A 72,089-nucleotide genomic window follows, 5' to 3' on the forward strand; every position below is an offset into this window, starting at 1 on the left:
GCACTAGAAAAAAAACTAATTGGACAATTGGAGGAGTCACATACCGAAGAACAATCCCCCAAAACAGTTTTGTGAATGGAGCTTTGAGCAAGGAGATCAAAAATGGTAGCAAGATGAGCTAGAACACGGGTTTGAGCTACGGGATGATTTTTTCTGGAGGAAGACGAAGTGTGTGGGTGCTTGAATAAGTGGAGGGGGGCCACGTGGGGCCCACGAGGCAAGGGGCGCACCCTGTACCCTCATGGCCAAATGGTGGGTCCCCTGGTGTGTTCTCGGTGCCGGAAATTCTTAAATATTCCACAAAAAATCATATTTCATTTTTAGGACATTTGGAGAACTTTTATTTTTGGGGTATTTTCATTGCAAGGATAATTCAGAAAACATACAGAAAATACTAATTTTGCTTTATTTAATCTAAATAACATAAAGTAAAAGGTAGGTACAGAAAGTTGTGCTTTCTAACTTCATCCATCTCATGCTCATCAAAAGGAATCCACTAACAAGGTTGATCAAGTCTTGTTAACAAACTCTTTTCGAATAACATGAAACAGGAGAATTTTTGAATAACACTAAGTTACCTAAACGGGGATATGCATGTCCCCAACAATAAGAATATCATATTTCTTCTTGACAGTAGGAAGAGGGAATTCAAAACCTCCAATAGTAATCGCTGAAATTTTTCCAATAGAATTGATATTGTGGACTTGAGGTTGTTTCCTTGGAAAGTGTACTGTATGCTCATTACTATTAACATCAAAAGTGACATTGCCTTTGTTGCAATCAATAACAGCCCCTGCAGTATTCAAAAAGGGTCTACCAAGGATAATATACATACTGTCGTCCTCGGGAATATCAAAAATAACAAAGTCCGTTAAAATAGTAACGTTTGCAACCACAACAGGCACATCCTCACAAATACTGATAGGTATAGCAGTTGATTTATCGGCCATTTGCAAAGATATTTCAGTAGGTGTCAACTTATTCAAATCAAGTCTACGATATAAAGAGAGAGGCATAACACTAACACCGGCTCCAAGATCACATAAAGCAGCTTTAACATAGTTTCTTTTAATGGAGCATGGTATAGTTGGTACTCCGGGATCTCCTAGTTTCTTTGGTATTCCACCTTTAAAGGTATAATGGCAAGCATGGTGGAAATTTCAGCTTCCGGTATCTTTCTTTTATTTGTAACAATATCTTTCATATACTTAGCATAAGGATTCATTTTAAGCATATCAGTCAAATGCATACGCAAAAAATAGGTCTAATCAGTTTAGCAAAGCGCTCTCCTCATCATCCTTTTTCTTGGATGGTTTATGAGGAAAATGCATGGGTTTCTGAACCCATGGTTCTCTTTCTTTACCGTGCTTCCTAGCAACGAAGTCTCTCTTATCATAATGTTGATTCTTTGATTGTGGGTTATCAAGATCAACAGCAGGCTCAATCTCTACATCATTGTTATTGCTAGGTTGAGCATCAACATGAACATCATCGTTAATATTATCACTAGGTTCATGTTCATTACTAGATTGTGTTTCAGCATCAAAAATAGAAATATCATTGGGATTCTGAGGTGTGTTAACAACAGGTTCACTACAAGCATGCAAAGTCCTATCATTTTTCTTTTTCTTCTTCTTAGAAGGACTAGGTGCATCAACATTAGTTCTTTGAGATTCTTGCTCAACTCTCTTATGGTGGCCCTTAGGATACAAAGGTTCCTGAGTCATTTTACCCCCTCTAGTCACAACTCTAATAGCATTATCATTTTTCTAATTATTTAATTCATTGAGCAAATCATCTTGTGCTTTAAGCACTTGTTCTACTTGAGTGGTAACCATATAAGCATGTTTACTAATAAGTTTAAGGTCACCTTTAACTCTAGACATATAATCACTCATAAGCATTACGTTTCAATTGTCTACCAACATAAGCATTGAATTTTTCTTGTTTAATAATAAAATTATCAAACTCATCCAAGCATTGGATAGCAGACTTACTACGAGGAATATCACCTTCATCAAATCTATAGAGAGAATTTACCTTTACTACCTCTGTCAGGTTATTAAGACCATGTATTTCTTCAATAGGTGGTAAATTATTAACATCTTCAGCTTTAATACCCTTTTCTTTCATAGATTTCTTTGCCTCTTGCATACCTTCAGGACTGAGAAATAGAATACCCCTTTTCTTTGGAGTTGGCTTAGGAGTTGGTTCAGGAAGTGTCCAATCATTATCATTACTCAATATATTATTCAATAGCAATTCAGCTTGCTCAATAGTTCTTTCCCTGAAAACACAACCAGCACAACTATCTAGGTGGTCTTTGAAAGTATCCATTAGTCCATTATAAAAAAGTCAAGTATTTCATTTTTCTTGAGAGGATGATCAAGCAAAGCATTAAGTAATCGGAGAAGCCTCCCCCAAGCTTGTGGGAGACTCTCTTCTTCAATTTGCACAAAATTGTATATTTCCCTTAAGGCAGCTTGTTTCTTATGAGCGGGGAAATATTTAGCAGAGAAGTAATAAATCATATCCTGGGGACTACGCACACAACTAGGAGCAAGAGAATTAAACCATGTTTTAGCATCAACCTTTAATGAGAACGGAAATAACTTAAGGATATAGTAGTAACGATTTTTTTCCTCATGAGTGAATAGGGTGGCTATATCATTCAATTTAGTAAGATGTGCCACAGCAGTTTCAGATTCATAGCCATAAAAAGTATCAGATTCAACCAAAGTAATTAAACCAGGATCGACAGAGAAATCATAATCCTTATCAGAAATACAGATAGGTGAAGTATGAAAAGCAGGGACATATTTCATTCTAGCATTCAAAGACTTTTCTTTCAGCTTAGCTAACAGTTTCTTAAGATCATATCTTTCTTTGCAAGCAAAAAGGTCTCTAGCAGTTTCTTCATCCATAACATAACCCTCAGGCACATCAGGCAATTCATATATAGGGGGAGAATCTTCATCATCACTTTCATCAATATTATCTGTTTCAATAATTTCATTTTCTCTAACCCTAGCAAGTTGTTCGTCAAGAAATTCACCTAATGGCACAGTATTATCAAGCATAGAAGTAGTTTTATAATAAGCATCATGCATAGCAGAAGTGGCATCATCAATAACATGCAACATATCAGAATCAATAACAGGTGTAGGTGTCGCAAATTTACTCATAACAGAAGGTGAATCAAGTGTAGAGCTAGATGGCAGTTCCTTACCTCCCCTCGTAGTTGAGAGAAAAATCTTGGTTCTTTCATCTTTCAAGTTCCTCATAGTGATCAACAGATATAAATCCCAAGTGACTCAAAGAATAAAGCTATGCTCCCTGGCAACGGCGCCAGAAAATGGTCTTGATAACCCACAAGTATAGGGGGTCACAAAAGTTTTCGAGGGTAGAGTATTCAACCCAAATTTATTGATTCGACAGAAGGGGAGCCAAAGAATATTCTCAAGTATTAGCAGTTGAGTTGTCAATTCAACCACACCTGAAAGACTTAATATCTGCAGCAAAGTATTTAGTAGCAAAGTCGTATGGAAGTAACGGTAACGGTGGCAAAAGTAATAGTAGTAGTTTTTGTAGCAACCATAACAGTGGCAACGGAAAAGTAACTAAGCAAAGATCAATATGTGAAAAGCTCGTAGGGAATGGATCCATGATGGATAATTATGTCGGATGCGATTCCTCATGCAGCAGTTATAACATAGGGTGACACAGAACTAGCTCTAGTTCATCAATGTAATGTAGGCATGTATTCCGAATATAGTCATATGTGCTTATGGAAAAGAACTTGCATGACATCTTTTGTCCTACCCTCCCGTGGCAGCGGGGTCCTATTGGAAACTAAGGGATATTAAGGCCTCCTTTTAATAGAGTACCGGCCCAAAGCATTAACACTTAGTGAATACATTATCTCCTCAAACTACGGTCATCACCGGGAGTGATCCCGATTATTGTCACTTCGGGGTTGCCGGATCATAACTCATAGTAGGTGACTATTGACTTCCAAAATAGGATCAAGAACTCACATATATTCGTGAAAACATAATAGGTCCAAATCTGAAATCATGGCACTCGGGCCCTAGTGACAAGCATTAAGCATAGCAAAGTCATAGCAACATCAATCTTAGAACATAATGAATACTAGGGATCAAACCCTAACAAAACTAACTCGATTACATGATAAATCTCATCCAAGCCATCACCGTCCAGCAAGCCTACGATGAGATTACTCACGCACGGTAGTGAGAATCATGAAATTGGTGATGGAGGATGTTGATGATGATGATGGCGACGGATTCCCCTCTCCGAAGCCCCGAACAGACTCCAGATCAGCCCTCCCGAGGAAGATTAGAGCTTGGTTGTGGCTCCATATAGTAAAACACAATGAATCCTTCTCTCTGATTTTTTCTCCCCGAACGTGAATATATAGAGTTGGAGTTGAGGTCGGTGGAGTCCCAGGGGGCCCACAAGGTAGGGGGCGCGCCCCAGGGGGGGCGCCCTGCACCGTCATGGACAGGGTGTGGGGCCCCTGATGCTGATTCTTTCGCCAGTATTTTTTATTTATTCCAAAACGTGTCTCCGTGGATTTTCAGGTCATTCCGAGAACTTTTATTTCTGCACAAAAATAACACCATGGCAATTCTACTGAAAACAGCATCAGTCCGGGTTAGTTCCATTCAAATCATGCAAGTTAGAGTCCAAAACAAGGGCAAAAGTGTTTGGAATAGATACGTTGGAGACGTATCAACATTCCCCTATACTCGTGGGTTATCAAGACCTTTTTCTGGAGCCGTCACCGGGGAGCAATAGTGTGTGGTGAATATAGGTGGCCATTAGGCAATGGAGAAGGCCTTATGATTGATGTCAATCCAAGGAGTAGGCATCGCCATGCTACTAGGATGCACACATTGCCTTTTTAAATACACCCACTATGTTTATTAGGCCGACCCAAATAGTTAGGAGTCATATAGATTTTGGACCAACAAGGGTGTGGGAGATAGATCTGGTAGATCCCTAAGTAGGGTATCCTAGCTAGGCAATTGGGCTGGATGGTAACAAGATGCAAGGATCTACCCAGGTTCAGGATCAAACAGTGGAGATAATACCCTACTCCTGGTCTTATATATCGCGTTGGGGTGTGTACAAGGTACAGATGAATACCAAGGGATTGTATCTTGTCCATTGATGTGCCCGACCCCACCTTATATAGCATACCGCGGGTCCTAGAGTTACAGATCCTAGGCGGCTACGTCAGTGGAGGTAGAGTCCTCCACAACTTCTAAATATTCGGCTTGTACGTCAAGTCTTCTGGGGTCATTTGTATAATCTGCCATGGGCCGCGGGCCACCCAACGTGGCCCAGGATGGAACCAACCTAGGGGTCCTCAACCCGGCCCACCAGATCGGGAACAAATATGGTGAGAGACCCCTGGGGGTGAATCTTACTACAATGAAGTTCACAATCCTACTACAATAAAAAATTTAGTCCTTGCATAAGACGCATCATAACATTTTAGTAGATTGGTTTGTACCATCAAATTAATATGCCTTGCCATCTCACTTTCCCAGTGCCATTTCTAACATAAAAAGGTGAACACGAGTCAACTGGGGGATGAATCTTGTGCTACATTGTATGTTGTTGACTGTTGCCTTTTTTGCCCGTCCTAGTTGAAAACACTGATCTCAGAGATATTTTTGAAGCAACGGGCTCAAAAACAACTATTTCTCCGAGCGCAACTTCATGTGCTTGCATGAATTCCCTCCACTCGGTGCCCCGCATAACTATCTTGACATCTTCCTTCTCTAACAAGAGGGTGTATGTTCAACCATCTTTGCAATCAGTTAACCCATAATGTCTCGCGAACATATAGCAAGCAAGGAGAATCAAGCCTATTTTCTTGCAATGATAAGATTATAGAAGAAATTCGTGTGCCAGTGACGCCTGGGGGTGCACGTGAGGGGGCGATAGCCCCTGCCCCCAGTATGGATACCACGGGAATTCCCTCTTCTTTCATGGCTATGGACTGGCATTGCATGCAAACATTGGCGGCTTCCCGCTCAGTTTATTGTTGCGCTCTATTCTTGTAATGACATGTGACCCAACAATTAGTGATTGCAAGGAGAGGCTTGAGGCGGAAGCTTCAAGGACATCCCCCGTGAATGCTCATGATAAAAAAGTTGTATGTGCTTTTTTGTTAATTGTCAAAGGTGTAACTACCCACGGTTTATTAGCATTACTATTTGTCAACCCGTGCATTCGCTAGGGCTAGCATATTTAGTATATAGACCAAAATAAACTTCTACCAAGGCACAACATGATTATGGCTGTACCTATTTATGTGAGTACCCACGATAATGGATTTAGATGTATCGTAAAAGTAGAAAATGGCTATCTTATTATTTTCAATATCGGGGGCTTATGGCATGAAACACCTAAATTTAGTGTATAATTTGAAGTTTGTAAAGGAAATAATGCTATGGACATGGATTAGGAGCTCTCAGGGTGCTATGCACCCAATATAAATAGTAAAATTGAAAAATATACTAGGAAAAAAGCTGAAATTTTGAGGTATCAAACATGGCTGGGCGTTCTACTCCCATGTGAAGTTTCCTGAAGAAATGACATCCGTGGTATTCTCGGCAAAAAGGAAAAATATTGATTATACAAAAATAGGGATAATTGGTTCTACGCCCCTATTTGGGTCACACTCGACAGGTTTACCTCTAGTCTCTAAAAACACTTGTTCCCTCCCAAACCATTTTGCTCGTCTTATACTTTTACCATTTGACTGTCACTTTGAAAACTTCATAACAAATTCATACTAACTCGGAAAAATGCAAATTAGATATCAAAATGTTCAACAAAACATCACCTGTATGTGCATGTCATTTGCATCCATGACAAATGTGTTGGAAAGTCTGTAAGTGCATCTAGTGCCCCTTAGTGATTTTGGTGCATTGAAGACTTATAGGTTAGGGGACTAATGTGTTTATGAGTGTACACAGGTCTATAAGACTATGAGGAGTTTGATATTTACAGAGAAAGTCGACCCCTAACAATGAAGTTCTTCGACTGAAGACTTTGGATTTCTGAAGACTTTCTGAAGACTTTGAAAGTGAAGAAATTGGTGTGACCTTGAAGACTTGGTATTCACTCGAGGAACATGAAGCGTGAAGACTTTTGTTTTCATAGTTTCATTTTCTCTTTCTTGAGTCATAGGAAACACCGTAGTGTTAAAGGGGGTCGAGGAAATACTAAGGAAAAATTTCCATGTGATGCTCAACTCAAAATCCTACACCTACCAATCCCTTCGAGTGAAACCATTGGAAATCTCATACAGTTCAGTAATATTCTTCAGTGACTAAGACGAAGTTCTTCTGGTCTCTGAGGAATTTGTTCTGACTGAGGAGTTAGGAATTCGCTAGTGCGGATTGCCTACATAGTAACGAACATGATAGCCCTGAGGAATTTGATACTCAAATTTCTGACCGTTGTTGTGCCTGGTGCCAGCTGTCCCAAAATATCTACCCACCTAACGGTCATATCATTGAAGGGCATTTATGTCTTATCATGTTGGGCTGCTCCCTAGGCTATAAATAGCCGCCCCCTACAACCACTAGCTGGTTGGCTGCTCCGAGAGAAACTGACACTTGTCATTTGAGAGCATCCCATCCTCCGAGGACTTTGAGTGAAAATCATCAAGTGAGAAAAACCCAAACCCAAACACCTACAAACCCCAAGTGATTGAGCATCACTGAAGAGATTGATCCTGCGTGATCCGACACTTGTTACCTTTGAAGATTGTGCATCTTCTAGACGGTTGGGTGTCATGGTCTAGAGCATCCAAGAGGAATTGTGGATCATCGAGTGACCGAGTTTGTGAAGGTTCGGAAGTCACCTGAAGACTTACCACGAGTGATTGGGTGAGGTCTGTTTGACCGTAGCTCAAGGGGAATATGGTGAGGACTAAGTGTTCTGAACTACGTGTTCAGGACTGGGTGTCTGGGACTGTGTGTCCTCGGGTTTAAATACCTAGCTGCCCTAACCAAACGTACAACTGACACAGCAGTTGGAACTGGTCTACCAAATCATTGTCTTCACCAAGCTACCTGGTTCCATTTCCTCAACCCTTCCATTTCCTCAGTTATGTGTTGAGTGCTTGTTCATATCTGTTTGAAGACTTTGACTGAAGACATTCTCAATTTCCTCAGTTCAATTTCTTCAGTCTGTTTGTCTTCATCTTGTGTTTACGCTTTCCGTACTCTGTGCTTGTCTTCATTTCATCATGATGACCATGCTTGTGTTATGTTATGTTTACTTCTGAGTACTTATTCCACTGCAAGTAGTTCTTCGCTAAGGAATTTCCTCACCCTGAAATTCCTCAGTGAAGAATTCCTAAAAATCGCCTATTCACCCCCCCTCTAGTCGATATAACACACTTTCAATTGGTATCAAAGCAAGGTACTCCCTTGTTCTGTGTGATTTTGGTTTAACCACCTGGAGTTCTAGTTATGTTGACCGCAGGTATGATCAAGGTTTCTGTTGGGTGTCCTACCTTTGATGGGACGGACTACCCCTACTGGAAGAATAAGATGCGATGCATCTTGAGGCAATTGATATAGATCTCTGGTACGTTGTGGAGAATGGTGTTCCCTCTGTCACTCCCACCATCAATGTTGCTGATGCGAAGAGATTCAAGCAACTCGACTCTCAAGCGAAGAATATCATATGTGGCCATCTGAGCAAAGGACAATATGGCAGAGTGAGTGCTTTGGAGATAGCCAAGCTTATCTGGGACAGGCTGTCCAAGGTAAATGAGGGAGTCTCAACACAGCATGACTCTCGAGTTGATGTTCTTCGAAATCTCTCCAACCACTTCAAAAGACTCGACAATGAAAATGTTCAGCAAAACTTCGACCGCCTCACTGACATCTCAAATGAGCTTCAAGCACTTGGTGCCGCCTATATCACTGACCATGAGGTGGTGAAGAAATTACTGAGATTGCTTGATTCCTCATTTGACACCTTGGCATTGATGATACAAGAACGTGGAGACTATAAGTCACTTGATCCCGCTGATATCCTCGAGAGACTAAACACTCATGAGTTTCAGCTTGCTGAGAAGAGAGATCTCTATGGATCAAGTTATGGTAGATCACGAGCTCTGAAGGCCAAGGCAGTATCGGAATCTGATGGTGAAGATTCTAATAGCAGCCTTGGTGATCCTGAAGAACTGAGCCAGGAGCTAGCAATGCTCGTGAGGAAATTCCAAAAGTTCTTAAGACGTAGTCGTTTTGGTAAATCCTCAAGAGGTGGTGACTTGAGATCAGATTCCTCATCCCATGAATACAAGAAGAGACTCTGTCATAAATGCAAAAAACCTGGACACTACATTCAAGATTGTCCTCAGTGGGAAAAGGAATCAAAGAAGAAGAAGAAGAAGTACAAGGATTACAGTTCTGATGTTTCAAAGAAGAAGAAGAAATCCTCAAAGTCCTCATATCACAAGAAGAGCAGCTCCAAGAAGGCTCGAGCATTCATTGGCAAGTAAATGGACTCTGAGGCTAAATCTGAAGAAAATGAGGAAGAGGAGGAATCTGAGGAGTCAGACTCTGGTGTGGCGAGCCTAGCCCTCGCAACTGCTTTCGTCAGCAAGTCTATCTTCAACTCTGAAGAAATGGACCTCCCCAACACTACTGATGACGACGACGAGGACTACGGTCCCACCTATTGCTTCATGGCAAAAGGCTCAAAGGTACTCAAATATCCCTCCTCTGAATCTAGTGAGGATGAATCTGATGAAAACCTCAAACCCAGCTACTCTAAACTTGCTAAGATTGTTGTGAAACTGCAAAAGGCTCTTGAAAAGGTTCAAAATATGCTAGATAAAAGCGATGATATGTTGGGTGAGGAAATGGATCGCACTAAAATCTTGACTGAAAATCTTCAAAGACTCCAGTCCAAGTTTGACAATCTTCAAGGTCATCATAGCACTCTCCTATCTGATCATGAGAAGCTTTCTTATGAATTTCTTCAAAGAAAGCAAGACCTTGAGCAGTTAAGAGTGAGTTATGAAGATCTTCAGAAGGAGCGTGATTCATTACTCGCTCAATAGATCAGCGCTACTCAGGATGAATTTGTTCATCCATGTTTGAAGTGCATTGAATGTGAAACTGCTAATTCTTCACTTGAATGCTCAAATACTTCCATTACTGCAAATTCTTCAACTGCCTCTACTATCACTAATTCCTCATCTGAGGACATTGCCAGTATTACTGATGATGCAGGGCTGAAGGAATTGTATATGATAGGCATGTACAAAAGCCTCAAAGGGCATTAGGCTCTTTGTGACGTGCTTAAAAAGCAGATCCTCAATAGAAACCCTAGGAAAGAGGGTATTGCCTTTGAGAGGAAAATCAATGCTGATGGGACCTACTGGAAACCTGAGCAGTATCCCAAAACCTCATGGGTTGCTGCAAAGGGACCTTCAGTGGATCCATCTACCTTATCTGGCTTTATGTGTGAATATTCATATTCTTCTGATGAGTCATTTGACTCCAACTATAAACTGTTCAAAAATCAGAATGGTGAAGTGTTTGCTAGATATGTTGGCACTAACTATAGGAACGGTCCTCCTATGAAGAAAATCTGGGTTCCCAAAAGATGCCTTGAAAATCTTCAGGTGAATGTCATCATGACGCCACCTGTGAAGAATAGGAACCCCAGATCAAAATCTTCATATGCACCAAATTCTTCATATGGACCAAATTCTTCATATGGATCCGAGTCCTCATACGAACCAAATTCTTCATGTGGATCAAATTCCTCAAAAGGATCAAAGTTCTCATATGATTATCATCATGCTAACAACTCTGTTTCGCAGGGAAGATCTAAGGATTATGGATATGTGCATTATTCTTCAAATCATTATGTTCATAAGTCCTCAAAGAATTTCTCTGCTTTCTCTTATGCTTACCCTAACCACTCTTATGTGAAACGAAGTGGATTGGCATCTATGCCACCTTTCTCTTATGGAGCTCGTAGAATGATGAAATCTTTGCCACCCCTTCAGATGTGGGTGGTGAAGAAAAAGAACTAACCTCATATGCAGGGTCAGGTCTCCAGACGAACTTAAACGTCTGATGAATTTGCTGGAGACCTGAATATGCTTGAAAGGACGCAAGCTAATCATGAAGAAATGAATTTTCATTTCTCACGTCCTCATACTATTTTATCTATTCTATTGTTTGATGAAATTGATGTCATATTCTTCACTGATGAAGTATATGAGTTCGTAAGTTGCACTAATTCATCTGCAGGATGATCAACCCAAAGCCGCTGAGTGGGTCCTCGGTAGAGGATGTACAAATCACATGACTGGTGACAAGAGCTTATTGATGGACATTGCTTTATCTCCATCACAGCTAAAGCACATCACCTACGCTGACAAAGGCAAAAGCAAGGTATTGGGTCTAGGTAAGGTTGCAATCTCAAAGGATCGACACATGGACAAAGTCATGCTTGTTGAGTCCTTAGGGTTCAACCTCATGTCTGTCTCAATGCTTTGTGATCTTGATATGGTGGTTGTCTTTGGCAAGTATCGTTGTGTTGTTTTCATGCAAGCTGACAATTTCAAAGTCTTCAAAGGCTTTAGGAGAGGAGATTTGTATATTGTTGATTTCTCTACAGGACCACAACCTGCTACATGTCTACTTGCAAAAGCTTCAGAAGGCTGGCTATGGCATCGACAACTTGGTCATGCTTGCATGAGGAATCTGAACACGCTCGCGAAGAAGAAGCATGTCATCGGCATTGAAAATGTCAAATTCCTCAAGGATCACTTATGCGGAGCCTGTGAAGCTGGAAAGATGACTAAGGACAAGCATCCAGCGAAGACTATCATGACTACTACTCGACCATTTGAATTGCTTCACATGGATCTCTTTGGCCCCACTCACTATGCCACATTTACTAATGCTGCATCCTTATATGGCTTTGTCATTGTTGATGATTACTCTCGATATACATGGGTCCATATTATCACTTACAAAACTAAAGTGCAGGAAGTCTTCAAATGATTTTCCTCGAGGGCTTCAACCAACTTTGGTGTGAAGATCAAGCACATCAGGAGTGATAATGGAACTGAGTTCAAGAACACTGGCCTTGATGACTATCTTGATGAACTTGGTATTACTCAGGAGTTATCTGATCCTTATACTCCTCGGCAAAATGGTGTTGTGGAGCGCAAGAACAGGACTCTTGTTGAGATGCCCCGCACTATGCTTGATGAGTACAAGACGCCTCCTCGCTTCTGGCCTGAGGCAATTGATACTGCGTGCCACATCATCAACAGAGTATATCTTCACAAATTCTTCAAGAAGACTGCATATGAACTCCTCACTGACAAGAAACCCAATGTGAGTTATTTCAAAGTCTTCGGTGCTAAATGTTGGATTAGAGATCCTCATCACAGTTCTAAATTTGCACTGAAAGCACATGAAGGTTTTATGCTTGGTTATGGTAAGGACTCGCACACCTACAGAGTCTTCAACACCTGTCATCACAAGGTTGTTGAAACTGTAGATGTGCGGTTCGATGAGACTAATGGCTCGTAAAGAGAGCACCTACCTCCTGTGACAGATGAAATACCTCCCGAGGAATCTATCAACTTCAAGGCTATAGAGGATGTCATTCCTACTAAAGAATCAGCTGAAGAAGTTATTCCAGAGCATGAGGAACGTCATGCTAATGCACCTGAGGAAAATGGTGCTAAAGAAAATGCTGATCAAATTCCACAACGTCAACCCGCTCATCCTCGCGTCGCAAATGAAGTGCAAATTGAGAAAATCATCAGCGACATCAACATTCTAGGTCCTCTCACACGCTCAAGAGCTTCACATTTATCTAACTTTTGTGGGCACTTTGCTTTCGTCTCTACCACAGAGCCCACTAAGGTAGATGAAGCATTTCTGGAGCCTGAGTGGATTCAGGCCATGTAAGAAGAATTACATCAGTTCGAGCTCAACAATGTCTGGGAACTGGTCAAACGTCCAGATCCTCGCAAGCACAATATCATCGGCACAAAGTGGATCTACCGCAACAAGCAAGATGAAAATGGCCTTGTGGTGAGGAATAAAGCACGGCTTGTAGCTCAAGGCTACACACAAGTTCAAGGAATTGACTTCGATGAAACTTTTGCACCTGTTGCTAGACTTGAGGCTATTCGCATATTACTTGCTTATGCTAACCATCATGATATCACTTCATATCAAATGGATGTGAAAAGTGCATTCCTCAATGGTAAGCTTGAGGAAGAAGTATATGTTGCTCAACCCCCAGGTTTTGAAGATCCAAAGCATCCTGACAAAGTTTTCGGACTAAATAAGGCCCTCTATGGCCTCAAGCAGGCCCCACGGGCGTGGTATGATACTTTAAAGGAATTCCTCGTGAAGAAAGGCTTCAAACCCGGTTCACTCAACCATACTCTTTTCACTAAATCTTATGATGGTGAACTATTTGTGTGCCAAATATATGTTGATGATATTATCTTTGGCTGTACTGACCAACGTTATACTGATGAATTTGGTTATATGATGAGGGAGGAATATGAATTGTCTATGATGGGAGAATTGAAATTCTTCCTAGGTCTTCAAATTCATCAACAATGCAATGGCATATTCATATCTCAGGAGAAATACCTCAAGGATGTACTGAGGAAATTCAGCATGCAAGATTGCAAAGGCGTCAAAATTCCTATGCCCACAAATGGACATCTATGCACTGATGAAAATGGTATTGACTTCGATCAAAAGGTATACCGCTCCATGATTGGTTCTTTATTGTACTTATGTGCATCTAGGCCAGATATAATGCTTAGTGTTTGCATGTGTGCCCGATTTCAAGGTACACCGAAGGAATCACACCATAAGGCTGTGAAACATATTCTTCGATATTAGCTCACACACCAACACATGGATTATGGTACCCCAAGGGCTCGGCGTTTGATCTCATTGGATATTCTGACTCTGACTATGCTGGTGATCGTGTGGACCGCAAGTCAACATCTGGTACATGTCATTTCCTCAGACGACTTTGGTCTGTTGGTCCTCGAAGAAACAGAACCGCGTATCTCTGTCTACTGCTGAAGCTGAGTACATTGCTGCTGGTTCTTATTGTGCTCAATTTCTATGGATGAAGCAAACTCTCAAGGACTACGGCGTCAACGTGAAGAATGTGCCTCTCTTCTGTGACAATGAGAGTGCCATCAAGATTGCTCACAACCCAGTTCAGCACTCGAAGACAAAGCATATTCAGATTCGTCATCATTTTCTTTGTGATCATGTGTTGAAGGGCGGCATTTCTATTGAGCATGTGAAGACTGAAGAACAGCTAGCCGATATCTTCACAAAGCCCTTGGATGAGAAGAGATTTAGCAAGTTGCGGTGTGAGCTAAATATCTTAGAATCTTCGAATGTTCTTTGAAAAGGACACTCATCCTAACACTTATGCAAAATTGATAACTTAGATGTGCAACACATGAAGAAACGTTTTTCTTCAATCAATGAAGACTAACACTCTAAGTGTGAAGAAATTAACGAAGAATTTGATTCTCAGAACCCTACGACAATTGTACGTGGTGTCTAAACTCATCATTCTTATACGGTGGGTCACGCCACCACCAAAAGTTGAAAATCTTCAATTGAGCTTTTCCTCAGTTCTTTGAAAATTCTCAGTTGTTTTTCAACTTTGCATTGTCTTCACTGTTTCCGACGTTTTTCTTCATTGGCTATATATATATGATTTTATGTCCTCTACAGCTTTCACTTATGGCAAATTCCTCAAGTTGCTTTTTCTACTAAGTGAATGTGATCAGACCCTACCCCCTCTATGCTAAACTCAACCCATTCTATTCACAAATTCTTCATGTGCGTTCTATTTGAAACTAGTTCAAAATCTTCACTATGTCCTTGTCAGCTGAAGAAATTGCGAATGGAACTTTAAAACCTATCTTATCTAAATTTTCGGCTTTGCTGCTCAACCCGTTCCACATCCCACGACAACACGTATCCATTCACCCACGATCTCCACTTCTCAGTACGTGGGTGACACATGTAAAGCGAATGAGAAGGGTCAGGGGCATGTTCGTCTGAATTCTTCGGGCGAACAGTTTTTCACCATGGCTATAAATACCCCCTCCCCTTCCTCACTTCTCTTTTACTCCGCTCGACCTCACTCCAGCTCGAGCTTCTCAAACCCTAGCGCCGCGGCTACTTCATCGCCGCCGGTGAGGAAGAGCTTCACTGCCTCGACCTCGTCACCATCGTACTCACGCCGGCCGCGGATTTCTTCATTCCGCCACCGTCGTAGCTGTCTTCCTCTACCGAGTTAGGGCGTGGAAGATCTGCACTGACGAACTTCACATCTCCACTTCCCAGTTCGTCGTGTTCTTCGTACAGGGTAATTAAAAGTTACTTTTACTGCCCTCTTTGATTCAAATGATGTAGCGACCAGACCTCAAACAGTCTGATCTCTGTGCTCCGGTGTCATCCCTGGATCAGTAATGCTGACACCACACAGTACTCGGAGGATTTATAGCAGAGTAGCAATCACACACTTATTACATCGAGTGTCTCAAAAGAGAACTTATTACAATAAATATGGCTTAAGGCCATCTAATTACGATAACAGCGGAAGGCTTAGAACATAAGTGAGTCCATCAACTCCAACGGCATCACTGAGTATAGAACCACGACCTAAAACTCCTTAATCGTCGTCTGAAAAGTCTGCAACATTAACGTTGCAGCCCAAAAACGGGTCAGCACATGGAATATGCTGGCAAGGTAACACATAGAGTAATGGAATGCAACAGCTATACTATATGCATATTTGGCTGGTGGAAAGCTCTATGGTTACAGTTTTGCATAAAGCCAATTTTTCCCTACTTCAAAAGGAATAAATTTAATTACTATCATGGTGGTTGTTAAACATTGAGAATGGTTGACAGCATTCTCAATCCCAATTAAGCATCATCATTAACCCAACAATATTAGTTTTAGAGTAACATGTTGAGATTCACATGATAATCCAGATACTAGATACTCAAGATGTCCATAACCGGGGACACGGCTAATCATGATTAGTTTGTTACACTTTGCAGAGGTTTGCCCACATTTCCCCACAAGACTCGATCGCCTCCATTGGATTTCTCGCACTACATGGTGTTTGAGAAACGGATGACCGAGACACAGTCTTTCAGAAGCGCTAGCACCTTACGATGGATAGACCGGTACACCTACTTTCTCCTACATCTTCTAGTCTACCCTGTAAGAGTTCGCACGACTTAATCAACTATGCCAGAGCCCATAATGGCTTGTGGCTGCACACGGAAGTTTCTAGTTTGAAAAATCTCATGATCCCTTTGAGTCTGGGTGGCGGTCCAAAAGAAAACAGGCATGTCCTAGAATACCCAGGTGCCTCAATCCACCCAGATGTGTATTTAAGTTGCCACCTTAGACAAACCATTAATTATCAATCTCACGCCTGTCATGGATTTCACTCACCCAATCCACGTCTACTAGCATAGCATGGCATAATAAGCAAACGTAGAAGTAACTCCCAAAGGTTTGATAATAAACAGGTAATAGGTACTACCTCATCTACTTCCCATCCCATAGTTTAATTAGATCCTAATCATGCAATGTGTGAAGATTGATCTAATGCAAAAAAAACTGGGTTGTAGAAAAGGTATGATCAAAGTGTTACTTGCCTTGCTGATGATCCGTGAAACCTAACGATTCGAAGTAACAGGCGGCGCACTCCGGGTACTCTATCGCAGGCAAACAAACAAGCATACAATAAGTACTCATCTAATGCATAGGTAAAACTCAAATAAGAGATCTAACCAGAAGGTTCAACTTAAGAACTCCGATTGGCAAAAGAATCAAATCAAACGAAGCAAAGAAAGTCAAACGGCGAAAGAAAACAACTTCGTTCTAGTAATCTTTACCTAAGTCAAATTTTACAGTAGCAAAAACTTGTTTAAGTTGATTATTCGGATAGAGGGTTTCGAGACGAAACTCCAGGCGCTTGAATCGCCTGATTCCGATAAACGAGCGAAAGGTTAAACTAAAACGAAAATCGGATCAGAAATCACGATCAGAAAATAACCGCAGAAAAATCCGACGAAAAAGAAAAACGACGAACGGAATTTTTTTTTAAACGGCACGGATTTCGAGATGCGGCGAACCTCGGGCGACGCGCGGCTCCGGCGGATCGGTGGCGGGGCGGCAGCGGCGGCGGGGCTGGGGCTAGGCGCGGCTAGGGTTTCGGGGCGGCTGGGCCTTCGGGCTGGCTTGCCCCGGCTTATAAAGGCCCCGGCCAGGCGGAGTCCTGGCCGAGTACGGCCCAAAGTCGGTTGCGTTTTTTTTAAATAATTACGCTCGGAAGAAAAAAAATAAAAAGAAATACTAAACGGACTCCAAAAATCCCGAAATAAATTTTCCCGGACTTCTAAAATCAAGCCCGACAAAGTGAACATTTATTTGGGCCCTAAATGCAATTTTTAAAAATGCGCATTTTTCCTAATTCAAATAAAAACAACAAAAAAAACTCCGAAATAAAAATATTTGATTTTTTTATTAAATCCTCAATATTCTATATTTTGGGAAAGTCATTTTATTCCCTCTCTCATATTTTTGTAATAGAAATAATTGATGATAAAATAATAAAATCAAATGATCCTATTCTCAAAATTTGAGAAAAACTCAAATATGAAAATAACGAAATCCCCAACTCTCTCCGTGGGTCCTTGAGTTGCTTAGAATTTTCTAGGATCAAAACCCAAAGCAAATAAAATATGATATGCATGATGATCTAATGTATAACATTCCAAATTGAAAATTTGGGATGTTACAAACCTACCCCCCCTTAAGATGAATCTCGCCCTCGAGATTCGGGTTGGCTAGAAAATAGGTGAGGGTGGTCTTTGAGCAAATCTTCCTCTCGTTCCCAGGTGGCTTCATCCTCCGTGTGGTGGCCCCACTGAACCTTGCAAAACTTGATAACTTTGCTGCGAGTAACTCGGCTGGCAAACTCGAGGATCTTAACTGGTTTCTCCTCGTAGGTCAAATCGTTATCCAACTGAATAGTTTCCAAAGGCACTGTGTCTCTCAATGGTATGTCAGCCATCTCCGCGTGACACTTCTTTAACTGGGAAACGTGGAACACATCATGAACTCCTGACAATCCTTCGGGCAATTTCAACTTGTAGACCACTTCTCCCATACGCTCCAAAATTCGATATGGTCCTACAAATCGTGGCGCTAACTTCCCTTTAACTCCAAAACGCTTTGTTCCCGGAAGTGGAGATACTCGAAGATAAGCTCTGTCTCCAACTTCGTAAACTGTCTCCTTGCGTTTAGAATCTGCATAACTCTTCTGTCTGGACTGGGCTACCTTGAGCCTATCGCGAATCAACTTCACTTTCTGTTTAGACTCCTTAATCAAGTCAGGTCCAAACAACTAGCGGTCTCCGACTTCGTCCCACGACAGCGGTGTCCTGCACCTTCTTCCGTACAAAGCTTCGAAAGGGGCCATCTTCAAACTGGTTTGGTAACTGTTGTTGTAAGAGAACTCTGCATATGGCAAATTATCGTCCCAACTAGATCCATAATCTAGCGCACAAGCTCTCAGCATATCCTCCAAAATCTGATTGACTCTCTCGGTCTGTCCATCTATCTGCGGATGAAAAGCTGTACTGAATTCTAGCCTGGTTCCCAAAGTTTCGTGCAACTGCTTCCAGAACTTTGAGGTAAACTGGGTTCCTCTATCTGATATGATACTCCTCGGAACTCCATGCAGACATACGATCCTGGTCATGTATATCTTTGCCAACTTAGCACTGGTATAATTGGTCTTTACTGGGATGAAATGAGCTACTTTCGTCAATCGATCGACTACAACCCAAATCGAGTCATAGCCTGAACGAGTCCTGGGCAATCCCGTGATAAAATCCATGCCTAACTTATCCCACTTCCATTCGGGTATCGGCAATGGTTGTAACAATCCTGCTGGCTTCTGATGCTCTGCCTTTACTCTCTGGCATACATCACAAACTTCTACATACTCTGCTATTTCTTTCTTCATTCCGGTCCACCAGAAAATATCCTTCAAATCCAGATACATCTTGGTATTCCCTGGGTGAATCGAATAGGGTGAATCATGGGCCTCTTGCAGAATTAACTTCCTGATATCCGGGTCATTGGGCACATAGACACGGTCTTCAAACCATAGGGTATCGTGCTCATCCTCACGAAATCCTTTAGCTTTTCCTTCTTTCATTTTCTCCTTTATGGAAGCAATCTCCTTGTCAGTCTTCTGAGCTTCCCTGATTCTGTCCATCAAAGTTGACTGAATCTCCAACGCTGCTACATAGCCTCTCGGAACTATTTCCAAACATAGTTCACGAAGATTTTCTGCTAACTCCTTGGGTATTTCTCCCGTCATTAACGTATTGACATGGCTCTTGCGGCTTAATGCATCAGCTACTACATTAGCCTTCCCGGGATGATAATGCAATCTCATATCATAATCCTTGATGAGCTCCAACCATCTCCTTTGTCTGAGGTTCAACTCCTTCTGTGTGAAAATGTACTTCAAACTCTTATGATCCGTGTACACCTCACAATGATTTCCGATGAGGAAATGTCTCCATGTCTTCAAGGCATGCACTACGGCTGCTAACTCCAAATCATGCGTAGCATAATTCAACTCATGGGGCTTTAGTTGTCTTGAGGCATATGAAACAACTCTCCCTTCCTGCATAAGCACTGCTCCACGTCCTCGACGTGAAGCGTCGCAATACACCTCATAATCCTTGGTCTGATTTGGCAAAATCAACACTGGTGAGGTAACCAAGCGTTTCTTCAACTCCTGGAAACTAGCCTCACACTGCTCAGTCCATTTGAACTTGGTATCTTTCTTCAACAACTCCATCATAGGCTTCGAAATCTTTGAAAAAAATTCAATAAACCTCCGGTAGTATCCTGCGAGTCCAAGAAAACTCCGGATCTCTCCAACGGTAGTTGGGGCTTCCCACTTGGTCACGGTATCAACTTTAGTGGGATCAACAGCTATACCGTCTCCAGGTATAACGTGTCCGAGGAATCCTACTTCCTTCAACCAAAACTCACATTTGCTGAACTTGGCATATAATTGGTGTTCTCTGAGCTTTCCAAGTACCAAACGCAAATGCTCCTTATGTTCCTCTTCATTCTTTGAATAAACCAGGATATCATCAATGAACACTACGACGAACTTATCCAAAAACTCCATAAACACTTTGTTCATCATGTTCATAAAATAGGCAGGCGCGTTAGTCAGACCAAATGACATAACGGTATACTCATACAGCCCATACCTGGTGGTAAAAGCTGTCTTCGGAATATCCTGTTCTCGAATCTTCAACTGGTGGTACCCTGATCGCAAATCGATCTTGGAAAACACTTTAGCTCCTTGCAATTGATCAAACAGATCATTGATCATTGGTAGCGGGTACTTGTTCTTGATTGTTACTTCATTCAATCCTCGATAATCAACAACCATCCTTAAAGATCCATCCTTCTTCTCTACTAATAGTACTGGTGATCCCCAAGGTGAAAAACTTGGGCAAATGTAACCTTTATCCAGTAACTCAATCTGTTTCTTAATTTCCACCAAATCCTTTGCTGGCATCCTATATGGTCTCTTTGATATTGGCCCTGTGCCTGGCAATAGCTCAATCAAGAACTCAATATCTCTATCCGGTGGCATGCCTGGCAACTCCTTTGGAAATACATCAGGGAATTCCCTTACCACTGGTACTTCCTCCTGCACAACTCCTGTTAATGAATTTACTTGTGTCTTGTTTGGCGCATGTCGGGATACATACTTGATCCTTCTTCCTTCTGGGGTGGTAAGCAAATTGACTTACTAGCACAATCGATGTTTCCTCCATACATCGACAGCCAATCCATACCAAGAATCACATCCAGACCTTGGGATTCCAGAATAATTAAATCTGTTGGGAAAACATGTCGTCCTATACTTAATGGCACTTGAAAACATCCTTGACTGCCATGTACTCTGCTCCTGGTGAGCTTACTAGCATAGGTGTTTTGAGAACCCTAGTGGGTAGGCTATACTTTTCCACAAATCCCCTTGATATGTATGAATGCGATGCTCCAATATCAAAAAGAACGAGTGCAGTAAATGACTTAACCAAAAATTTACCTATTACTGCATCGGGCTGAGCTTCAACCTCCTCCACATTAACGTGGTTCACCTGTCCCCTGTTGAAAGGGTTCGGCTTCTTTCCAGAGCTTCCATTGCCGTTTTGGCCTTCAGGACATTCATTGGCATAATGTCCGGTCTTGGAACACTTGAAACAGGTGACTTGACTCAGATCTCTCTTGGCTGGGGTTGATGGGGTGTTGCGGTTCTGGCCATTGCTTCCTCCATTCCCATTACCATTCTTGGTGCCATTGTGATTGTGCGAGCTACCTACTCCATGGGTATGCTGAAAAAACGTGGCTTCTGCTGAGCTCCTGAATTATACTTTCCTTGTCCATACTTCCTCTTGCGGTTCTCAATTTGCTGCTGCTTCCCTTCAATCATAAGAGCACGATCTACCAACTCCTGGTAGTTGTTGAAGGTGGCTACCATCAACTGCATACTCAACTCATCATTCAGTCCTTCCAGGAACTTCTCCTGCTTAGCTGCATCCGTAGCAACGTCATCTGGGGCATAACGTGCTAGCTTACTAAACTCCTCCACATACTGGCCAACTGTCCGTCCTCCTTGGCGCAAGTTACGAAACTCACGCTTCTTCATGGCCATTGCTCCTGCTGAAACATGGGCAGTACGGAAAGCCTGCTGAAATTGATCCCATGTGACAGTGTCGACTGGAAAGGTGGCTGTGAAATTCTCCCACCATGATGTTGCGGGTCCTTCTAACTGATGTGCGGCAAACTTAACCTTCTCCACATCTGTGCATCCTGCTGTGGTCAACTCCCTAGCTGTCTTGCGGAGCCAATCATCTGCTACTATCAGCTCGGTGCTACTGGAAAACACCGGCGGATTCAGCCTAAGAAAACGGGCTAAGTGGTCAACAGGTGGTGGTGGTGGTGGTGGGTTGTTGTTGTTGTTGTTCCCCTGATTCTGGACTAGCAACTGCATCAAGGTGTTCTGCTGCTGGATCAACTGGGTGAGCTCCGGCAGGAAGGCAAATCCGGGGTCACATCTCGGAGGCATCTGAGGGTTTAGAAAAGATGAGATATAAGAATAGAGGGGGTCTAAAGAGAAAACACTACCCATATGCACATGAGGCAAAAGCAAACAATTCACTTCATTCAAACAAACAAAGGCATACAATCGATCTAACTATCGCAAAGTGCTCGGACTACTATATTTACATGGTGGACTACTACTACTGATGAGGTGGTCTACTAGAAATATTCTACGGTTGTAGACTCCATGATATCTGCTCCTGCTTCATCAACATAGTCATCATCGCTACTATCTGCTTCCGAGTCGGTGCCGTCGATGATGATGTAGTCTTCCAGGCTAATCTCCTTGGGTTCTTCGTCTTCATCTACTGGTGTCGGGCCTCCCATAAATACTGCTAGCTTCATAGTTAGGTCGGCATTCTTATCCACCAATACTTCAATTTCTTCTTCATAATCTTCACATGTAGCCTTGAGTTCTTCCTCCAGTTCCTTGATTCTAGTCTTAGCCTTCTTCAGATCTATCATGTCGGCGCACATCTGATTCTCCTATCGTCGAATGTGCTGATTTAACTCCTGAATAAAAGCTGCAATTGATCTATCTTTCCTGGTGTTAATCATCTCCCAGTGTTCATCTCGGCGCCTGCAAATCTGGTAGATAGTATCCTTGAGATCCTTGTGGTAGACTTCTCCAATGCGTCCCATGGCGATGTGAGCTGCCATGCTCTTTCCTAGACTCCAAGTTGGTGCATCAAAAGAAAACTCTATGGGCTCAGTGACTGGCATGAACGTCCTTCCTGGGATTTGAACTTGAATCATCCAGTGCTCTTCTTCAGGTAAAGTGGCGTTGTAGGTTCCCGTGAAGCTTGGTACTCCTATGTTCAGGTATCTAGTGACTTCCTTCAAGTGGCGTCCAAAGGGTGTATCTTCATCCGGTTGGGTGAACTTGTTCCTTGCGCCCGCCATCCTAAAGAGTAGAAAAGATGAGAGGTCAGAAGAGAAGAGAGTGAGTAGTGATCTAGGTCTTTAGCTTAGTGGTCGTGTCCTACAGTCAGCGTGTGCTCTGATACCATCTCTGTAGTGACCAGACCTCAAAAAGTCTGATCTTTGTGCTCCGGTGTCATCCCTGGATCAGTAATGCTAACACCACACAGTACTCGGAGGATTTATAGCAGTGTAGCAATCACACACTTATTACATTGAGTGTCTCAAAAGAGAACTTATTACAATAAATATGGCTTAAGGCCATCTAATTACGATAACAGTGGAAGGCTTAGAACATAAGTGAGTCCATCAACTCCAACAGCATCACTGAGTATAGAACCACGACCTAAAACTCCTTAATCGTCGTCTGAAAAGTCCGCAACATTAACGTTGCAGCCCGAAAACGGGTCAGCACATGGAATATGCTGGCAAGGTAACACATAGAGAGTAATGGAATGCAACAGCTATACTATATGCATATTTGGCTGGTGGAAAGCTCTATGGTTACAGTTTTGCATAAAGCCAATTTTTCCCTACTTCAAAAGGAATAAATTTAATTACTATCATGGTGGTTGTTAAACATTGAGAATGGTTGACAGCATTCTCAATCCCAATTAAGCATCATCATTAACCCAACAATATTAGTTTTAGAGTAACATGTTGAGATTCACATGATAATCCAGATACTAGATACTCAAGATGTCCATAACCGGGGACACGGCTAATCATGATTAGTTTGTTACACTCTGCAGAGGTTTGCGCACTTTTCCCCACAAGACTCGATCGCCTCCATTGGATTTCTCGCACTACATGGTGTTTGAGAAACGGATGACCGAGACATAGTCTTTCAGAAGCGCTAGCACCTTACGATGGATAGACCGGTACACCTACTTTCTCCTACATCTGCTAGTCTACCCTGTAAGAGTTCGCACGACTTAATCAACTATGCCAGAGCCCATAATGGCTTGTGGCTGCACACGGAAGTTTCTAGTTTGAAAAATCTCATGATCCCTTTGAGTCTGGGTGGCGGTCCAAAAGAAAACAGGCATGTCCTGGAATACCCAGGTGCCTCAATCCACCCAGATGTGTATTTAAGTTGCCACCTTAGATAAACCATTAATTATCAATCTCACATCTGTCATGGATTTCACTCACCCAATCCACGTCTACTAGCATAGCATGGCATAATAAGCAAACGTAGAAGTAACTCCCAAAGGTTTGATAATAAACAGGTAATAGGTACTACCTCATCTACTTCCCATCCCATAGTTTAATTAGATCCTAATCATGCAATGTGTGAAGATTTATCTAATGCAAAAAAAACTGGGTTGTAGAAAAGGTATGATCAAAGTGTTACTTGCCTTGCTGATGATCTGTGAAACCTAACGATTTGAAGTAACAGGCGGCGCACTCCGGGTACTCTATCGCAGGCAAACAAACAAGCATACAATAAGTACTCATCTAATGCATAGGTAAAACTCAAATAAGAGATCTAACCAGAAGGTTCCACTTAAGAACTCCGGTTGGCAAAAGAATCAAATCGAACGAAGCAAAGAAAGTCAAACGGCGAAAGAAAACAACTTCGTTCTAGTAATCTAAACCTAAGTCAAATTTTACAGTAGCAAAAACTTGTTTAATTTAATTATTCGGATAGAGGGTTTCGAGACAAAACTCCAGGCGCTTGAATCGCCTGATTCCGATAAACGAGCGAAAAGTTAAACTAAAACGAAAATCAGATCAGAAATCGCGATCAGAAAATAAACGCGGAAAAATCTGACGAAAAAGAAAAACGACGAACGGAAAAAAATTTAAAAAAAATGGCACGGATTTCGAGGTGCGGCGAACCTCGGGCGACGCACGGCTCCGGCGGATCGGCGGCGGGGCGGCCGCGGCCGCGGCTGGCGGGGCGGCAGCGGCCGCGGCTGGCGGCGGCGGGGCTGGGGCTGGGCGCGGCTAGGGTTTCGGGGCGGCTGGGCCTTCGGGCTGGCTTGCCCCGGCTTATAAAGGCCCCGGCCAGGCGGAGTCCTGGCCGAGTACGGCCCAAAGTCGGTTGCGTTTTGTTTTTAAATAATTACGCTCGGAAGAAAAAAATAAAAAGAAATACTAAACGGACTCCAAAAATCCCGAAATAAATTTTCCCGGGCTTCTAAAATCAAGCCCGACAAAGTGAACATTTATTTGGGCCCTAAATGCAATTTTGAAAAACGCGCATTTTTCCTAATTCAAATAAAAACAACAAAAAAAAACTCTGAAATAAAACTATTTGATTTTTTTATTAAATCCTCAATATTTCTATATTTTGGGAAAGTCATTTTATTCCCTCTCTCATATTTTTGTAATAGAAATAATTGATGATAAAATTATTAAAATCAAATGATCCTATTCTCAAAATTTGAGAAAAACTCAAATATGAAAATAACGAAATCCCCAACTCTCTCCGTGGGTCCTTGAGTTGCTTAGAATTTTCTAGGATCAAAACCCAAAGCAAATAAAATATGATATGCATGATGATCTAATGTATAACATTCCAAATTGAAAATTTGGGATGTTACAAATGATTTCTACAAAATCCTCAAAGGTGTTTTCTTTATATCTTCACACACTAAAACACCTCACATGTCATATGTTCTTGATTCGTTTCTCTAAGCTATGTTTTTCTTCAAGATTCCTCAAATGTGTGCATTTTCGATCTATACATCTCTGGAACCTAAGACAAAGAATGCATAGTGAAATTCTTCAAGACTCATCTGGTCAAATTCCTCAAACTTGTTCTTTTTGAAAAACCCCTGAGAACGCATATGACCTCTCCAAATTCCTCGCAACTATATTCTGTTCACAGGTACTCATGTCAGCTGCTGAATCACTAGGTTCTCATCAACTTAACTCATTTGCAGCGTTCCTCGAAGAAAAGTTGCATACATCTTTAGAGAATTCCATTGTTCAAATTCCTCAACTGAAGAAAATGACTGACGGTAAGAAGCCACAGAAAGGAGGAAAGAGGCTTGAGGTCAATACTTCTTTTGAGATCCCTGATGACATATACAAGGACTATTGCACTCCTGATGAGGCCACTCATGGAAAGGAAACCAAGAATGAGCGCAAAGTGCACATCCAAAGAATAGAGAGGAGATGGGCAAGAGAGTGGAGAGAGTACAGATATTTTACTCCAAAATACATGAAGAAATTCGCTCTAAATCCTCCATGCCCAAGACCTCCGTTGGCACTTGGCCAAGAAGCAGATCCCACCAGCCTCAAGTGCGGTGAGGATTATCCTGATGAATGGTCCAAGCGCCAGGCCAAGTTGGCCAGACAAGCAAGAGAAGCAGTGAGGAAATTCAACGAAGACTCTGCTGCTGCTGCTGCCACTGCTGAGGCCTCTGCAAGCAAGCCAAAGAAGGTCATGCCAAAGAAGCCTTCTCACAAGCCAAGTGCTTCTCCCTCAATGCCCTCACGGCCAAGTTCCTCAGCTATGCCCTCACGGCCAGATCCTCAAAGCCCTCACGGCAAATTCCTCACGATGCTCCTGCTCCTTCAAAATCCTCAGCTCCTCTGCTCAAGTCCTCAACTGCTCCGACAAAATCCTAAGCACCTGCGCATCTCGCCACATGCCAAAGGACGAAGGGAATTTCTATTGCCTCAGGAGCATCTGCTAGTTCCTCAGCACCACTGCATTCTTCAACTGGTCGCACTCTGTTGAAGACCAAGGCAACTGCTGGACGAGGCTCTCGACCAAGTCCTCAGAAGAAGCAGGTCGCTTTTCAAGTACCATCAGATGAAGACGAAGCTGATGATGAGGAACTTGCTAAAATCATCAGAGACAGGCAAGTCAAGGTCGCTAGAGCCAAGGGCACAAGTGTGCCTCTACTTTTGGATCCAAAGTTGATCCTTGAGTACATTGACCTATGGTACAAGGACCCAAATACTCCTATGCCTGATTTCAAGCTAACTCCTGGCCAAAGTCATATGTTGACTCACTTCATACAAGAAGAGAAATGGAAGTTTGTAAAGGCCAGGCAAATCAAGAAGGCGCAATACAAAAAGGAGCGCTTCCTAAAGAAGAACGTTGTCTCTATGACAACTGAAGAGCTTGTCACAATTCAATCAGAGATCAAGAAACTCAATGATGAATTTGACGCATACCACGCTGACTGGCTTGGAGCCAAAGTTCGGTTTGTGAAGTTGACTGAAAAGTTCACTTCAACTGTTGCAGCCCCAACGCAACATGAAATTCCTCAAGCTGAAGCATCTGCTCAGCCGACTGAAGAAAATGACAGCGCCGCTGATGACAATCAGGCTACTGAAGAAAATGCTAATTCCAGGGCTGATGACTGCATTCCAGCCACTGATGAAATTGCCAGGGCATCCACTAGTGGTGCGCCTGAAGAAAATGAAGAAGTCAGGGCAACTGCCTCAGTTGTGCCTGAAGAAATTCAACCAAATTCCTCTGCTCCTCCTACGCCTACCCCAACTCTGATCCTTCCATCTGCATCAGATGTGAAGAAGACTAAGGCTGCAGAGCATGCAGTAGTGAAGAAAAGGAAGGCATCAACTGCATCAGATTCTTCAGCTCAGAAGAAGATGAAGTCTTTGACCAGCTTGTTTGCAAACCCAATTGATGTTCTTCCTATCTCAACCATGCCATCAAAGGACCTTGTTCCTTTTGATGAAGAATATGAGATTCCAAGTGAATCCGATGACGACATTCCTTCTGCTGCTTCGTCAGAGCAGATGGATGAAGAAATTGAAGTGGATACAATCCCTTCAACACTAGTTGTCTCCTCGCCTATGCCTCAGTTTACTGCTGAAGAGGCCGGCATTGAAGAAATGGAAGATGAATATGTGGACATTGGCTGTACCACACCCGTGCTAAGTGATGATTTTTGGGAAAGTCAGCACCCCAACTCTCCACTCTTCACACCATTGCAACAAATTCCTCAGTCCCCAGTAACTACTGTACAAATGGGATCTGATGAACCACATGCCACACCGTCTGTCCATGAAGAAATTCCAGCCACTAGTGCTGAAGAACATGTAAATGAAGAATTGAAGTCCCAAGCTACCACTGAAGAAGCACCTGAAATTGCTCATCCTGTGGAACCTGAGATCGAGATCCCGGAGGTTGTGATGCAATTGACTGACACTCCTCACCCTAAGCCAAAGGATCCATTCTCAAAGAAGCAGAAATTCAAGGCTGATGATTTCTTCGGTGAGCACGTGTTCTTCACTGACTACAACCCTTATGATTCTGCTCGTCTTAGAAGGAAGCACTTCTGGACTGCCAGCCAGGCCAACTTCTATTCTTCACTGCTTTTCAACAAGGACAAAATCTTCTACCATGAGCATATTCCTCATGTGGACATGGAATCATTGCCTTGTTTCACTCCTGTGCTCAATGTGCTTCATGACACAGGCCTCCTCAACTTTTGCACTGACATTGTTGATTGGAATCAAGAGCTCATTCTTTAGTTCTACGCTACACTGCATATCACAGGTGATCCTGAAGATATCAACACCTGGGTCTTGGACTGGATGACCGATAATACTCACTATAAGGCACCGGCCTCTAAATTGCTTCACGCCCTGCCCATCAGTCCATCCAGTGAAGGAGCTCGCTGCCTGTACCAAGAATCTGAACTCACTGCTCATTACATGCAAGTGTTAATGAAGCCTCTGAAGCCCGGTCAAGCCCCAAGGACCAAATTCCTCGTAAAGGATTTACTCTATGTGCCCAGAACCGTCTATCACATTCTGACGAGGACAATGAGTCCCATCAAAGGCCACGACTCATCTGATGAGGAAATAGTTGGCATCATGAAGAATCTTCTAACATCATTCATAGCATTCCTATCAACTATCACGATTTCTTCATGAGGACTCTGGTAAATGCTGCACTTTCTCCGTTTGAGCTGAAGCCTTATGCACCTTGGATTATGAGATTCCTCAGGACAAGGTCTTCACTCAACTTCAAGGCTGATTTTCAGAATCACCTCAGCTACTTGCCCCCGATTGAAGTCCTCAAGCAGACTTTTTCTTCAACTGATGAAAAAGGCAAGGCTCCTACTGTCATTGATGAAGGTATTCGTCCATTGGATGGTCAGTTTCGCAAAGCTACATCTTATTCCACAAATGATGACTCTGCCACTCATGATTCTGTTGCCCATGCCTCCAAGCCAAATCCTCAAGCCACTGCTCCTCGTGTGATGACTGACCGTGAGCTTCTGCTTAGTCTTCACCAGAAGGTGGATCGAAACCATAAATGGGTTAAGCGTCAGTTTGGTTCATTTCTTCACAACATGACTACTACACAAAATGCAGTGAACAAAAAACACTACTACCTCCATGAGGTTTTCGGTCGCACCTGGGCTATTCTGTCCCATGTCTATAGTGAAGAAGATCTGAAGAAAATGGGTCTCAAGGAAGATTTTGACTGGTCTGCACCTCCACCGAAGAAATTCAAGAAGGTCAAGGTCCCTTCCTTGGTGGCCAGCTCTTATTCTTCATCGCGCGACACCGATGAGCATGAAGACTTGGACGACACTGCGGCAGGCCCTACATCAACAAAAGACCCCAACAACGCTAGCGCTCCTTCATCAACTTGACATTCTTCAGGGGCGTTAGTCCTCATTTTCGATCCTTTTGGTCATTTGATGACAAAGGGGGAGAAATTTGAGTTAGTCTTCAAGCGGGTCTATCTTATATGGGCATTTTTTTTGCTAAGTTACAACTCTCGTTCTTTTGAAACTTTATTGGATCGAGTTGTAAACTTAAACCCGATGGTGCTCTGATACTTTTGATGTGTTTTTCTGCATGCTTATTCCTCATATATGTTAATGCACGCATGTTGAATTACTCAGTCACCATATTTCATCATGCATTTCAAATTCTTCATATTATGTCAAATGCGTGTATGAATTACAAGATATAGGGAGAGATCTCCATGATTCTATTCTTCAAAGTGTGCAATGCTTCAAAAGCAAATTTCTCACTATGCACATCTTCATGGGGAGTTCTTCTATATCTTGCAATCAAATTCCTCAATATCAGTATTTACACTTCATATGTTTATCCCCGTTGAAAACTTAACCTATATTGTCATCAATCGCCAAAAAGGGGGAGATTGTAAGTGCATCTAGTGCCCCTTAGTGATTTTGGTGTATTGAAGACTTATAGGTTAAGGGACTAATGTGTTTATGAGTGTACACAGGTCTATAAGACTATGAGGAGTTTGATATTTACACAGAAAGTCGACCCCTAAAAATGAAGTTCTTCGACGGAAGACTTTGGATTTCTGAAGACTTTTTGAAGACTTTGAAAGTGAAGAAATTGGTGTGACCTTGAAGACTTGGTATTCACTCGAGGAACATGAAGCGTGAAGACTTTTGTTTTCGTAGTTTCATTTTCTCTTTCTTGAGTCATAGGAAACACCATACTGTTAAATGGGGTCGAGGAAATACTAAGGAAAAAATTTCATGTGATGCTCAACTCAAAATCCTACACCTACCAATCCCTTCGAGTGAAGCCATTGGAAATCTCATACAGTTCAGTAATATTCTTCAGTGACTGAGACGAAGTTCTTCTGGTCTCTATGGAATTTGTTCTAACTAAGGAGTTAGGAATTCGCTAGTGCGGATTGCCTACATAGTGAGGAACATGATATCCCTAAGGAATTTGATACTCAAATTTCCGACCGTTGTTGTGCCTGGTGCCAGCTGTCCCAAAATATCTACCCACCTACCGGTCATATCATTGAAGGGCATTTATGTCTTATCATGTCAGGCTGCTCCCTAGGCTATAAATAGCCGCCTCCTACAACCACTAGCTGGTTGGCTGCTCTGAGAGAAACTGACACTTGTCATTTGAGAGCATCCCATCCTTCGAGGACTTTGACTGAATATCATCAAGTGAGGAAAACCCAAACCCAAACACATACAAACCCCAAGTGATTGAGCATCACTGAAGAGATTGGTCCTGCGTGGATCCGACGCTTATTACCTTTGAAGACTGTGCATCTTCCAGACGGTTAGGCGTAATGGTCTAGAGCATCCAAGTGGAATTGTGGATCGCCGAGTGACCAAGTTTGTGAAGGTTCGGAAGTCACCTGAAGACTTACCACGAGTGATTGGGTGAGGTCTATGTGACCTTAGCTCAAGGGGAATACGGTGAGGTCTGAGTGTTCTGAACTGCGTGTTCAGGACTGGGTGTCTGGGACTATGTGTCCTCGGGTTTAAATACCTAGCCGCCCTAACCAGACGTACAACTGTCACAGCAGTTGGAACTGGTCTACCAAATCATTGTCTTCACCAAGCTACCTAGTTCCATTTCCTCAACCCTTCCATTTCCTCAGTTATGTGTTGAGTGCTTGTTCATATCTGTTTGAAGACTTTGACTGAAGACTTTCTCAATTTCCTCAGTTCAATTTCTTCAGTCTGTTTGTCTTCATCCTGTGTCATCTTGTGTTTACGCTTTCCGTACTCTGTGCTTGTCTTCATTTCATCATGATGACCATGCTTGTGTTCTGTTATGTTTACTTCTAAGTACTTATTCCGCTGCAAGTAGTTCTTCGCTAAGGAATTTCCTCACCCTGAAATTCCTCAGTGAAGAATTCCTAAAAATCACCTATTCACCCCCCCTCTAGTCGATATAACGCACTTTCAAAGTCTCCATCTCAGTTTGAGCTCATATGATCTCAACATGAGCAGTAAAATATGGAAAAAATCAGAAAATTCTATTTTTTGGTGGAAAACATTGACCAATGTTTTAAGAGCTTGCCAAGTTTCAAAACGGAATGACATCCGTGGAAGTCCTGGCAAAAAAATCGATGCTCCAAAACAAAAGCATTTCCGAGTGCTAATTCTATTTTTTCGCCATGACTTCCACGAAAGTCGGTACTTAATGAAACTTGGAAAGCGCTCAAAATATTGGTCTATGTTTGCCATCAATTTTTTATAGAATTTTTTTCCAGTTTTTAGATTTTAGTATGCATGCTGAGATCATATGAGCTCAAACTAAGACGAGGACTTCCCAACATATTTTTCATGAATGCAAATGACATGCACATATAGATGATGTTTTTCTGAACACTTTGATATCTTATTCGCATTTTTTTGAGTTAGTATAAATTTGTGATGACATTTTCAAAGTGACGGTCAAAGGGCAAAAGCATAAGATGAGCAAAGTGGTTTGGGCGGGAATGAATGTTTTCGAAAACCAGGGTTAAACCTGCTGAGTGTGACCCAACTAGGTGCATAAAACAAATTATCCCTAAAAAACTGTTTGAATGAATCATACATCGGACTGTATTTTCTTCACTAAGAATACCATGGATGCCATTTCTTGGCAAAACTTTGTACGTGAGTAGAATGAATGACCAAGTTTGATACCCTGAAGTTTTTGATTATTTTATTTAAAAAAAATTCTAGAATTCTTTTTGATTTTACTATTCATACAAGGTGCATAGCACCCCGAGAGCTCCTATGCGTTTTCTACAATCCTAATCCTTTTACTTGGCTATTTAGGAGAACCTCTTACGCTCCTTGACCGTGGCCAATTCTAGAAATCTTTAGGAAACCCTTCGCTGAATTACATATTCAACAATTAGATTTGGTTGATTCATATACAAAAAAATTTGTTATTATTTACATGGCCATTGTTGGATCTTATGTTCTGTGTAGTCAAATCATAGAATATTTGTCTCTTAATATAGTAATTCTAAGTTTATTTGCACGGAGCTGTGACGTACATTTGAAGAATTTTTTTAGATAGATATATTATGTACTATTTTGATTTCATTGCACATATCTTCAGTAGTAAGCCTATATTTTTCCCTGTATAATTATTATCAATGTGAACTAAAGACACGACACTTATTTTGAGATAGAGGAAGTAACACTGAGTTTATTTGTACAGAGTAGTGACGTACATGTGAAGAAAATTTTCGAAAAGATATATTATGTACTATTTTGCTTTCGATGCACATATTATCTGTTGGAAATATGAGCAATTTACCAAATAATTTTACTAACGAAAATACTAGATAAAGCATGAATAATATAGCAGAGATAAAGCAAGTCATGCACTCTGACAGAGAGAAAGTAAATAGCATCTGCATATATGAACTTGAACTGAACACATTTAGAACAGACATTAGATCAAGTTGCATATATGAAGTAGAACCTAACATATGTAGGGCAGACACTAGAACAAGGAACTGTGTCAGGACCTCTAACAAAAAGACCAAGAATACGTACGGGACGGCAGCGGCAGCAGTAGCACTGGACTTGGGGTCAGTGTCCTCGCCAGCCATGTCGTTGAGGAGGTTGTCGACGTCGGGGAAGACGTCGTCGTTGGGGAAGTAGTCGTCGGAGTCCGGGGCGTCCGTGACAAAGAAGTTAGTAGTCGCACGGAGCGCTCCCCAAAAACCTTATCACCCTTCTCCCATATAGGACTCAAAGAGGTGCAGTTTTGGAGGCCTACTATCCCGACCTGCGGTGCACGCCGCAAGCTGGGATGGGGAAGAACGTAGCAGCAGCGCACTGCTCGGGAACTTGGTGGCAAAAGGGAGATGATCTTATGGTGCGTCTCTCTGGGAGGAGTGACCTCCCTTTTAGAGGAGGAGGAGAAGAAGGTGAGAGGGCAGCGACGGGAGATGAAACGAAGAGAGGGAGGCAAAGTGAACAGCCAGCAGCTGAAGGGATGCGCCGTTCGCATTCAGTCTCCACTACAGCAAAATCCTTTTCAACTTCCGTGTGACCTTTCGCATACCAGTCGTGCATGGCAAAAATTTAGACATTGGCTTGGCTCATTCCCGCAACTCGCAGCGCGTCATGATGAGGCATGTTGAGGCGGGCGGTGGAGGAGGAGCGCGCGTGAATGTCCCTCTTGTTCTCATGCTCATACATGTGGGAAAACATCCTCCCTTATAAGGAGGTCCAACTCCCACCAAACTAGCAATGTGGGACTAAACTTTAGTTCCACCTCTTTCCTTGCACGAATGGGCTGAGTGGGCCTCTAGGATTTATTAGAAATTTCTGAAAATGCTATTGGGCTCACCCAAAATAGAAAAAATTCCAGCAAGCCCCCACCAGATCCCAGAGGCACACAAAATTTGCCTTTGGTACCAAAACATTGTTTTATATACCGGTACTGCAGTGGAGACTATTAAGTTGAACTTCCACCTAAAACTCTATGCTACACTAGTAAGCAACTTGAACAGTGGACTCGGCCTTGAACTGCAAGTTTTCTGTGAATCTAGCTTCACATAAAGCCTTGACCAATACTTGGCTACCGTGGGTCTTCCCCACGGGTGGAGCTTATGCGTCATACTTCGAGACCTTTCATGAGTTTACTAGAGAGAACCCTACTCTCATAGATTGCGACATTTAACAATCAGACTCATATAGGTGTGTTCTTCAAAAGATGTTATGTAGGACAACATCTTTGCTTCAATGAGCCACTTAGAACACATTAAGATATACATCAACCCGCCATGCAGATTTAGGAGAGTATTGCATCTTCATGGAGTGGTATTGTTAATAGTAAGGATACTCTCCTCTCAGTTGACCAACAGCTTGTCTTCCACATCTAATTCACGGGATCTCCGATCACATAGACTAGGTTACCATTGTGAACAACTCATATTGTGGGTCTCATACCCATCTCCCTCGATGCATTATCTATCACATTACGTGATAGACCCTTAGTAAAAGGATCCACTAGATTTTTAGACGTTTGGATATAATCCAATGCAATAACTCTGGAGTTTCTCATTTTTCTGACAGACTTTAACCTTCCTTGAACGTGTCTTGATGACTTCATGTTATCCTTTGAGCTACGGTACATAAGGATACCCGGTACAGGTTTCTCAACAACCGGCAAGTCATTCAAGAGCCGACGAAGCCAAACTGCTTCGACCGTAGCTGTATCTAGTGTTGTGAGTTCTGCTTCCATAGTTGACCTTGTTAAGATGGTCTGCTTGCAAGACTTCTAAGAAACAACGCCACCTCCATGAGTGAATACATATCCGCTCGTGGCCTTTATCTCATCAGCATCTGAGATCCAGTTTGAGTCACTATACCCTTCAAGCACCTTTGGGTGCCCCGTGTAGTGAATTCCATAATTTGCAGTGCCTTTCAAATAATGCAAAACTCTCTCTAGAGCTTTCCAATGCAAATCTCCTAGTTTTGAGACAAACCGACTCAGTTTGCTAACAGCAAAAGAGATGTCAGGTCTTGTAGCACTGGCTAAGTACATAAGCGAGCCAATAATTTGAGAATATTTCAATTGATCTCTAGCAATTCTTTGATTCTTTCGAAGCAACACACTGGCATCATATGGTGTTGGAGAGGGCTTACAGTCACTATAACCAAAGCGACTCAAGATCTTTTCCACATAGTGATATTGAAGCAATGTAATCCCACCATCATCGTCTCTCAACAACTTGATGTTCAGAATGACATCAGCCACACCTAAATCCATCTCAAAATAATGAGATAGGAAATCCTTGACCTCCTTAATAACATTCAGATTTGTTCCAAAAATCTGTATGTCATCAACATACAAGCAAAGGATAACTCCCTCGCCTCCACCATGGCGATAGTGCACACATTTATCAGGTTCGTTTACAACAAAGCCTGCAGCTATTAAAGTTCTTTCAAACTTCTCATGCCACTATCCATACAAAGACTTCAGCAACTTGCACACTTTTCCTTCCTGACCATCTACTACAAACCCATCTGGTTGTTCCATGTAAATTTCCTCATCCAACTCTCCATTTAGGAAGGCAGCTTAACATCCATTTGATGAACGTGAAGACCATGTGAGGCCTCTAGAGAAAGTAGTACTTGAACAGTGGTCAGTCGAGCCACAGGTGAGTAAGTAACAAAGAAGTCTTCACCTTCCTTTTGGGTATAACCCTTGGCCACGAGACATGCCTTGTATTTCTCAATAGTACCATCAGGCCTAAGTTTCTTCTTGAATACCCATTTGCACCCTATAGGTTTGCACCCATAAGGACGATCAGTGATCTCCCAAGTTTCATTTGCCAAGATGGAATCCATCTCACTACAGACCGCTTCCTTCCAGTAGTTAGCATCTTTAGATGCATAGGCCTCTGAAATAGAACTGGGAGTGTCATCTATGAGATACATAAGAAAATCATCACCAAAGGACTTTGCAGTCCTTTGTCTCTTGCTCCTAGTAGGAACTTCATTGTTCTTCTCCACAGGACTTTCAAAGTGTTCCATCGAAATGACAGGTTCAGTAATTGTAACTGGTTCCTGATTCGATGAACTAGGCATCTCCTGATTAGATGACGTAGCCATATCCATCATGGGAAAGATATCTTCAAAGAAAGTCGCATCATTTGACTCCATGATCGTATCGACATGCATGTCAGGTACCTCATATTTTACAACCAAGAATCTATAATCAATGCTATGAAAAGCATATCCCCGGAAAACACAATCCACAGTCTTTGGTCCAAGCTTCCTCTTCTTTGGAATTGGAACATTGACTTTCGCCAAGCAACCCCATGTTCGTAGATAAGAGAGATTTAACCTTTTCTTCTCCCATTCCTCGAATGGAGTTATCTCTTTGTTCTTTGTGGGAACTCGGTTTAGGACATGACATGCCGTCAATATCGCCTCCCCCACCATGCCTTGGAGAGACCCGATGTGTCTAACATGGCGTTAACCAAATCAGTTAGAGTGTAGTTCTTTCTTTCAGCCACCCCATTTGATTGAGGTGAATAGGGAGGTGTCCTCTCATGGATTATACCATGTTCCGCACAAAAGGAATCAAATTCATTTGAGAAATACTCTCCACCACGATCGGACCTAAGCCCCTTGATCTTTCGATCAAGTTGGTTTTCCGCTTCAGCTTTAAAGATCTTGAAATAGTTCAAAGCCTCATACTTAGATTTCAGAAGATACACATGACAGTATCTAGTCGAGTCATCAATTAACGTCATAAAATACTTCTTTCCACCTTTTTGTCAAAACACCATTCATTTCACATAGATCTAAATGTACGAGCTCTAGTGGTGCAAGATTTCTCATTTCCGTAGTCACATGAGACTTATGAGGTTGCTTAGCTTGCACGCACACTTGACACTTAGATCCCTTGATAGTGGTGAAACTAGGGATTAAGTTCAACTTCGCTAGTCGTGACATGCAACCAAAGTTAACATGACAAAGACGTGAATGCCACACATTTGATTCGCTATTGTTGAAAACATGATTAACAACTTTATTGCAAATGTCTGATAAGGATAAATGAAACAGGCCTCCTGACTCATAGCCTTTACCAACAAAGGTTCCATACTTGGATATTACAAATTTATTCGACTCAAAGACAAGCTTGTAGCCATCTCTACACAGAAGAAATCCGCTAACAAGATTTTTATTGATGGAGGGGACATAATGCACGTTCTTCAGTCGCACGATCTTCCCCGAAGTAAACTTCAGATCGACCATGCCAACACCATGAATAGAAGCACTTTAACCATTGCCCATCAGCATGGTAGAAGTCCCTGCGGTCTGATAAGACTAAAACATAGAAATATCACCGCATACATGCACATTAGCACCTGTGTCAATCAACCAATCAGGAGAATGACATACTGAAATAATAGTGGAAAATATACCATACCCAGCATCCTTCATGTCAGTGTCTCCAATGACAACATTAGCGGTCTTGCCGCCTTTCCCAACATGACGCTTGTCATAGCGATTAGGGCAACTAGGAGCCCAATGATCGGGATCTCCACACACATGATAAACACCTTTCTTCTTGCCATTCTTCTTCTTGAAGTTCGTGTGCTTCACAGCCTTGTTCTTCCCATCAAACTTTTCTTTACCATCAAACTTTCCCTTGTTCTTGAACTTGTGGGGCTGGAAGTTCTTCTTCTATACCAGATTGGCACTAGATCCCCCCCTCAATACCTCGAGCATGTGTGTCCTTTGCTCTCGCCTTTTCTTCCACAACAAGAGTACCAATGAGATCCGGAACAGAAAACTCATGTCTCTTATGCTTCAGTAAGGTAGCAAAGTTCCTCCATGAAGGAGGAAGCTTAGTGATGATACCTCCGGCAACAAACTTGTCTAGTAGCATACAATTGAAGTGCTCAAGTTCTATAGCAAATGACTGTATCTCATGAGCTTGCTCAACCACGGAGCGCTCTAATACGTCTCCAACGTATCTATAATTTATGAAGTATTCATGCCATGTTTATGACAATTTTATATGGTTTTGGTATGATTTGCATGGAACTAACCCGAACTAACGCTATTTTCAGCAGAACTACTGTGCTGGTGTTTTGTGCAGAAATGAAAGTTCTCCAAATGAGCTGAAACTTTTTGACGATTTGTTTTGGAACAAAAGAGACCCCCAAAGCTCATGGGAGGTCCAGAAGAGCCACGAGGAGGGCAAAACCCACCAGGACGCACCTGGTGGGCCTAGTTTGCCTCTGTGAGTTGTGCTCACCTCAAGGCCCATCTTAGCGTGAAACCAACGCCAAAAAATCCTATAAATAGAGAAACCATCAGGGGTTAACTTAGATCAGAAGTTCCGCCGCCGCAAGGCTCTGTAGCCACCGAAAACCAATCTAGACCCCGTTCTGGCACCCTGTCGGAGGGGGAAATCATCTCCGGTGGCCATCTTCATCATCCTAGCGGACACACGATGAGGAGGGAGTAGTCCACCCTCAGGGCTGAGGGTTTGTACCAATAGTTATGTGTTTAATCTCTCTCTCTCTCGTGTTCTTGAGATGTCATGATCTTGATGTATCGCGGGCTTTGTTAATATAGTCGGATCATATGGTGGTTCCCCCTCTCTATCTTGTTGTGATGAATTCAGTTTTTCACTTTGAGATTTCGTTGCTATCGAATTGAATAGTTTTATGGATTTGAGAACACTTGATATATGTCTTGCAATTGAATACTCGTGGTGACAATGGGGTATCATATTGATTCACTTGATATATGTTTTGGCACTCAACTCGCGGATTCCCGAGGTGACATTGGGGTAATCTATGCATAGGGGTTGATGCACGTTCTTGTCTTTGTTTCTCCGGTAGAAATCTTGGGGCACTCTTTGAAGTTCTTTGTGTTGGATTGAATATTATGAATTTGAAATTTTCTTTGGTGTTATTTTAGTACGAACTCTTGGTTAGATCGATTGGAAAGAATAGCTTCATGTTATTTTAGTACGAACTGTACGATAGATTGATAGGAAAGAATAGCTTTGAGGTGGTTTCGTACCCTACAAACAATTTATTCTTATGTTCTCCGCTAGATAGGAACTTTGGAGTGATTCTTTGTTGCACGTTGAGGGACGGTTATATGATCCAATTATATTAGCATTGTTGAGAGGTTGCACTAGTGAAAGTATGGATCCTAGGCCTCATTTTTAAGCATTGCAATACCATTTTTGTGCCCGTTTACTATTTGCTACCTTGCTGTTTTTATTTATTCAGATTACAAAAATACATTTGTACCATCCATATTACACTTTTATCACCATCTCTTCGCCGAACTAGTGCACCTATACAATTTGCCATTGTATTGGGTGTGTTGGGGACACAATAGATTTCTTGTATTTGGTTGCAGGGTCGTTTGAGAGAGACTATCTTCATCCTACGCCTCCCATGGATTGATAAACCTTAGGTCATCCACTTGAGGGAAAATTGCTACTGTCCTAGAAAACTCTGCACTTGGAGGCCCAACACGTGTCTACAAGAATAAAGGAGTGTAGTAGACAACAAGCTCTTTTCTGGCGTCATTGCTGGGGAGGTGAGTGCATGAAGGTATATCTTTAGATCTTGCAATTGAATCTTTTAGTTTCTTGTTTTGTCACTAGTTTGGTTTATAAAAACAAAACTACAAAAAATGGAATTGAGGTTGCATCATATTATTCGTCTTTATAATGTCTTTCGTGAAAATGATGGAAAGGAAAATTGTGCTCGATTGATAGAGGAAGAATTCTATAAAATGTTTGACAAAAAATCATTGAATGATGAGCATGATTGCAACGCTGTTGGTAAGAACTCTTTGAATATCCATTGTGCTAACGATATGCAAAGCCATAAGCTTGGGGATGCTATATTTGATGAAGATGATATTGTTAGTCCCCCAAGATTTGATGTGCAAATTTTTTATAATGATTGCATGCCTCATATTTATGATGATTATAATGATGAAAGTGGATTTGGAGAGGTCATGACTTTATTTAGTGATGAATCCACCATTTTGGATGAGGCTTTAATTGACTATGATAACAAAGTTGCTATCTATGATGATTATGGTGATGACATGTATGCTATAAATAATAATGATAACCATGAAACTTGTCATCATGATTTTAATTTTCACTCTCATTATAGTTATTTTGTTGAGTTTGCTCCCACTACTATGGATGAGAAGAAATTTTCTTATGTGGAGAGTAATAAGTTTTCTATGCTTTTTTTTCATGAAAATAATGCTTTATGTGATGGTTATATTGTTGAATTTCTTCATGATGCTACTGAAAATTATTATGAGAGAGGAACATATGCTTCTACATATTGCAAGAATATCAAGTTTCCTCTCTATGTGTTGAGAGTTTTGAAGTTATGCTTGTTTTGCCTTCCTATGCTAGTTGATTCTTGTTCCCATAAATTATTTGCTCACAAAATCCCTATGCATAGGAGGTGGGTTAGACTTAAATGTGCTAGTCATATGCTTGCTCCTGTCATGTTTCAATTCTTATCTTTTATGCGAGCATCATTGAAATCAACATGCCTAGCTAAAAGGCATTAAAGAAAAGCGCTTGTTGGGAGACAACCCAACACTTTTACCTACTGTTTTTGTGTGCTCACATGATTAAGATACTGTATTAATCATGTTTTATAGCTTTCATTTCAATAAAATGCCAAGTGAGACCTTTGGTATGGTCTATGGTGATAGTTGATTTGATCTTGCTGAAAAACAGAAAGTTTTCCACTCAGGGAAATAATTCTCATTTTTAACGGAAGCGTGGTCAAGTACTGATTATTTTTGCAGAAGATTAATAGACAAATTTCCCAGGTTTTCCTAATTTTTCAGAATTTTTGGAGTAGCAAAAGTATGGTTGGAGTACATATTACTACAGACTGTTCTGTTTTTGACAGATTCTATTTTCTATGCATAGTTTGCTTGTTTTCTAGTTTCCATGGATTATATTTGTAACGCCCCGTATGTAACCTGCCATATTTGTATTCCAACTCTTGCCATTTTAGGCACTAAGTTATGATATTTCTGAAGGAAATATGCCCTAGAGGCAATAATAAAGTTATTATTTATTTCCTTATATCATGATAAATGTTTATTATTCATGCTAGAATTGTATTAACTGGAAACATAATACATGTGTGAATACATAGACAAACAAAGTGTCACTAGTATGCCTCTACTTGACTAGCTCGTTAATCAAAGATGGTTATGTTTCCAAACCATGAACAATGAGTTGTTATTTGATTAACGGGATCACATCATTAAGTGAATGATCTGATTGACATGACCCATTCCATTAGCTTAGCACCCGATCGTTTAGTATGTTGCTATTGCTTTCTTCATGACTTATACATGTTCCTATGACTATGAGATTATGCAACTCCCATTTGCCGGAGGAACACTTTGTGTGCTACCAAACGTCACAACGTAACTGGGTGATTATAAAGGAGCTCTACAGGTGTCTCCAAAGGTAAATGTTGGGTTGGCGTATTTCGAGATTAGGATTTGTCACTCCGATTGTCGGAGAGGTATCTCTGGGCCCTCTCGGTAATGCACATCACATAAGCCTTGCAAGAGCATTGCAACTAATGAGTTAGTTGCGGGATGATGTATTACAGAACGAGTAAAGAGACTTGTCGGTAACGAGATTGAACTAGGTATTGGAATACCGACGATCGAATCTCGGGCAAGTAACATACCGATGACAAAGGGAACAACGTATGTTGTTATGCGGTCTGACCGATAAAGATCTTCGTAGAATATGTAGGAGCCAATATGGGCATCCAGGTCCCGCTATTGGTTATTGACCGGAGACGTGTCTCGGTCATGTCTACATTGTTCTCGAACCCGTAGGGTCCGCACGCTTAAGGTTACGATGACAGTTATATTATGAGTTTATGCATTTTGATGTACCGAAGGTTGTTCGGAGTCCCGGATGTGATCACGGACATGACGAGGAGTCTCGAAATGGTCGAGACATAAAGATTGATATATTGGAAGCCTATGTTTGGATATCGGAAGTGTTCCGGGTGAAATCGGGATTTTACCGGAGTACCAGGTTACCGGAACCCCCCGGGAGCTAAATGGGCCCATGGATGGCTTAGTGAAGGAGAGGCAGCCACAGGCTGCCGCTCCCCCCTTCCCCTGTCGATAGGACGAGTAGGCCGGCCTCTCTCTCTCTTTGAGTTCCGGAATCCTATTCCAACTAGGATTGGGGGGGGGGATCCTACTCCCAGAGGGAGTAGGACTCTCCTGGCGTCGCTGGCCGCCTCCCCCCTTTGGTCCTTTATATACTGAGGCAGAGGCACCCTAGAGACACAAGTTGATCCACGTGATCTATTCCTTAGCCGTGTGCGGCGCCCCCAGCCACCATAGTCCTTGATAATATTGTAGCGGTGCTTAGGCGAAGCCCTGCAGCAGTAGTACATCAAGATCGTCACCACGCCGTCGTGCTGACGAAACTCTTCCCTGACACTTTGCTGGATCGGAGTCCGGGGATCGTCATCGAGCTGAACGATTGGGGGGGGGGGATCCTACTCCCAGAGGGAGTAGGATTCTCCTGGCACGCCCTCCTTGGCGTGAGACTACGCTACATCAAGCCCAGATTCCGCAAAGTGGCTTGAATATACTGAGGCAGACATAGAGACACACAAGTTGATCCACGTGATCTTATTCTTAGCCGTGTGCGGCGCCCCCAGCCACCATAGTCCTTGATAATATTGTAGCGGTGCTTAGGCGAAGCCCTGCAGCAGTAGTACATCAAGATCGTCACCACGCCGTCGTGCTGACGGAACTCTTCCCGACACTTTGCTGGATCGGAGTCCGGGGATCGTCATCGAGCTGAACGTGTGCTAAAACTCGGAGGTGCCGTAGTTTCAGTGCTTGATCGGTCGGGCCGTGAAGACGTACGACTACATCAAGCCCATTATGATTATGCAAATTTGGCAGTTGAAGCCATGAAATCTGCATTCCTGTATGGATTTCTGGAAGAAGAGTTGTATATGATGCAACCAGAAGGTTTTGTCGATCCAAAGGGAGCTAACAAAGTGTGCAAGCTCCAGCGATCCATTTATGGACTGGTGCAAGCCTCTCGGAGTTGGAATAAACGCTTTGATAGTGTGATCAAAGCATTTGGATTGATACAGACTTTTGGAGAAGCTGTACAGAAAGTGAGTGGGAGCAATCTGTAGCATTTCTGATATTATATTTGGCAGATGGATGACATATTACTGCAATTGGAAATGATTAGAATTTCTGGATAGCATAAAGGGTATACTGAATAAGAGTTTTCGTGAAAGAGCCTCGTGTGAAGCTCCATGCTTACATATGGACTGGGCATTAAGATCTATAGAGATAGATCAAAGCATTTGGTTTTATACAGACTTTCGGAGAAGCCTGTATTTACAAGAAAGTGAGTGGGAGCTCTGTAGCATTTCTAATATTATGTGTTACAAGGTGTGAAATTGAGTAAGACTCAATGCCCGACACTGCAGAAGATAGAGAGATAAATGAAGATGTTCCCTATTTCAGCCATAGGCCTTCATGTAGCAATGCTGTGTACCAGACCTATGTATGCCGCTATAAGTCTAGCAGGGATAAGATCCAGGAGTGGATCACTGGACAGCGGTCAAGAACATCCTGAAATACCTGAAAAGGACTAAGGATATTTTCTCTATATGGAGGTGACAAGCAGACATCGTAAAGGTTACGTTGATGCAAGCTTTGACACTGATCCGGACGATTCTAAATCGCAAACCGGATACGTGTTTACATTAAACGGTGGAGCTGTCAGTTGGTGCAGTTCTAAACAAAGCGTCGTAGCGGGATCTACATGTAAAGCGGAGTACATAGCTGCTTCGTAGCACATAGAGATCTGCAAGATACCATTAAGTACCGGATAATCACTGAATATTGCAGACCGTTGACTAGCCTTCTCCACGAGGCAAAACATGGACCAGCACAAGGCTCCATGGGTGTAGAATCATTACTGGGTAATCTAGATATTGACTCTAAGTGCAAGTTGGGAGACTGAAGGAATATGCCCTAGAGGCAATAATAAAGTTATTATGTATTTCCTTATATCATGATAAATGTTTATTATATCATGCTAGAATTGTATACGGAAACATACATACATGTGTTCGGAAGATACATAGAGATTTGCAAGATACATACGGATCTGAATATTGCAGACCCGTTGACTAAGCCTCTTCCACGAGCAAAACATGACCAGCACCAAGGCTCCATGGGTGTTAGAATCATTACTGGGTAATCTAGATTATTGACTCTAGTGCAAGTGGGAGACTGAAGGAAATATGCCCTAGAGGCAATAATAAAGTTATTATTTATTTCCTTATATCATGATAAATGTTTATTATTCATGCTAGAATTGTATTAACCGGAAACATAATACATGTGTGAATACATAGACAAACAAAGTGTCACTAGTATGCCTCTACTTGACTAGCTCGTTAATCAAAGATGGTTATGTTTGTGCGTATTCGAGATTAGGATTTGTCACTCGATTGTCGGAGAGGTATCTCTGGGCCCTCTTCGGTAATGCACATCACTATAAGCCTTGCAAGCATTGCAACTAATGAGTTAGTTGCGGGATGATGTATTAGAACGAGTAAAGAGACTTGCCGGTAACGAGATTGAACTAGGTATGAATACCGACGATCGAATCTCGGGCACATACCGATGACAAAGGGAACAACGTATGTTGTTATGCGGTCTGACCATAAAGATCTTCGTAGAATATGTAGAGCCAATATGGGCATCCAGGTCGCTATTGGTTATTGACCGGAGACGTGTCTCGGTCATGTCTACATTGTTCTCGAACCCGTAGGGTCCGCACGCTTAAGGTTACGATGACAGTTATATTATGAGTTTATGCATTTTGATGTACCGAAGGTTGTTCGGAGTCCCGGATGTGATCACGGACATGACGAGGAGTCTCAAAATGGTCGAGACATAAAGATTGATATATTGGAAGCCTATGTTTGGATATCGGAAGTGTTCCGGGTGAAATCGGGATTTTACCGGAGTACCGGGAGGTTACCGGAACCCCCCGGGATATATGGGCCTTAGTGGGCCTTAGTGGAAAGGAGAAGGGGCAGCCCAAGATGGGCCGCGCGCCCCTCCCCTCCCTTGGTCCGAATAGGACAAGGAGAGGGGGCCGGCCCCTCTCTCTCTTTTCCCCCCTCCGCGAATCCTATTCCAACTAGGATTGGGGGGGGAATCCTACTCCCAGAGGGAGTAGGACTCTCCTGGCGCGCCCTCCTTGGCCGGCCAGCCTCCCCCCTTTGGTCCTTTATATACTGAGGCAGAGGCACCCTAGAACACAAGTTGATCCACGTGATCTATTCCTTAGCCGTGTGCGGCGCCCCCAGCCACCATAGTCCTCGATAATATTGTAGCGGTGCTAGGCGAAGCCTGCAGTAGTGCATCAAGATCGTCACCACGCCGTCGTGCTGACGGAACTCTTCCCCGACACTTTGCTGGATCGGAGTCCGGGGATCGTCATCGAGCTGAACGTGTGCTAGAACTCGGAGGTGCCGTAGTTTCGGTGCTTGATCGGTCGGGCCGTGAAGACGTACGACTACATCAACCAAACGCTTTCGTTGTCGATCTACAAGGTACGTAGATCACACTCTCCCCTCTCGTTGCTATGCATCACCATGATCTTGCGTGTGCATAGGAAATTTTTTGAAATTACTACGTTCCCCAACAATTTCCTCGTTGTTGGGTTTTGTCTTCGTTTTGTTTTTGTCCTTGCATGCATCTCATATCATGTCATCATGTGCATCGCATTTGCATACATGTTCGTCTCATGCATCCGAGCATTTTCCCCGTTGTCCATTTTGCATTCCGGTGCTCCTATGTCCTCCGGTGTCCCCTTTTACCTCTTTTCGTGTGCGGGTGTTAAACGTTCTCGGATTGGACCGAGACTTGCCAAGCGGCCTTGCTTTACTACCGGTAGATCGCCTGTCAAGTTTCGTGCCATTTGGACTTCGTTTGATACTCCAACAGTTAACTGAGGAACCATAAAGGCCTTGTGTGTGTTGCAGCCCAACACCTCTCCAAAGTGGCCCAAAACCCAGCTAAACCCCCTCCATCATCTCGGTAGTTCGATCACGATTGCGTGGCCGAAAATCGTGCTCAATTTGGAGCCTCCTAGCTCCTTCTATGTATAAAAAGGCATCTCCCCCGAAAATCCCGGATCCACTCCAACCCTAACCCTAGCCATGTTCCCCTCCGCACGCCGGACACATCCGGTCCGCGCCGGACAACATTGCCGCCGCCACTCCCACGCCGACATGTGGCGACCGCGCCCACTTCGCCGCCTCCCGCCGCGGCCGGCCCGCGGGGCCCGTTTCCCGCCGCCGCGCCCGCCGCCGCTCGAGCCTCATCGGCCGCCGTCCATAGCCGACCACCGCCTCCTCTCCTCTCGCCACCGACCCCGACCGTGGCCGACGCCCTCACCGCCGCGGAGCGCCGCGCCGCGCCGCCCCGAAGACTCCAGTGGCCGGATCCGGCGTCCCCTGCTCCGGCGACCTCGCCGGCTGTAAGTGCATCTAGTGCCACCCCTAGTTGGTTTTGGAGTATTGACGACAAACCTAGTTGAGGGACTAATGTGTTTGTGAGAATTGCAGGAAAAACACAGGTAGAAGTCCCTCATTGATTCGGTTTTACTACCAGAGATGACCCCTAAAAATGTATGAAGACATTGAAGACAAAGGTGGTACATGAAGATATTCACTTTGAAGACTATGACAAAAGAAGACACGTTATGAAGCATATGGAGCTCGAAGACTTAGATCTTTCGTAGTTCTTTTTCTTTTGTGTTGAGTCATAGGAACCACCGTACTGTTAAGTGGGGTCCAGGAGAACCAGTCAGAATGACTGAAGTGATGCCTAAACCAAAAACCTATGTCTTCGAGTGAAGACAATGAGAGCGAATCTTGTCCAGAGCCGGACAAGTCAGCTTTGCTTGTAGCCCAAGTAAAGTTGCCATGAGAGTTTGAAATCTGACCGTTGAGACACGTGTCAGTTCCTTAGTGACCCAGGGTCATTTCGGACAAATCAGGTCGGGTTGCCAAGTGGCTATAAATAGCCCACCCCCTACAACCACAAATGGTTGGCTGCTCAGATTTCAGTGCACGGCTTTTGTCGTTTGAGAGCAACCCACCTCGAAGCCCTTTGAGAGAAAAATTCCTAGTGAGGAGAAAAGCCCTAACCACCCAAAGCCAGAGTAAATTGGGCATCACTTAAGTCTTCGTGTCTGTGTGATCTGAAGATTTATTACACTTGAGGACTGTGAATCCTCCAGACGGTTAGGCGTCGCGTTCAAAGCATCCAAGAGACATTGTGGATTGCCAGTGAACGAAGTCTGTGAAGGTTTGGGAGTCTACCTTGAAGACTTACCAGAGTAATTGGGCAAGGACTAAGTGACCTTAGCTCAAGGAGAATACGGTGAGGACTTGGTGTCCTGAACTGTGTGTTCAGGACTGGGTGTCCGGGACTGTGTGTCCTAAGGTTTAAATACCTAGCCGCTCCAACCAGACGTACAGTTGTCACAGCAACTAGAACTGGTCCAACATATCATTGTCTTCAACGAGTCACTGGTTTTATCTTCACTTCCTTCTCTTACTGTTACTCATTGTGAAGCCATTGCATGCTTGCTTTATCTTTTTGTCTTCACAACATGAAAGTATGATCTGTTTGGCTTCATAACTTCTTCCTACCTGATCCTTATTACACTGAAGTTGTTTGTCATTGTGCTTTCACTCTATTGAATACATGACCATGGCTGGCCTAGTGTAATCTAACTTCCGCTGCATAGTAATAGGCATACTCTTCGCTGTTTGTCTTCATAACTCTCATGTATTGAAGACTTTCATAAAAATCGCCTATTCACCCCCCCCCTCTAGTCGATATAACGCACTTTCAATTGGTATCAGAGCAAGGTGCTCCCTTGTTCTGTGTGATTCGGTTTAACCACCTGGAGTTCTAGCTATGTCGACTGCAGGGATAATCAAAGTCTCCGCTGCATGCCCCATCTTCGATGGAACTGAATATCCCTACTGGAAGAATAAGATGCGCATGCATCTTGAAGCAATTGACGTCGACCTATGGTATGTCGTTGAGAACGGCGTTCCCAAGGCTGGAGAAGGTGTCACTGCTGCTGATGTCAAGAAGTTCACTCAACTGGACTCTACTGCCAAAAATATCATCTGTGGTCATCTGACAAAAGGACAGTATGGCCGTGTGAGTGCTTTGAAGACATCCAAGCTGGTCTGGGACTGGCTCTCCAAGGTCAATGAAGGCGTCTCAACCTAGAGAGATCAAAGAATCAGTGTTCTTCGCAACCTCTTCAACCGCTTCAAGCGAAATGACAATGAGAATGTCCAGCACACATTTGACCGGCTCACTGACATCACAAATGAGCTTCAAGCCCTCGGCGCCACTGAGATCACCAAACATGAAATCGTCAAGACGCTGCTGAGATCACTTGATAGTTCGTTTGACATCCTGGCCCTGATGATTCAAGAACGTCCTGATTTCAAGACACTCGATCCGTCTAACATACTTGAGAGGCTCAACACACATGAGTTTCAGCTTTCTGAAAAAAGAGATATCTACGGTCCAAACTATGGGCGAACTCGTGCCTTGAAGGCAAAAGCTGTTTCCTCATCTGAAGAAGAATCTGACTGCAGTTCTGATGATCCTGAAGACATTGGAAGAGAACTTGCAATGCTAGTGAAGAAGTTCCAAAAATTCACCAAGAAGAAAGGCTTCAGAAAATCTTCACGATCAAGCTCAAGGAATGATGAAGCTTCTGCTCATGACTACAAGAAGAAAACATGTCACAAGTGTAAGAAAATTGGACACTTCATCTCTGAGTGTCCACAGTGGGACAATGAGAACAGAAGGAAGAAGAAGAGCAAGGAATATGATTCTGACGACAAGAAGAAGAAGAAATACTCAAAGTCTTCTTCCAAGTCTTCTTCAAAGTCTTCATCACACAAGAAGAGCTCATCTGGCAAGGCACGTGCGTTTGTTGGCAAGGAGATGGATTCAGAGGAGGAGTCCACATCTGAGGAGGCAGAGGTGGAGTCTGAGGAGGAGTCTGATTCTGGCATTGCGAGTCTGGCTACAGCATACGTCGCCAAGTCCATCTTCAACACTGAAGACAATGACTGCATCACTGACACCGACGCAAATGACAAGAACGACTCCACTCCTACCTACTGCTTCATGGCACGCGGTGCCAAGGTAAACACACGCACTACTCGCTATCAAACATCTAGTGACGATGACTCTGACTGTGATTCAAAACCCAGCTACAAAACACTTGCTAAAATTGCAACTGAACAACAGAAAGCTATGGAACATATTCAAAAACTGTTAGACAGAAGCGATGATCTGTTGGGTGCTGAAATGACTCGATCTGAATCCTTAATTGAAGACATTAAAAACCTTCACGTTAAGTATCAGGAACTTGAAGATCGTCTTGATACTCTCTCAACAACTCATGAAAAGCTTTCCTATGATTATCTTCAAAGGAAGGAAGAACTTGAGAAATTGAGAGCGGCTCATGAAGATCTTAAAAAGGAAAACGAGTCACTTCGCGCTGAACAGATCAGTCCCGCTCAGGAAGGATTTGAACCACCATGTCTTAAATGCATTGAGCGTGACAATGCTACTTCTGTTGCTGAATGTTCCACTGCTACTGCTGTTCCAATATCTTCAACTGTTGATGTGGTAACTAACCCCTCTGCTGAGGATACCACTGCTATTGCTGATGAGAATGCTAGGTTGAAGACACTGCTTGAAACAGGGATGTACAGAAGTCTTAAAGGACATCAGACATTATGTGATGTCCTCAAGAAGCAGATTCTGAACCGAAACCCTAGGAAAGAGGGTGTTGGGTTCATGAGGAAAATTAATGCAGATGGCTCTTACTGGAAACCTGAGCAGTACCCCAAAACCACATGGGTTGCTGCAAAGGAAATTTCAGCAGATCCATCCAATTTATCTGGCTTCACTTGTGCTAACCCCATTATCATTGATGAATCCTTTGACGCAAACTATAAACTGTTTGAGAATCAGAATGGTGAAGTGTTTGCCAGGTACATTGGTACTAACTACAGGAATGGACCACCTATGAAGAAGATCTGGGTTCCAAAAAAGTGTCTGGAAAATCTTCCTGTGAATGTCTTCATGACACCTCACTTGAAGAAGACAAACATCAGACCAAAGGCTTCATATGGTCCAAAGGCTTCATACAAACAGAGGACTCACCTGAGTCACACTAACGCAAATGTTTTGCAGGGAAACCATACTCGGGCATATGAATATGAGAGCGGTTCTTCAAATCGTCATGTTCATATGACCAAAAATTATTCTGCTTATTCCTATGAGTATTATTGTCCACCTGCTAGACTGTTTGCTAAGGCTTCAAAGTCAAAATTCTCAGATGCTGCACTTAGACTTATTGCTTCTAAGCCACCCTTGAAGATAAAGCACATCAGAAGTGACAATGGCACTGAATTCAAGAACACTGGCCTTGATACATATCTTGATACCTTGGGCATCACACATGAATTCTCAGCTCCGTACACGCCACAGCAGAATGGCGTCGTCGAACGCAAAAACAGAACACTCATTGAGATGGCCAGAACAATGCTAGATGAATACAAGACTCCAAGAAAATTCTGGACTGAAGCCATTGATACTGCATGCCATACAATCAATTGTGTTTATCTTCACAAGCTTCTGAACAAGACATCTTATGAACTCCTAACTGGCAAGAAGCCAAATGTCAGTTACTTCAGAGTATTTGGAGCAAGGTGCTGGATCAAGGACCCACACCACACCTCAAAGTTTGCACCAAAAGCACATGAGGGCTTTATGCTTGGATATGGAAAGGATTCACACTCCTACAGAGTCTTCAATCTCTTCCATTACAAAGTGGTTGAAACAGTGGATGTGCGATTTGATGAGACAAATGGTTCACAAAGAGAGCAACTGCCAAATGTTCTAGATGAAGTTCCAGCTAGTGAATCAATCAAGCTTATGGGAACTGGAGAGATTATACCTTCTGAAGCTCATCCTGAAGAAGAACTTATCATCTCGGCACCTGATCAACATGAAGACATTGACCAACCTGAAGACATTCCTCCCAACAACAACATAGATCAACAAGAGCAAAGTCTTCGCCCTGTACATCCTCGTATTGCCAATGAAGTGCAGATTGACAGAATAATTGACAGCATAAATGCACCTGGTCCACTCACTCGTTCAAGGGCAACTCAGCTAGCAAATTTCTATGGGCACTTCGCATTCGTATCAATATCAGAACCCAAGAAAGTTGAAGAAGCCTTCATGGAACCTGAATGGATTCAAGCTATGCAAGAAGAGCTTCACCAGTTTGAGCTGAATAATGTATGGGAACTGGTTAAGCGTCCTGATCCACGGAAGCACAACATTATAGGCACTAAATGGATATACCGCAACAAACAAGATGAGCATGGTCAAGTTGTCAGAAACAAAGCTCGTCTCGTTGCTCAAGGATATACTCAAGTGGAGGGAATTGACTTCGATGAAACATTTGCTCCTGTGGCTAGGCTTGAAGCCATACGCATACTGCTGGCCTATGCAAATCATCATAACATACTTCTATATCAAATGGATGTGAAAAGTGCCTTTCTCAATGGCAAGATTGAAGAAGAAGTGTATGTTGCACAACCGCCTGGCTTTGAAAATCCAAAACATCCTGACATGGTATACAAGCTCAACAAGGCACTGTATGGCCTCAAACAAGCCCCTAGGGCCTGGTATGACACACTCAAGTACTTCCTGAAGAGCAAAGGCTTCATACCTGGTTCCCTGGATCCCACTCTTTTCAAGAAGACATATGATGGTGAACTGTTTGTGTGCCAAATATATGTGGATGGCATTATCTTCGGCTGCACCAATCAGAAGTACAGTGAAGAGTTTGGATATATGATGCAAGAGCAATATCAGATGTCCCTGATGGGGGAGTTGAAGTTCTTCCTTGGTCTTCAAATACGACAACAGCGCAATGGCATCTTCATATCTCAAGAGAAGTATCTCAAAGATTGCCTGAAGAAGTTTGGTATGCAAGACTGCAAAGGCTTCACAACACCAATGCCAGCCAAACATCATCTAGGTCCTGACGACAATGGTAAAGAGTTCGATCAAAAGGTATACCGCTCCATGATTGGGTCTTTGCTTTATTTATGTGCATCTAGGCCAGATATCATGCTTAGTGTTTGCATGTGTGCTCGATTTCAAGCGGCACCAAAGGAGTCGCATCACTTAGCTGTGAAGCGAATTCTTCGATATTTGGCTCACACCCCAACTCTAGGATTATGGTATCCAAAGGGCTCAGAGTTTGATTTGGTTGGATTTTTGGATGCTGATTATGTTGGTGACAAGGTTGATCGCAAGTCTACATCAGGCACATGTCACTTTCTGGGACGATCACTTGTATGTTGGTCTTCAAAGAAGAAGAACTGTGTATCTCTCTCCACTGCTGAATCTGAATACATTGCTGCTGGATCTTGTTGTGCTCAGCTTCTGTGGATGAAGCAAACACTCAAGGACTATGGCATTCATCTAAAGCAAGTGCCACTATACTGTGACAACGAAAGCGCCATCAAGATTGCCAACAACCCAGTTCAGCACTCGAAGACAAAGCACATTGAAATTCGTCATCACTTTCTCAGAGATCATGTTGTGAAGGAAGACATTGATATCATACACGTCAACACTGAAGAGCAATTAGCAGATATCTTCACCAAGCCCTTGGATGAGAAGAGGTTTTGCAAGTTACGGTGTGAGCTAAATATCTTGGAATCCTCAAATGTCCTGTGATCAGGCACACATCCTAACACTTATGCATATTGATGACTTAGATGTGCAACACACAAAGTAAAGTATATCTTCAATCAATGAAGACATACATTCTAAGTGTGAATACATTAAATGTGGAATTTGACTTCGGAGTGCCACGATAATTGTGCGCCGTGTCTGGGTCTAATACTTCCTATACGGTGGGTAACGCCACCACCAAACATTCCATTGAAGTGTTTCACTCATGGCGTTACCTTGCAATATCTTCACATTTGGTTTGGCTTCGAACTCAACATGTCTTCATGATTATCTTCACTACGTTGATTATATAGATATATACTCTAGTGTTCTGTCCTCTACAGCATTCACTTATAGCTATGTCTTCTTGGTTGAATCTTTTGAACTAAGTGAATGTGATCGGACCCTAATATCTCTATGCTTTCTATCTCAAATTCTATCTCTCCAAGTCATATGCATTCTATTGAAACTATCAAATGTCTTCACTGTGTCCTTGTCAGCTGAAGATATAGAGACAACCATAAAGTCCGTTTTTAATGCTCATTCCTCCACATAAAATCCGGAGAAGCAGGAATGACCGCCCGACAATTTAGGCACGCGTGGAACGTGGAACAAACCCCAAACTTCCGCTAACTGGCCACGCATTCCTTACATGCGAACCACCAGGGGCACCTGTGTAATAGCACAGTGCCGCCCCTGAGCCTATAAATTCACACTTACCGCGGTCATTATCTCCTTCTTCCACCCTCGCACGAACCCTAGCGCCACCGCTAGCACTCGACGACGCCGGAGACGAAGCGCTTTGCTGCCGCAACCTCTCCAACGCCGTCCTCACGCCGACCGCGGACATCGTCCTCTCCGCCGTCGCCGTAGGTGTTTTCCGCCACCAAGTTAGGGCACGGAGGACTGAACTGCTCGGCATCAACTCCCTTCCGTCTAGCAGTTCCAGTGTGGTAAATAAAACTTCTTTTTACAGCCCCTTTGATCTCATGGTTCTGTCACTTTCTACCATAAGAAGTTTCTCTTCACACTAGTTAGATCTCTCGCTGCATCTCATGACATGCCTAGTATATTCACTTGTGCTTCATAAAGTAGTTAGATTCCTCACTTGTACCGATCTGTGGGTTCGTACAAATCTGGAACCAACTTCTTATCTATGAGTGAATGTCTTCGCACGATGAGGTCAATGTCTTCTAAACTGATTAATCTTCAAAACCTTCTGAGAATGCATATGACCTCTTCCCCTTCCCTCGCACCTTAATCCTGTCACAGGTACATGTCCGTGGGAGAATCCTTCGGTTCTCATAGTCTGCATTCATTTGCAGAATTCCTACAGCATCACATAAACTCTCCTGAAGCCAGTTCCTGTTGGTCCAGAAAAAGAAAGCCTTTGAAGCCTTTGAAAGTTTTGAAGCCTTTCAAGTTAAAGTTTATGGCTTCAGAAGCAGCAGCAAGGAAGGGGGGCAGACAGAGACGTGAGGGAACTTCCAAAGATCTGCCTGAAGACTTGGCAGAAATGTACAAAACAGATCCAGAAGAGAGCTATGGGCAGCGCAAGACCCGAATCCAATGGATTCGACGCTATTGGGCAGAACAGTGGTTCAAATACCGCTTCGTCACTCAGGAGTATGCTGAAAAGAGTGCCATCAAGAAGCCATGGGGGGACATCTTATACAAGAACCTCGTACCTAAGACCAGAGATGAAGCCATTACTCAGGGCTTCTACCCATGCATGGTCCGAGGACCACAGCCTGATGATGCGCATCCGTCGTCACTCCTCTGGTGCCGTGACGACAATCTCTTCAAGCGCAACTTTCAGTTTGCCCAACAGTCAGTGAAGCTGAATAAGAAGAAATTTGGGTTAGACTTCAACCCTGGTCCCTCCGCACCAAGGGCAGATGGCACACGCGATGCGGAACCCAATATCATCGGTCCGTTTGCCAATCTTGAGGGCCTGATCACCCACATCTTAGTCCAAGGGACTGCCGTGAATGACCCTCCAGCTGACTCTGATTCTGATGAAGCTCCTGCTGTGCCGAAGCCAAAGCAGACGAAGAGATCAAAAGCTTCCAAGCCGGCCCCTGCCTCAAAAATCTCAAGGGCAAAGCCATTGAAAACTGCACCTCCTGAATTCAGTGTGCAGTCTGAAGACGTATCTCGCGTCTCCAAGCCCCTGAAGGAAAAGGAGCCCCAGCAACAAACAGGCAAAGAGCTCACTGCTGCTGCCATTCTGTGCAGCGAAGCCATTGATCTATCAAGCGATGAAGATCTGGGAGATGACGCTCTAGAGCAGCTTATCAAAAGCAAAGAAGAAGCTGAAATCTTCAACAATCTACCTCCCTTTGATGTCGCCATCATCCACAGCTTCATTGATGAATGGTTTGACTCACCAGACATAAGCTTCAATGATCTGCAGCTGCCTGTTGGACTCAGCGTCGCCTTTCAAGGCGCAATCGCTTCAGAACTTGCCATTGCTCAGCGCATCGTTGAGCTGAAGCAGAAAATTGATCATGAAAAGGCTCAGTGCAAGAAGCACATGGCCAGGCTCAGCGTGCAGGAAGTGAAGAGCTTCAAAACCATGTTGCATGAACTCAAGGAAAACTTTCTGAAGAAGCGTGCTGAAGCTCAGGGCTCGCGTGAGCGGATGAAGTCTCTGGCAGAACGGTGTGTGCAGGGCTACAATGAGGCCGAGAAGCGCAAGGCACTTGGGCGTCCTGGAATCGACCCCAAGATGGCCGCGAAGAAGAAGAAGCAGCCTGCTGTGAATGAACCAGAGGCACCAAGACAAGAAGCTCCGCTTGTCTTCCCAACCGCCACGAATGGCTCGAAGCCAAAGAGGCGGTCAACAGCTTCAGAGCTTAAGAAGACACGGAATGCAGAGGCTGAAGCTAGGAAGAGAAAACTCTCTGAAGCCTCTCCTACTGCCCCCAGCAAAAAGAAGTGCAAGACCAAGAAATCTCGGGCTGCTCCCACAGAGCCCTTGATGGTTGAACCCCTCTCTGTCATTCACCCCAATGCAGAAAGACGACTGACAGTTCATGAGCCTACTCCCACAGAGGCTCCTGAAGCTGAAGATATTCCAGCAGCCGACCCCACAGCTGCTGAAGACATTGGTCACCAAGACAATGTACAAGATGATGCAGCCCTTCCTCCGCTTGAAACAAGCGAACTCATCAGTATTGGTCGTCCTTTGACGCCAATGGCACAAGATGAGTCATGGGCGGATCGCCCTCAGGAGGAAGAAGACTTTGAGGCCCAGCCCACTCCAACCCCACAAGCGTCGTCTGCGTTCCGTAGGCTTCGCAAAGGTCCAAGGCCTCAAGTCCATTCTGCAGAAATTCCGACTGCATCAGCCGAAGACAATGAAGAAGCACCACCAGAACCCACTTCCCCGCTCCATCAAGATGCAGTTCTCCGAGAGAACGTGCCTGAAGTTGTCCCTCCAACTACACAAGCGGAGGAAGGAAATGTTGCGGCTGCCACCACAAACACTGAAGCAAATGTGGAGCCTGCCCCACCAAATGCTTCAGCGGACAGCGAAGCTACTGAGCCAGACACCTCTGTTCCTGAGTCTGCTGCTGGCCCTCAATTTGATTATCATATTGAGCACAGGCCTCATGTCCAGAAGCCAGTCCCAAGGCTTCCAAGGTTCCCAGGTCCTGCATCAGCACCTGGCTCCTTTGATATTAACAGCTTCAAGGCAGACAATACATTTTTCAATAGCTCCAAGAACCCCTATTCAAGGGAAAGGATTGTATCAGATAGGTTCTGGAGCTATTCTCAGCGCAGCTATTATTCATGCATCTTATACAACCAAGGTCGCATCTTCCCGCACAAGCGCCTTGAGGTTGAAGCCATTGCTGGTCTGCCATGTCTTGAGGAAGCTTTGGATTGCTTCAGGCAAGTGGGTCTGCTGTCGTTTGTGACTGATGAAGAGCACTGGAATGAAGAGCTTCTGCTTCAGTTCTATGCCACCTTTCATATAAAAGGATACAACAGAGATCTGAAGACTTGGATCCTGGAGTGGATGACTGGCAATGTCCATCATGAAGCCAATGCATTTGATATCATTGAGCTCACCGGCCTGCCCACTCCAGGCAAATTCTTTGAGGAAGGCTGTCAACCACATTCTGAAGCTATTGAGAGCATATTCCAGAGGCCTGAACCCAATATGAGTCAGATGCTCTCAATGATGAAGCCATTGCCTCATGATGCGCCTTATCCTACTGAGTTCTTCGTTGAAGACCAAGAGTACCTGCCCAGGACCATATATCACATCATCCGGCGGACTCTCTGGCCCATTAAGGGACACTCACCACATGCCAAGATTGAGGGTGCAATGAAGACTCTCATATTCTATATCCTTCATGGCAAATGCTTCAACGCACAGGATCTCTTCATACGCCAACTTGCAGCATCAAGCTCGGAATTATTTGGTTTGAAGTTCTATGCCCCTTGGGTGATGAGGCTGATCAAACTGCACACTATGATCTCGTATCAGCCCTCAGCCCGAAACCATCGGATCTTCCTGCCAGATGTGGATACCTCTGCTGACGCAATATATCCTGAGCCTGACAAGCAACCGATAAGTCTTCAGAATGCAGAACACCAGAGCTTCACGCAGAATGTTGAAGGTGTTGAAGCCATATCCAGGGTATATCCGTTGGCTGGCACTACACGTGCTCCAGCATCTACTGAAGCCACGGACAGCACAAATGCTCCAAGACCCAAGAAGCGTGCTCGTGTCCTCACTGACCGAGAGCTTCTTGTGGCCCTTCACCAAAAGCAGGATAGGCATCAATGATATGCACTGAAGCTGAACTTGAAGAGGATGGCTTCACAGAGCGCTTCAAGTTTGACACCACACCTCCTAGAAGGGCTGTGATGCGCAACACACCATCACTTGAAGACTCTGAGTTTTCTTCATCTGCTGCCACAGTTACTGCAAGGATCATTGATGAAGACGACGATGCTACTTCACCACCACCTGCTTCAGCACCTCCAAGTTTTGCACCACCAAACAACTCCACCGACCCTGCTGCGCCTGGGAACGCGTAGAAAACTCTATATCTTCAAACCTTTTTGGTCATTACTGACAAAAGGGGGAGAAGCATATGATGTTTTATAGTCTTCAAGCGGGTCAATATGGGCGGGTGCCTTATGTCTTGTTATATTTTGCTTCGTGTTTACAACTCTTGTTTTTGCTTCATTTGGTTCTTTGAGTTGTAAACACTAAAACTCGATGGTCGTCTGCTACTTGTTTGCCACTCTGTTTGCGAAGATAAATTCCGCATGTGCGACGATAAATTCCGCACTTATCTCATTCTGCAGACGTCCATTTTCCATTATGCATGTCATTATCTTCATATACTTTCACATGCATAGTGGATTGTCATCATAAGCTGAAGTGGATCTCCACAAGTACAACCTGCCATGTGCATTTGCATTCCAAAAGCAAATTAACTTATATGCACATCTTCAGGGGGAGCCCTTGCAACTTATGAAGACAATTCCCTATCCTTTACAAACTTCACACTTTATATTCCCCGTTGAAAACTTCAACTAGTTTGTCATCAATCACCAAAAAGGGGGAGATTGTAAGTGCATCTAGTGCCACCCCTAGTTGGTTTTGGAGTATTGACGACAAACCTAGTTGAGGGACTAATGTGTTTGTGAGAATTGCAGGAAAACACAGGTAGAAGTCCCTCATTGATTCGGTTTTACTACCAGAGATGACCCCTAAAAATGTATGAAGACATTGAAGACAAAGGTGGTACATGAAGATATTCACTTTGAAGACTATGACAAAACAAGACACGTTATGAAGCATATGGAGCTCGAAGACTTAGATCTTTCGTAGTTCTTTTTCTTTTGTGTTGAGTCATAGGAACCACCGTACTGTTAAGTGGGGACCAGGAGAACCAGTCAGAATGACTGAAGTGATGCCTAAATCAAAAACCTATGTCTTCGAGTGAAGACAATGAGAGCGAATCTTGTCCAGAGCCAGACAAGTCAGCTTTGCTTGTAGCCCAAGTAAAGTTGCCATGAGAGTTCGAAATCTGACCGTTGAGACACGTGTCAGTTCCTTAGTGACCCAGGGTCATTTCGGACAAATCAGGTCGGGTTGCCAAGTGGCTATAAATAGCCCACCCCCACAACCATAAACGGTTGGCTGCTCAGATTTCAGTGCACGGCTTTTGTCGTTTGAGAGCAACCCACCTCGAAGCCTTTGAGAGAAAAATTCCTAGTGAGGAGAAAAGCCCTAACCACCCAAAGCCAGAGTAAATTGGGCATCACTTAAGTCTTCGTGTCTGTGTGATCTGAAGATTTATTACACTTGAGGACTGTGAATCCTCCAGACGGTTAGGCGTCGCGTTCAAAGCATCCAAGAGACATTGTGGATTGCCAGTGAACGAAGTCTGTGAAGGTTTGGGAGTCTACCTTGAAGACTTACCAGAGTAATTGGGCAAGGACTAAGTGACCTTAGCTCAAGGAGAATACGGTGAGGACTTGGTGTCCTGAACTGTGTGTTCAGGACTGGGTGTCCGGGACTGTGTGTCCTAAGGTTTAAATACCTAGCCGCTCCAACCAGACGTACAGTTGTCACAGCAACTAGAACTGGTCCAACATATCATTGTCTTCAACGAGTCACTGGTTTTATCTTCACTTCCTTCTCTTACCGTTACTCATTGTGAAGCCATTGCATGCTTGCTTTATCTTTTTGTCTTCACAACGTGAAAGTATGATCTGTTTGGCTTCATAACTTCTTCCTACCTGATCCTTATTACACTGAAGCTGTTTATCATTGTGCTTTCACTCTATTGAATACATGACCATGGCTGGCCTAGTGTAATCTAACTTCCGCTGCATAGTAATAGGCATACTCTTCGCTGTTTGTCTTCATAACTCTCATGTATTGAAGACTTTCATAAAAATCGCCTATTCACCCCCCCCCCTCTAGTCGATATAACGCACTTTCACCGGCCCTCTTCTCCGAGCTCCGGCGCCAACTCTGGCGACTCTCCTACCATCCTAGTTTTGCGCGCCGTCCGGATCTGGATCTGAGAAACCCTAAGGGTTGACTTTTGTCCCAGTTTTGCATATTTTTTAGCATACTTCATCATGTCATATTTTAGCATCCGTGACTCCGTTTTGGGCGTGTAGCATATCAAATTGTTCGTCTCGATGTGCACTTCATTTCCTTCCATTGCACCATGTTCATTTGAGTTCATATTGATGCCCTAAATGATGTTGCAAGAGTGCTATGAAATGTTAGTTTCAAATTCTTAACAGATATTGGACATTTGTCATTTTTGCCATGTTTAATATGTGCCTCCTATGAACTCGAGCCCTACATGTGTTTTGAAGTATGCCATGCCATGTTTACAGGGGTGTATGCCATGTATTTTTGTGATCTTTGTGGTGACTAGCACAAGCATGCAAAGTATCTCTCGTGATGTTGCTGATTTCAGGGACTTAGAATTCTTCTAAGTTTTTTCCCTGATAATATTTTTATGCCATGTATTCTTGTTGCTACAGAGTGATCCATGCCTCTTTTGAGCAAGTTCAGTAAGGATAATTTTGAGATATTGTTATGCTCTATCCATCCATGTATTTGTTTGCAATTATGGAGCAACCTAGCATGACTCAATCTTGCTCTACTTTTGCTACAAAATGTTCCTGGCAGATTGTTTACGTGTTAATCAATTTTGCCGAGGTTGTTGTTGTTTATCCATGCATGCTATGAGAGTGTTCTTGCCATGGTTAGCTTATTTATCATGTCTACTTGTTGGGTGTATGCTTAGCTTGTCATGCAATGCCTTGTGGTGAGTGCATCGAGCTCGTAAACATGCCTATGTAATTCTGTTTTTGCCATGTTCCAGTTTTCTGCTAAGTCTGAATCTCTTAACGAAACTTGCTATGTTCACATGGTTGCCATTGTATTTTCTGATCCTTTTTGGCTTATGGTCAGTAAGGGACTTTTGTTATATGCTTTGTGTAGTTTCATGCCATGCCTTGCTTTGCCATGATATGCTCCTATAGCATGTTGTTATCTTGCTCTAAACATTGCTTCCTCATGTTAAATCCTGACATGTTATTTTCTCTAAGTCTGTGAACCTGATATCTTTTGCACTTTTGCCATGCTTGTTTGAACCTGCTATTGAGTGAATTAGCTGTAGCTCAGTGTTCATCTTTTGTCAAGCATATTGAGTGGATCACTGCCATGTGATTTGTTGCTATGTTAGAGTGCAGTAGCTTGTTGTTCTTGATGCATTTGGATGGCCTTATGCTGTTAATCGCAGATCGGTGCCATTATTGTTTTGCTTGCCATTTGTAAACCGTGCATCCGATTCCGGTGATCTTTATATTGATTTCGACCGAAATCAACTCATCTTTCCAGCGGCACTCTTGGTTTTCCAAGTTGAGGCCTGATTCAATCTTTCCTTTCTGAAGTATGCATATGCATTGCATATCACGTCCCGCATATCATGCCATGTTTTGCATCATGTTGCTTGTGCAGTGCACCGTGGTTGATTGTGTCTCCCTTTGCTTGTGTTCTTGCTTTGGGCAGAGCCGGGAGATGAGTACGTGATCGAGGAGCCTGTTGAGAACGTTTACGAGGATCAAGCTTACGTCAACTCGGAGAACTTTGCAGGCAAGATGACCATACCCTCGAAATCACTTCTATCTTTGCTTGCTAGTTGCTCGCTCTATTGCTATGCCCATGCTACGATACCTACCACTTGCTATCATGCCTCCCATATTGCCATGTCTAACCTCTAACCCACCTTGTCCTAGCAAACCATTGTTTGGCTATGTTACCGCTTTGCTCAGCCCCTCTTATAGCGTTGCTAGTTGTAGGTGAAGATTGGAGTTTGTTCCTTGTTGGAACATGTTTATTGGCGGGATGTCACTATTATATCTGGTCTACTTTAATGCATCTATACACTTGGTAAAGGGTGGAAGGCTCGGCCTTATGCCTGGTGTTTTCTTCCACTCTTGCCATCCTAGTTTCCGTCATACCGGTGTTATGTTCCTTGATTTTGCGTTCCTTACACGGTTGGGTTATAATGGGAACCACTTGACAGTTCGCCTTGAATAAAACTCCTCCAGCAAGGCCCAACCTTGGTTTTACCATTTTCCACCTAGCCTTTTTCCCTTGGGTTTCGCGGACTCAAGGGTCATCTTTATTTTAAACCCCCCAGACCAGTGCTCCTCTGAGTGTTGGTCCAACTTGCCAGCCGCCGGTGGCCACCAGGGGCGACTCTGGGCTGGCCTACCGGAAGTTTGGACAATCCGGTGTGCCCTGAGAACGAGATATGTGCAGCTCCTATCGGGATTTGTCAGCACATTCGGGTGGCTTTGCTGGTTTAGTTTTACCATTGTCGAGATGTCTTGTAACCGGGATTCCGATTCTGATCGGGTCTGTCGGAGTCCGGGAAGATCTCTTTTCAGCGGAGTCTGCTCTTAACTTAATTAAAATGAATCAACAGCGTGTGTAGCCGTGATGGTCTCTTTTCGGCGGAGTCCGGGAAGAGAACACGGTCTCCTGTTATGCTTGAAAGTAAGTAGTCTTGGATCACTTCTTGATCATAGTTTCTCGACCGTGCCTTGCTTTCTCTTCTCGCTCTCATTTGCGTATGTTAGCCACCATATATGCTAGTGCTTGCTGCAGCTCCACCTCATACCTTTTCCCTACCTATAAGCTTAAATAGTCTTGATCGCGAGGGTGTGAGATTGCTGAGTCCCCGTGACTCACAGATTACTTCAAAACCAGATGCAGGGACCGATGATACCGTTCCAGGAGATGCGACTGAGCTCAAGTGGGAGTTCGATGAGGACTCAGGACGATACTACGTTTCCTTTCCAGGCGATCAGTAGTGGAGCCCAGTTGGGGCGATCGGGGACATTATGCATTTGGGGTTGTCTTTATTTTGGTTCCGTAGTCAGACCTTGATTGTATCTGGATGATTGTAATGATATAATTATGCTATTGTGTGAAGTGGCAATTGTAAGCCAACTATGTACCTCTTGTCTTATTCAATACATGGGATGTGTAAAGATTACCCCTCTTGCGACATTGCCTACAATGCGGTTATGCCTCTAAGTCATGCTCCGACACGTGGGAGATATAGCCGCATCATGGGTGTGACAATATTGCTCAATATAAATTGTGGAAATGATATGATATAGTGGGAATTTTGTGGAAACAATTATGAATCTTGTCTTTTACAGTACCAAAGTGAAACGGTTTGCTCTTTATCGTACTAACCTATCTCATGAAGTTCCATTAAGTTTTGTGTGATTGAAGTTTTCAAGTTTTGGGTGAGATGTCGATATGAGAAGAATAAGGAGTGACAAGACCCTAAGCTTGGGTATTCCCAAGGCACACCAAGGTAATATTCAAGGAAGATCCAAGCAACTAAGCTTGGGGATGCCCCGGAAGGCATCCCCTCTTTCGTCTCCAACATTATCGGTAACCTCACTTGGAGCTATGTTTTCATTCGTCGCATGATATGTGTTTTGCTTGCAGCGTCAATTTATTTTGTTAGGATTTTCTTTATGTTATTTAGAATAATGTTTTGTATCTTTATTTTCAATAAAAATGCCAAGGATAGCCTTTAGCATGCTTATTTTGCAAGTCTATACGTTGCTGTTTCAAAACAGAAAGTTTATCGCTGTTGCAGAACTTCCCTAGAAAATTCAGAATGTGAAAAAATGTTGAAACTTTTTGCAAAATAAGCTCTACTAAATTTTATACAGTGTGGTAAATTTTCATAATCTTTGGAGTTTAAGAAGTATTGATACTCTTGCATTCTTTACAGACTGAATTGTTTTGGCAGATTGCTCTTATGTTTGCATTGTTTGCATATGTTTGCTTGTTTAATGATTCTATTTGAGGATAGGAGTATTAAATATGCAGAGGCATATGCTATGCAATGTTTAATAATAATTTTAGTGATTTGCTACAGTAGAGAATGATAAGGCTTTTGCATTGGTTTATACTAACTTATCTCACGAGTTCTTGTTGAGTTTTGTGTGGATGAAGCTTTTGAGATTTAGGAAAACCGTGATATGAAAAGAATTAAGTGTTGGGGAACATAGTATTTCAGAATTTTCCTACGATCACGCAAGATCATGGTGATGCATAGCAACGAGAGGGAAGAGTATCGTCTCACGTACCCTCGTAGACCGAAAACCGAAGCGTTTAGTAACGTGGTTGATGTAGTCGAACGTCTTCGTGATGCAACCGATCAAGTACCGAACGTACGGCACCTCTGTGATCTGCACACGTTCAGCACGGTGATGTCCCTCGAACTCTAGATCCAGCTGAGGCCGTGGGAGAGTTTCGTCAGCACGACGGCGTGGTGACGGTGACGATGAAGTTACCGATGTAGGGCTTCGCCTAAGCACTACGACAATATGACCGAGGTGGAAAACTATGGAGGGGGGCACCGCACACGGCTAAGAAATCAACTTGTGTGTCTATGGGTTGCCCCCTCCCCCGTATATAAAGGAGGGGAGTAGGGCGTCGTCCGGCCTCAAGGGGCGTGCCCAAAGGGGGGAATCCTACTCCTACTAGGAGTAGGTTCCCCCTTTTCCTAGTCCAACAAGGAGGGGAAGGAAGGAGGAAGGGGAGAGAATAAAGGAGGGGGGCGCCGCCCCCACCCCTTGTCCAATTCGGACTGGGGGGGGCGTGCGCCACCTCTTGGCCGGCCCTATCTCCTCTAAGGCCCATGGTGGCCCATTAACTTCCCGGGGGGGTCCGGTAACCCTCCGGCACTCCGGTTTTATCCGAAACTCTCCGGAACACTTCTGGTGTCCGAACAACATGGTCCAATATATCAATCTTTATGTCTCGACCATTTCGAAACTCCTTGTCATGTCCGTGATCTCATCTGGGACTCCAAACAACCTTAAGTACATAAAATCACATAAACTCATAATATCAATCGTCATCGAACTTTAAGCATGCGGACCCTACGGGTTCGAGAACTATGTAGACATGATCGATACACTTCTCCGGTCAATAACCAACAGCTGAACCTGGATGCTCATATTGGTTCCTACATATTCTACGAAGATCTTTATCGGTCAAACCACACAACAACATACGTTATTCCCTTTGTCATTGGTATGTTACTTGCCCGAGATTCGATCGTTGGTATCATCATACCTAGTTCAATCTCGTTACCGGCAAGTCCTCTTTACTCGTTCCATAATACATCATCCCGCAACTAAATCATTAGTCACATTTCTTTCAAGGCTTATAGTGATGTGCATTACTAAGAGGGGCTAGAGATACCTCTCCGACAATCGGAGTGACAAATCCTAATCTCGATCTATGCCAACTCAACAAACACCATCGGAGACACCTATAGAGCATATTTATAATCACCTAGTTACGTTGTGACGTTTGATAGCACACTAAGTGTTCCTCCGGTATTCGGGAGTTGCATAATCTCATAGTCATAGGAACATGTAAGTCATGAAGAAAGCAATGGCAATAAACTAAACGATCATTAGGCTAAGCTAACAGATGGTTCTTGTCCATCACATCATTCTCTAATGATGTGATCCCGTTCACCAAATGACAACACATGTCTATGGCTAGGAAACTTAACCATCTTTGATTAACGAGCTAGTCAAGTAGAGGTATACTAGGGACACTTTATTTATCTATGTATTCACACATCTACTAAGTTTCTGGTTAATACAATTCCAGCATGAATAATAAACATTTATCACGATATAAGGAAATATAAATAACAACTTTATTATTGCCTCTAGGGCATATTTCCTTCAGTCTCCCACTTGCACTAGAGTCAATAATCTAGTTCACATCGTCATGTGATTTCACACCAATAGTTCACATCTTCATGTGACTAATACCCAAAGGGTTTACTAAGTCAATAAGCTAGTTCACATCGCTATGTGATTAACACCCAAAGAGTGATCATGTTTTGCTTGTGAGAGAAGTTTAGTCTACGGGTCTGCAACATTCAGATCCGTATGTATTTTGCAAATTTCTATGTCTACAATACTCTACACGGAGCTACTCTAGCTAATTGCTCCCACTTTCAATATGTATCTAGATCGAGACTTAGAGTCATCTAGATCGGTGTCAAAAGCTTGCATTGACGTAACTCTTTACGATGAACTCTTTTATCACCTCCATAACCGAGAAATATTTCCTTAGTCCTCTAAGGATAATTTTGACCGTTGTCTAGTGATCTACTCCTAGATCACTATTGTACTCCCTTGCCAAAATCATGCTAAGGTATACAATAGGTCTGGTACACAGCATAGCATACTTTATAGAACCTATGATGGAGGCATAGGGAATGACTTTTCATTCTCTTTATATTTTCTGCCATGTCGGGTTTTGAGTCTTTACTCAACTTCACACCTTGCAACACAGGAAAGAACTCCTTCTTTGATTGTTCCATTTTAAACTACTTCAAAAACTTGTCAAGGTATGTACTCATTGAAAAATTCATCAAGCGTCTTGATCTATCTCTATAGATCTTGATGCCCAATATGTAAGCAGCTTCATCGAGGTCTTTCATTGCAAAATTCTTATTCAAGTATCCTTTTATGCTATCCCGAAATTCAGTATCATTTCTGATCAACAATATCTCATCCACATATAATATCAGAAATGCTACAGAGCTCCCACTCACTTTCTTGTAAATACAGGCTTCTCCAAAAGTTTGTATAAAACTATATGCCTTTGATCAACTCATCAAAGCATATATTCCAACTCCGAGATACTTGCACTAGTCCATAGATGGATCGCTGGAGCTTGCACACTTTGTTAGCACCTTTAGGATTGACAAAACCTTCTGGTTGCATCATATACAACTCTTCTTTAATAAATCCATTAAGGAATGTAGTTTTGATATCCATTTGCCAGATTTCATAAAATGCGGCAACTGGTAACATGATTCAGACAGACTTTAAAGCATCGATACGAGTGAGAAAATCTCATCGTAGTAACCACCTTGAACTTGTCAAAAACCTTTTGCGACAATTCGAGCATTGTAGATAGTAACACTACTATCAGCGTCCGTCTTCCTCTTGAAGATCCATTTATTCTGAATGGCTCACCGTTCATCGGCAAGTCAATCAAAGTCCATACTTTGTTCTCATACATGGATCCCATCTCAGATTTCATGGCCTTAAGCCATTTCACGGAATATGGGCTCATCATCACTTCCTCATAGTTCGTAGGTTCATCATGGTCTAGTAACATGACTTCCAGAACAGGATTACCGTACCACTCTGGTGCGGTACGTACTCTGGTTGACCTACGAGGTTCGGTAGTAACTTGATCTAAAGTTTCATGATCATCATCATTAACTTCCTCACTAATTGGTGTAGGCATCACTAGAACTGATTTCTGTGATGAACTATTTCCAATTCAGGAGAAAGTACAATTACCTCATCAAGATCTACTTACCTCCCACTCACTTCTTTCGAGAGAAACTCCTTCTCTAGAAAGGATCCACTCTTAGCAACAAAGATCTTGCCTTCGGATCTGTGATAGAAGGTGTACCCAACAATTTCTTTTGGGTATCCTATGAAGACGCACTTCTCCGATTTGGGTTTGAGCTTATCAGGCTAAAACTTTTTCACATAAGCATTGCAACCCCAAACTTTAAGAAACGACAGCTTAGGTTTATTGCTAAACCACAGTTCATATGGTGTCGTCTCAATGGATTTAGATGGTGCCCTATTTAACGTGAAGGCAGTTGTCTCTAATGCATAACCCCAAAACGATAATGGTAAATAGGTAAGAAACATCATAGATCACACCATATCTAATAAAGTACGGTTACGACGTTCGGACAAACCATTACACTGTGGTGTTCCAGGTGGCGTGAGTTGCGAAACTATTTCATATTGTTTCAAATGAAGACCAAACTCGTAACTCTAATATTTTCCTCCCGATCAGATCATAGAAACTTTATTTTCTTGTTACAATGATTTTCCACTTCACTCTGAAATTCTTTGAACTTTTCAAATGTTTCATTAAGTAGATTACCCATATCTTCTCAAATCATTTGTGAAGGTCAGAAAATAACGATACCCACCGCGAGCCTCAACACTCATTGGACTGCATACATCGGTATGTATTATTTCCAATAAGTCAATGGCTCGCTCCACTGTTCGAAAGAACGGAGTTTTAGTCATCTTGCCCATGAGGCACGGTTCGCAAGCATCAAATGATTCATAATCAAGTGATTCCAAAAATCCATCCGCATGGAGTTTCTTCATGCGCTTTACACAAATATGACCTAAACGGCAGTGCCACTTGTATCTTGCACTATCATTATCAACTTTGCATCTTTTGGCATCAATATTATGAATATGTGTATGACTACGATCGAGATTCAATAAACCATTCACCTTGGGTATATGACCACCGAAGGTTTTATTCATGTAAACAGAATAGCAATTATTCTTTGATTTAAATGAATAACCGTATTGCAATAAACATGATCCAATCATATTATGCTCAACGCAAACACCAAATAACATTTATTTTAGGTTCAACACTAATCCCTAAGGTAAAGTGAGTGTGCGATGGTGATCTTATCAACCTTTGGAATCATTTCCAACACACATTGTCACCTCGCCCTCAAATAGTCTCTATTCATTTTGCAACTCCTGTTTCGAGTTACTAATCTTAGCAACTGAACCGGTATCAAATACCTAGGGTTATGATGAACACTAGTAAAGTACACATCAATAATCTGTATATCAAATATACCTTTGTTCTCATTGCCATCCTTCTTATCCGCCAAATGTTTGGGGTAGTTCCGCTTCCAGTGACCATTCCCTTTGCAGTAGAAGCACTCAGTTTCAGGCTTAGGTCCAACTCTGGGCTTCTTCACGGGAGTGAAAACTTGCTTGCCATTCTTCTTGAAGTTCCCTTTCCTTCCCTTGCCCTTTTAGTTGAAACTGGTGGTCTTGTTAACCATCAACCTTTGATGCTTTTCTTGATTTCTACCTTCGTTGATTTCAGCATCACGAAGAGCTCGGGAATCATTTTCATCATCCCTTGCATATTATAGTTCATCGTGAAGTTCCAGTAACTTGGCGATAGTGACTAGAGAACTCTGTCAATCACTATCTTATCTGGAAGATTATCGCCCACTTGATTCAAGCGATTGTAGTACTCAGACATTCTGAGCACATGCTCACTGGTTGAGCTATTCTCATCCATCTTGTAGGCAAAGTACTTGTCAGAGGTCTCATACCTCTCGACTCAGGCATGAGTCTTGAAATATTAACTTCAACTCCTGAAACATCTCATATGCTCCATCACGTTCAAAACATCATTGAAGTCCCGATTCTAAGCCATAAAGCATGGCACACTGAACTATCGAGTAGTCATCATCTTTGCTCTGCCAGACGTTCATAACATATGGTGTGGCTCCTGCAACGGGCATCGCACCTAGCGGTGCTTCCAGGATGTAATTCTTCTGTGCAGCAATGAGGATAATCCTCAAGTTACGGACCCAGTCTGTGTAGTTGCTACCATCATCTTTCAACTTAGCTTTCTCTAGGCATGCATTAAAATTCAAAGGAATAGTAGCACGGGCCATTTATCTACAACAACATAGACATGCAAAATACTATCAGGTACTAAGTTCATGATAAATTAAAGTTCAATTAATCATATTACTTAAGAACTCCCACTTCGATAGACATCCCTCTAATCATCTAAGTGATCACATGATCCATATCAACTAAACCATGTCCGATCATCACGTGAGATGGAGTAGTTTTCAATGGTGAACATCACTATGTTGATCATATCTACTATATGATTCACGCTCGACCTTTCGGTTTCAGTGTTCTGAGGCCATATTTGCATATGCTAGGCTCGTCAAGTTTAACCTGAGTATTCTGCTTGTGCAAAACTGGCTTGCATCCATTGTATGTGAACGTAGAGCTTATCACACCCGATCATCACGTGGTGTCTCGGCACGACGAACTGTAGCAACGGTGCATACTCAGGGAGAACACTTATACCTTGAAATTTAGTGAGAGATCATCCTGTAATGCTACCGCCGTACTAAGCAAAATAAGATGCATAAATCATAAACATCACATGTAATCAATATAAGTGATATGATATGGCCATCATCATCTTGTGCCTTTGATATCCATCTCCAAAGCACCGTCATGATCACCATCGTCATCGGCTTGACACCTTGATCTCCATTGTAGCATCGTTGTCGTCTCGCTAACTATTGCTTCTATGACTATCGCTACCGCTTAGTGATAAAGTAAAGCAATTACATGGCAATTGCATTTCATACAATAAAGTGACAACCATATGGCTCCTGCCAGTTGCCGATAACTGTTACAAAACATGATCATCTCATACAAAAATTTATATAATCACGTCTTGACCATATCACATCACAACATGCCCTACAAAAACAAGTTAGACATCCTCTACTTTGTTGTTGCAAGTTTTACGTGGCTGCTATGGGCTTCTAGCAAGAACCGTTCTTACCTGCGCATCAAAACCACAACGATTTTTCGTCAAGTGTGCTATTTTAACCTTCAACAAGGACCGGGCGTAGTCAAACTCAATTCAAGTAAAGCTGGAGAAACAGACACCCACTAGCCTTCTGTGTGCGAAGCACGTCGGTAGAACCAGTCTCATGAACGCGGCCATGTAATGTCGGTCTGGGTCGCTTCATCCAACAATACTGCCGAATCAAAGTATGACATGCTGGTAAGCAGTATGAATATTATCGCCCACAAGTCTTTGTGTTCTACTCGTGCATATAACATCTACGCATAGACCTGGCTCGGATGCCACTGTTGGGGAACGTAGTATTTCAAAAAAAATTCCTGCGATCACGCAAGATCTATCTAGGAGAAGCATAGCAACGAGCGGGGAAAGTGTGTCCACGTACCCTCATAGACCGAAAGTGGAAGCGTTTAGTAACGCGGTTGATGTAGTCGAACGTCTTCGCGATCCAACCGATCAAGTACCGAACGCACGACACCTCCGCGGTCTACACACGTTCAACTCGGTGACGTCCCTCGAACTCTAGATCCAGCTGAGGCCGAGGGAGAGTTTCGTCAGCACGACATCATGGTGACGGTGATGATGAATTTACTGGTGCAGGGCTTCACCTAAGCACTACGACAATATGACCAAGGTGGAAAACTGTGGAGGGGGGCACCGCACATGGCTAAGAAATCAACTTGTGTGTCTATGGGGTGCCCCCTCCCCCGTATGTAAAGGAGGGGAGGAGGGGGCCGGCCGTCCTCAAGGGGCGTGCCCAAAGGGGGGAATCCTACTCCTACTAGGAGTAGGTTCCCCCCTTTCCTAGTCCAACAAGGAGGGGAAGGAAGGAGGAAGGGGAGAGAAGGAAGGAGGGGGGTGCCACCCCCACCACTTGTCCAATTGGGACTGGGGGGGGGCGCACGCCACCTCCTGGCCAGCCCTCTCTCCTCTAAGGCCCATGGTGGCCCATTAACTTCCCGGGGGGTTCCGGTAACCCTCCGACACTCCGGTTTTATCTGAAACTCTCCGGAACACTTCCGGTGTCCGAACAACATGATCCAATATATCAATCTTTATGTCTCGACCATTTCGAGACTCCTCGTCATGTCCGTGATTTCATCTGGAACTCTGAACAACCTTTGGTAC

The sequence above is a fragment of the Triticum urartu genome, chromosome 1, assembly GCF_003073215.2.
Source record: "Triticum urartu cultivar G1812 chromosome 1, Tu2.1, whole genome shotgun sequence".
In the NCBI taxonomy this organism is placed as follows: domain Eukaryota; kingdom Viridiplantae; phylum Streptophyta; class Magnoliopsida; order Poales; family Poaceae; genus Triticum; species Triticum urartu.